The following is a 72,089-nucleotide window of genomic DNA, read 5'->3' on the forward strand; positions in this document are numbered from 1 at the left end:
CTTACACTTTACCTTACACTTAAATTCTTGTATTCCAGTAGAACACATCTAGAATTAATTATAAAAATATTTTTTTAACTTAGAAACATATTTTTTAATCTAGTTATGAGTTAAATTTACAATAGAAGCTTGACAGGAGCATGGTTTTAACTTTTAAAATAACTTTCAATTAATACCTTTTATTTGATTTGAATTCATAAAAAGAAGATAAAATATGATAACATAATTGATTCTATATGATGTTAAAGTTGATATCATTTTGAAAAGAGATATTTAAGTTGTCTATTTTTGAAATATATGTAGTTTAACATTATAAGTCTTTAAAACATATTTCTTTTTGTCTATAAGAACTAACTGATTTGATTTAAACTGATATTGGTCAGATTAGCTGACCCCAAGTTTAAAACCCAAGTTTATTTTCTCCCAACAACAAATATATATTATTAAAAATAATAGTAATCAAAATTCCTATTTTCGATTTATTTCTTTTGTTGGGTTGCATTGTAGCATGATCTACCCTAAAACCACAATCTTTGCAAAAAAGTTATAATGAACTAAATCCGTTTGGTCCTTTGATGCCTCGCACATTTTAATTTTTTGTACTTAGTAGCTGTAGTGTTTTCAGTAAATGGTTGAGTTGTTCGACTCCTGTAAATATTCTGCATAGTTCTCCAAACTTATATAGTGTCCAATGTCTCAACCATTTTTACAATCGTAAGTAGAATTGCAAACTCTTTTAATTCAAAAAATTGTCAAATAATTTATAATTAGTAGGCTGCATTCAACCTCCAATATTGCAATCCAGTATTTCACAACTTCATCTCTTAAATCCGCTGTGTCTTTAAAAACCTTTTTAATAAACTTCTCAAAGACTTTTAATATAAAAAGTTTTTTTTAAATCGTGAGAAAAATATATTTATATATATATATATATATATATATATATATATATATATATATATATATATATATATATATATATATATATATATATATACTTGCTGAATCATATATGTATATACACACACACGCACACACATACACTAACATCCATAATTATTTGAATGGTTGTATTTTTTGAAATAAGATATCAAAGCTTTACTTACTATTGGGAGAGAAAATTAAAGCAAAGTCTACCAGAATTATATGTTATCTTCCTATTCATTAGGTTTACAAAAAAATCAATATTAGGTCCCATTAGATTAGTTTATAATTTACTTGCTTTTTAGTCACCTTTAGCGACAATAACAACATACATATTCTTGAACAATAACAACTAATCCAATTTGTCAAAGTCAATTGTATGCCACTTAATAATAAGTTTTTTCCACATCTTATGCATCATTAGACATTATTTTTTGACATTACTTTTAATTCCTCCCATAAAAATCCAATTGGAGAGAGATTTTGTGATTAGGGAGGCTAAATCATTCTATTCAAAATTTGATTGTTTTCGAACTCAGTCAAATAACACATACAATTTTTTGAAAAATATGTTTTAGATTCAAGTCGTTTTCTTCGGAATAAATAAATAGCTTCCCATTAACCTATCTTTCTGAAGGTGAAGCATGATTTTTTAGGTGTACAAATAAACTATTGTCAGTACTTCCTCTATTTTTACAGTCACTAGTGGCATTCCAGCCAAAACAGCCTCACACATTAACATTAAATCCACCATGTTTTACAGTCAATAATTCACTCTATTTTATCATACATTAAACAATTTTTTTCTCCAGACAAACAATCTTATATTGAAACCAAAGATTTAAAACTTCGACACGTCGGTCCAATTTTACAATTATTAATGGTCCTTTTTTTTTTTGCAGTTTTGCACACTTTAGCATTTTTATTATTCTTATGATTTTTACAAAGCATTTTAATCAAAATACTTTTAAATTATCAAATACCAAGCAAATACTGGACGTACGTATAATGTATGTTCAGTTTATGTCCTGAACGTCCTAGACCTTCTTGAAACTAAAATTTTTTTTTTGATCAGCGTGGAACGTTCATAAGACATCTGAATTATATTGAGAAGTGTGCCTTATTGTAAAGAAACACAGATCAAACAAATATGTAAACTAAAATTAAAATCACGTTTTATTTGTGTTGAGTTTTTCATTTACTCTAACCCTGTTGAAGTTACGGTAAAAAATGTAAACGTTAACTTTGTGAACAAGAAAAATGTTAAGAAAAAATGCCAGAACTTTTGAAAATTCACATTTTGCAAATTAAAAATTTGAATGTGTTAGTACACTATACACAAACTAAACATCTTTACTTAAAACTTTAAATATTTCTGCACATAATTTTAACAACAAAAATTCAGTTTTAACAAAACTTTTTTTAAAACCCAAGCTGCATCCATTGTTTATTTACAACATGTTGTTGAAAAATTTCCTCTGATTGCAGATTTTTTTGCTCTCAAATCAATCGAAAATCTTTCTTAGTACTTTGAAAACCAAGGATAACTTCAGTTATGCTTATCATGTATTTTCTTTTTTCTTATGAATTTTTAACAAGTTTTTTTTTTATATAGATATGTATTTTTAAAACAAATTCTCTCCAAATAATTATATATATATATATATATATATATATATATATATATATATATATATATATATATATATATATATATATATATATATATATATATATATATATATATATATATATATATATATATATATGTATATATATATATATATATATATATATATATATATATATATATATATATAAATATTTTTTTTGTTTTACAACCCCTTCTCTTAAAACTATAGCTCTGAAACACAAACTCAAGAAACTCAAACAAGACCACTGCACAAATAAACATATTGAGCAAAGTATTACTAGTGATATGGTTGGGTCTTGGTCCAAATTTTTAATTTTAAAAAAAATCAAGGATAACTTCTGGTATTACAACACTGTAATACAATTTTTACTTACAACAAAAAACCACCAAAATAACTTAAATCAGTCACTTTTTTTTACCTTTTTACATTTTAAGCTTTAACTTTACTTTTAAAGCAAAAGAATATTAAAACCTTATGGCTACAAATCATACAAATTTTGGAATAAACTAAATGTAAAGTAATTGAAAGAAACATAAATACCTTTGTTGGCAGAAAATCTTGAAGTTATTTCAGGTGAATTTGGAGTTTCTAAATGATTTAATTTAAAAGTTTCAAAAAAAATAACCTTATGGCTATAAATCATACAAATAAAAACTTATGGCTACAAATCATACAAATCATACGAAAAAAACCTTATGGCTACAAATCATACAAATTTTGGAATAAACTAAATGTAAAGTAATTGAAAGAAACATAAATACCTTTGTTGGCAGAAAATCTTGAAGTTATTTCAGGTGAATTTGGAGTTTCTAAATGATTTAATTTAAAAGTTTCAAAAAAAATAACCTTATGGCTATAAATCATACAAATAAAAACTTATGGCTACAAATCATACAAATCATACGAAAAAAACCTTATGGCTACAAATCATACAAATTTTGGAATAAACTAAATGTAAAGTAATTGAAAGAAACATAAATACCTTTGTTGGCAGAAAATCTTGAAGTTATTTCAGGTGAATTTGGAGTTTCTAAATGATTTAATTTAAAAGTTTCAAAAAAAATAACCTTATGGCTATAAATCATACAAATAAAAACTTATGGCTACAAATCATACAAATCATACGAAAAAAACCTTATGGCTACAAATCATACAAATTTTGGAATAAACTAAATTTAAAGTAATTGAAAGAAACATAATTACCTTTGTTGGCAGAAAATCTTGAAGTTATTTCAGGTGAATTTGGAGTTTCTAAATGATTTAATTTAAAAGTTTCAAAAAAAATAACCTTATGGCTATAAATCATACAAATAAAAACTTATGGCTACAAATCATACAAATCATACGAAAAAAACCTTATGGCTACAAATCATACAAATTTTGGAATAAACTAAATTTAAAGTAATTGAAAGAAACATAATTACCTTTGTTGGCAGAAAATCTTGAAGTTATTTCAGGTGAACTTGGAGTTTCTAAATGATTTAATTTAAAAGTTTCAAAAAAAATAACCTTATGGCTATAAATCATACAAATAAAAACTTATGGCTACAAATCATACAAATCATACAAAAAAAACCTTATGGCTACAAATCATACAAATTTTGGAATAAACTAAATGTAAAGTAATTAAAAGTATTAAAACATAATTACCTTTGTTGGCAGAAAATCTTGAAGTTATTTCTGGTGAACCTGGAGTTTCTAAATGATTCAATTTAAAAGTTTCAAAAAAAATAATTTTTGTGAGCACGAAAGAACACAAAACTTACAAAAGAATAAAAGCAAAAAACAATGTTCTAAGCAATCTTCTATTACAAGCAATAACAATCTTCTATAACAAGCAATAACAATCTTCTATTATAAGCAATAACAATCTTCTATTACAAGCAATAACAATCTTCTATTACAAGTATATATTTACGTATTATAAGCAATAACAACTTTCATTAAAAGAAAATTAAAACTTTATTGCCAAACCCACTCCAAAAAAGCTACGCTATTTTTTTAACAATATTTTGTAGTACCGCTAATGGTGTAGTGAAACTTTTTCAACAAGTCAAAACTTTTTATTTATTCATTAGTAAATAATATTAATGTTAGTTTACTCCAAACTAACATTAATATTATTTACTTTATATTATTATTTATAACATTGATGTTTATAAGATTTGATCAGGTTTATTAAAGTTATACTAACTAATATTACATAAAAATTAACTTATTGCTTTGAACAAAATTGAAACCTACATAACCTAAATGCAAAGGAGGAAGCTAAATGTTCTTGATAAAGATAAAAATGATAAAACCTGATTTTATTAAATGCTTATTTTTCAAACGTAAGATACTGTCTCAAAGTAAACAACCTGATAAAAATCAAACTAATACCAACATTCAGCATCATGTCACAGGTAGTGACGCCAATCCTGATTTCAACCTTAAACTGAGAGTTGAATGTCATTGCCTACAATACAATATTTACAAAAATAGATATGACTGTAGCAGATCTAAATTTAGAAAAATGACAATTCAGAAACTTCCTTGCAATCATTTTTAACTTTTACCTAATACTACCAAGTAAAAGTAAAACTGATCTTCCATTAACAAATGAATATCAGGTATTCTTTTTTAAAACAATAATTTCAGAAAGAATTGGATACTATATTGTAAAGAATTGAAAACTCGGTTTTGCAAAAGAAACAGAAACAAATTTCTGAAAGCACAGGCATCAAAAAACAGAGTAACATTAATAGTATGTTTTTAAAAAAAAAAAACATTTATAGTATGTTGTTTTCTTGAGAAGGAAAATGACCTTGCAACTGTTGGCCTTGTTTTGGCCTTGGCTTTCAAAAAAAATACATAAAATTAAAGAATCTAAAGTTTTCATTCTTTATTTTTATGTATTTTTGTTTTCGGCTTCATACATATCTACAAGTATATTTTCTTGTTGACTTAGTAGAATTTTGAAGACAACCTTGGTTTATTTTTACAACATGTGATTTATTGTCACAGTAATTGTTACTTGCAGTTTTTCTAATAAGTGGCCTTAACGTTAGACAAAAACTTAAGTCTTTGGTCTTGAAAATGATTGAGTTGGCCTTGGCTTTGAAACTCCTAATCTTGGCCTTGACATTAAATCTCTTGGCTTTGGTCTTAGCCTTGCAACATGTGGCTTTGGTCGTGCTACTTTTGGCCTTGTTAATAACTCTGACTCAAGGATGCAAATCACCATTCGAGCAAAAAACAGTGTCACATTTCAAACCATAAATTCAAAGCATTGTTCTATGAAGGAACTAAAAAGAGAATTGCCAATAATGAATCTTTGTTCAATGCACTGGAGATTATCTCTCTAACAAGTATTGGGTCTGAGCAAAAACTTTCTGTTGCTGAATTATTCGTGGTGAAAATTCAATCCAGAATGAATGACAACTTTTTATCAATAAAACAATTTTCAATTATTATTATAGGAATAGTAAAAAATGAGACTAACATACAGATCATTTGAAGACCTGCTCCAGATATGGCAACAGTATTTAATACAAGGATGGATAGGAGATTTATAGAAATAAAGAATAGAATCCAGAGAAAGAAAGTGGTCATCATGATAAAGAGATACAACCTTAGCATATGGTTCATAAATATTCATCCATTTATAAATATTTATTCATTCATCCGTTCATAAATATAAGATGATCTAGATTGTTATGAAAAAGATAAGCCAAAAAAAATTTAGTTTAAACTTATCTGAATTAAAGTTCACCAGCCACTGAGACCCCTGTGCTATAGCAGAAGTGAGATCCTTTTCAAGCTCAAATGCTCCCTTAAAGCAATCAGAGAGTATTGGCTTCTTATCAAGACTAGAATAAATGGTAAAATCTTCAGCATAAAATACCACCTTAGATGTAAATTAAAAAAGTATAGGGCTAAGGATAGAACCTTGAGGATCCCCTTGAAGTTAAAGGAAATGAATAAGTGTGCTGTCTATTGAGAACAACTTTTATACTATAATTGGTACAAAAGGTTTCAATAACCTTAAAGTTACTTGATACACCATAAAAAGAGAGTTTATGGATAAAACCAGCATGCCAAACTTTATCGAAGACTTTGTAAATGTCGAGCATTTTTGTAAATATCTAATGCAGGATAAAACCTGTAAGTTATTAGTATTAACAAATCAGCAGAAGAACAAGAAGATCAAAATCCATATTGATGATATTATTTATTAAAATCAAGATGAGAGATTAAATGTTTGTTAATTAAAAACTTAAAAACAGTGCTAATGATAAGAAGAAGACTTATGGGAAGGTAGTTAGACGAGTTTGATCGCTCTCCAGAATTTTCAAAAATAAAGAAAACAGACGTCACTTTCCAACAGGCTCGAAAACATGACTCTGATAAGCACTTGTTAAATAGTTTTAAAAGTATAGATGACAGCTCTAAAGAACAATTCTGCAAGACTATAGCAAATACAATGTATTGACCACAGGCTGTAGAAGAGTCTTTAGATACAGAAGCTGGAGAGATACGAATGCCAAGCAATGGATCAACATGTTTGTTGGCTATATCAGTTAGGAAATGTGATTAGTAGAATCAAGAGATGAGATTGATGAAAACTTCTTAGCAAATAATTCAGCTTTGTCTTTAGGTATGATTACAAAATATGAACCATGCAAGAGAGGTGGAATAACAGATTTGCCTATATTAAAGACACTGTTAAAGATTCTCCAGAAGTCTCTGGAGCATAACATTTGAGATAAAATACAAGATTTTGTGACCTGAGAATAGCGGCCTTAGACAACTACCCTTAGACTTAAGGGTAGTTGTAAGAGGTATGATGATAGGGGAATTCTGCATAGTCACTGACACTAGAACAAAGCCATTCAGTGTGATTAGCATTAAAGTCACCAAAAACAATGATATTGGCTTAAGAATAAAGAGAAAGGACTTTATTAACTTGATCAGAAACAATACCAAAATAATAAGATGAAAGAGAGCGGTATAGAACAACAAGAAAGGTGGTAGAGTGAAGTAGTACTAAACGAAGGCACATAAAAGAATAGTCTGTAAATTCAAACCTAGTTTCCCAACAAATGGGTGAATTCTTGCAAATGTAAATGCCCAGACCAAGCATGTGACTATTAAAGTCTTTACAAATTAAAGGAAAATAACCATCAACAATAAGTTCACAAGATGAAACAGCTGATTAAAATTAGTCTGAACTTTGCAAGAGATATTGCAAAGAAAAGTTACTTCAAAGCTGAAACAGCTGATTAAAATTAGTCTGAACTTCGCAAGAGGTTTTGCAAAGAAAAGTTACTTCAAAGACCACAAATATTAGTGAATGATAGGTTTAGAGAACTTAGTGATGACAATGGTTTTTTGAGTTTTATAGTTTTTTATATTTTATTAAGTTTGAAACAGTTATCACTGTAAAACTATACTTCAGAGTATTTTAGAACACATCACATTTTAATAATTTACAAAACACTAGTATAACACTGTTGAGATATTAGAAAAGTTTTCAAGAAGTTTAGATAATGCTCTTAAGTCCATAATATTGTAACCAACTTAGTTTAGATTTATTGGAATACATTTTGCAATCCGACTGTCAAAGAACATAGCATGGAATTAAATAGTCTTCAACAGCATCCTTATCATTGAATAAGAGTTTTTACTGTAAAAAATGTAAAAATTTTGCACACACAAAACAAATATCAATTAGTTTATTATTATTTGTTGAAAAATAATTACTTGTAAATTTGTCAATTTTTCTTATTAAATCTATTCTCTTCATGTTTCTTAAAGCTGTCTTTAACTCCTCAAATGTTGGATTATCACTCATTTGCATCCACGTAGTTAACATTGAATACGCCTTTGCGCCAGTTTTAGGATTATCTTCATCAATCATACTTAAATAATGTTCTTCAATATTTAACATACGCCCAAGAGTTTTCCAACTTACTCCAACCCAATCACTAAAACTACACATGAACACTTGGCTATAAAGAATGTTTTCATATTTCTTAGCATATGCATTATTTTGTGCCATTTTGATGTTTCTAAAAAAAAGAAATACATGCTTATATGTATGTATGTATGTATGTATATATATATATATATATATATATATATATATATATATATATATATATATATATATATATATATATATATATATATATATATATATATATATTAATTAATTGCATTGCAGCAACATCTTAATTTCGAATTATAGCATTTATTTGCCATTTTATAAAGTCATTTGTTTATTAAATAGTGTTAAAACATTTATCGAACAATACACTATAGAGACTGAAGTGGTTAGCTCACAGCGTTCTGACGTGAAATGCTGTGGTTCAAATCCTATTCCTTCTAAAGTTTTTTTTTTTCTTATCTTTTTCAATTTTTTAAAAAACAAGATAAAATATTTTTGATTCCACAGATATTTTTATACAAATGTTTTTATATACATATTATAGATTTATTTTTATAAAGATTTACTTTAATTTAAAAATTGGATTGCAGCAATATCTCCTTAATATTGACTATAGCATTTATTTGCTGTTTTATAAAATTATTCAGTTGTTTGTTTATTTAATAGTTTTAAAAACTAGTGAGAAGCGCAGAAGATTAGTGTGCCTTAGTGGCCAAAGTCCACTAAGGTACACTAATCTGCTGCACTTGTCACTGCACTTCCGAAGTACAATGCAAGCGCTCAAGTGCAAACGCTTGCACATTTGTTTATTTTTAAATCTTTTACAATTTTCTAAAATAAAATAAAACATTTTTATAATATAATTAATAAACATTTATAAACAATAAACGTTTTTATAATACAAATAATAAGCATAATATAAAATAAAACATTTTTACAGTTCTATTGATGTTAAATACAAAACATTTATAAAAATATAATATACTATAACAAACAAACAGTAGAGAACCTTAAAATCTCTATAAACATCAAAGAGTAGTTATTGTTGTTAGGGTGCTTAATCAAGAAACTACTTTCAATTGGTTATTAATTTAAACAATCAAGATACTTCTGTAAAATATCTGGCTGCAAGATAAGCAGTTAGATTTTATAGGGAAAAGTCCAAAAATCTTAGTGCGGACTAAAAGCATTCTTTTAAAATTTATTTAAATTGTTATACGCCTATTGAGAATTTATGTTAAATAATATAATTCTTTATATTATTCAACATAAATAAAGGTCTTTTTTTTATATTCCCTAGAATAGTTCATTTATATCTGGTCTTCAAGTTGTGCTATTCATATCAATAAGTAAATCTCGAAACAACTTAATCATTCTGATATCCTAGTTTAAAATTCCCCTTTGCCACAATCGGATTATTAAAAAATTTGTGAGCAACATTTTCAGTATTGGTTGTGCCACTTTCTTTCCTGACAAAATAAACCCTTATTTGCAATAGTATTTTGAATAAATGCTAGAATTTTTTTTTTTGGATAAGTTCTTTACTCTTTCGTGAATATTTCTTCCTTGCTTTACTGCTAAGAGTTTACAAACAGTATTAAAAATCAACTCGGAATTTGCAGTCTTTATTATGGATGCAGCGCATCCATAAATAAAGACTGCAAATTCCGAGTTTCAAAACTTGCTTGCTTAAATTTTTGTTTGTTTTCCAAACAGTTTCAAATTAATCTCCTGAGAATTTGCAAGACAAACGTAGCAGGATTGAGATGAAATTCTTTTCTTAAGCATATTGGATACAACAGCGTTTAGTGTTTTGCCATTATTCATTGTGGTATAAATAGTTGACAAACTAGACTTTACTACTAAAGTACTTTCACCTAGATTAAATTCAATATTGTTCAACACAAAATTTAATAAAAATTGAATTTTAAATTTTAAATTCTGCATAAAAAAAAAAAAAAGCTTAAAAAAAAAAGCTTAAAAAAAAAGTTTAAAACAGTAAAAGAAGAAATTGTATTAAACAAAAATAAATTTTCATTAATTTCATTTCATTTAAAACCTAAGTTTCTCAAAGATAAGATTTTTATAGATGATTTCGATTGAAGTTTTATTAATTCGCTGTAACTATGTTGAGCAGTAGAAATTTTGTGTGCATATGTCACAATAGAGATGTTTATGTTATTAATGTGCTTAGGTAACTAAGTTTGCACGTTTAACACACATTAAAGAGAAAACTTTTTTTCTTATAGGTTAAGGTTTTTACATTCAAACTTTTTTTCTTCTAAAGTTAAATAATGGAGCGAAGGTCCTATTAAGCTCGGCATGGTCTGGAAAAAAATTTAATAAAAACTTAACAGAAACTTAATAAAGAAAAAAATTAAGTTCATACCCGCTTTTTATAGAGGTCTACAATTTTACAATAAGAAGTTATATAGTGTTGAACAAGAATTGTTTACTCAAAACAAAGATTTGACTGATTTTTATTTTCAACCACTTACTAAAAGTTATTGAAATAAAAAGGCTATATAAAAAGACTATATAAAGAATAAGTATAGATATGGTAGGTGTGAAAGGTCATGTCAAATTCATTATTTCACATATGTTCAAGTCTGATTTTAAAATTTTTAATACCAATTTTAATTAATCAAAACATATCAAGCAGGTATTTTAAATATTATTTAGAATAACTGCTTCGTATACTTATATCTGAACCACTAATAAATAGTGGTTTGTGAAACAACTACAGAAGAGTATAAAATATTTAAAATTTAACTATATTATAAATTATTTTTTTATTCATAACTTTAAAAGGTAGACAATACGCATAGTTTTTTTAATGCTTACTAAAAAATATTAAAGTAAGAAATAAGTATAGAAATGGTAGAATTGACTTATACAGACCTGTGTTATATGGGGCTAGACAGCTAAAATGTGTAGATTTCAATATACTTTACATTTTTCTGTATTTATATGTACATTTTCGATTAGGAAAAATAAAAAGAAATACAAACAAGAAAAGAATTCTCCTAGATGTAATCAAGTATCAATGATTATACCTTTCCAAGCTCCTTCATTTTAAGCTTTATATTTTTTTGTAAAGGTGAATGAAAATATATATACATTTATATACATATTTTGGCTTTTTGTTTTGCCATCTTAGATAAAAATTTTGCAAGAAAAATCACTACATTGTTTTTTCTCATGAAACCTTGCAGCCAACTTGATTTTTTCGGAGAAACAGATTTACTTCCTAATTATTCTCTAATTTTACATAATTACATTCTAAATATCACATTTGATAAAATTATTTCTGTTCGATTGTATAAAGCATTTGGTTATATTAGAAACTTTGTGACAAACTTTAGCATAACAAGTGAAATACATCAAAAATTTGTATAAGGCTTGCATGTGTTAATCATTTATATAAATGCTATCAGTGCTGTACTCAGCATTAGTTTAGGAAACACCATTTATGAAAAAGATTCTTCCCCTTTCCAACCATCTTTTTACAAAGAGTTTTACAATGATAATGCATTGTGTATTGAAAACTTTTAAATTTTGTACTTGCAGAGTGGCACAAACACTTTTTCTTAGCACTTTTTTCACAGAAAATACTAAACAAAAACATTTTGGTTCAAAATGAGTCAGCAAAAAGTAAGATTTCATTCAGAAAAGATTTCATTCAGAGTCAGATCTGTTTTGGTTATGTTAATTAAGGCAAAAAAATATCTATTTTTGAGGAAAATTAGTTTATTGATTTATCTGATCAAAGACTATGTGAACTCAGTTTGAACCTCAAGTCTAAAATTTTATCTGGCTGGAATTTGCTGAAGCTGCAAGACTAACTTATATTTTGAAACAGCAAGATAAAGCAGTCTGTAAAGATTTGGAGACTTTCTGAATAAATGACTGTCATCAGGTTAGAAACAATTAAAAAAGGTGACAGTTGCTATTGAGCTGTTTGAGCTAAGGTTAAAAAAGTACTAAAAGCAGTACTAAAACAACTAAAATCAGTTTTTCACTTAATCTTTCTAAATTTACCTATCTGATGATTATAGATGATAATCTGAGATAATTGCATTTAAAAAAAGAAATTCATCCTGCTTAGAATGCTGTCAAAATGTTGGCAACGGCATTTGTTAACCTTGCAACAAAAAAACAACTGCTGAAACTCCTATGTCTTATTTACATCATTAATTCAAAATACTTCTGACAGAGTTGTTTCTTGTAAGCTAAAAAAATATCTATTATTGGTGATAGTACAAGTATAAAACTTGCAACAGGAGGAAACATTCTTCCTGTTAAAGTATACAGAGACCTGTCACTTAGTATATAAGAAATAAAAGAATCATAAAGTTGACGATAATCTTCTAAATTGTACAGAATTAGGAAAAATACAGCAGATAAGTTAAAATGCTAAAAGAAGTACACCTATGCCAAACACCTATGCTGTTACAGGAGAACAGCTAAGTTAAAGTTACAAACAGAACGCATCAATTGAATAGGTTTTATGACGTGATAAAATATTGACTCAAGAACAGTAAAATTTTTTTTTGAAAAAGATATTGTTAATTGTACTGAACTATCTATGCTGGTAAAAGAAGATACCAGGTCTTTTTAATTCAGCTATATGCAGGGATACAAAGTGGGAGTCCAAAGTCCAGGAGTCCCTGTTTTTACCTGGAGTTTGAAGTTCTGCCTTTCCTAATAATTTTTGGGAGTCCGGGACTTTGGGAATTGAAAATTTTATATTAGAATATAAACCTTTACTAACGAACCGTTATTAGCTTCTACAAGTTTATTAGTTTAAAATTGTTTAGCCAACAGCTACGTAACTTTAAACCAGTGAAAGCTTGAATGTACTGAATTGCGCTGCATATGGCTAGCTCTGCGGCATATAAATTATTCCAAAATTTGCAGCGTGTTTATTACAAACACCGTCTATAGCATTCAGGTTAAGATTTACTAAAATTACATTTTCTCTATTCATTTTCCAAGACTTTTTGTTTTACTTTTTTTTTTTTTGTACTTTGCTATTTGGTTTAATTTTGTAAAACGTTTTTAAAATTTATTTGTCGCAATTAATCTTAAATAATAAAAAAAAAAAGTCTTATCAAAATTGTTTGTCAATTTATTCTGAAATGTTTTTTTCCAGGCATTTGATCGTGAATCCATACATAAATTTTGTGGAAAAGTGGTTTTACAGTTCGGATTTACACTTAACAGAGATAATATGAGAATTTAAATTTGCAACCTTGCCATAAAACATTGCAAAGAAAATAAAAATGTAATATCAAAACTATTGATCTATTTAAAGGTTAATTGGACAACAAGATATATACGTCAATACCTTGGTATTAATGCCCTATACTCTAAAGACAATCAAATTATTGTTGTCAATTGATACAAAAGGAAATTGATACAAAAGGATTATCATTGATACAAAAGGAAAACAAACTGCGGACCACACTAAATAGATTATTGAAAAATGTTTAGATAAGTTTGGAATTGATAAAGCTAACATTTTTTTATTTTTATTTATCATTTATTTATTTAAATTTGAAAATGATATGTTTATGTATTTCTTCTTTATCTGTTTAAGGTTACATAAAAAAACTATATTTTTGTTAATTTCAACATGATATATTTTGATCAAGTTACTAAGATAATAAAAACTATTTAAAAGTTTTTTATTATTCTGAAAGCCAAAATTTGAGAGATATCAGGTCGGATAAAGGTTATAAAAAAAAAAAAATTCTATTATAAATTTAAAGCTGTTTGAGACAAATGAAAATGTTAAATAATATTTTTATTTGAAAATTAATTAAAATATTATATTTAAGATATTATAAATATGCATGGCTAAACAATAATATGCATGGCTAAACATCATGCATGCAACATAAATATGCATGGCTAAACATCAATAACAATAAACTTACATTCGCATCATTCATATAACACTCATTCAACACCCCTTCTTTTTTTTATTTGCGTTAACAGAATGTTTATAACTTGTATTATACGTTCGAGGCAATGGTGCATTACTAACTTTTGGTTGCATTTCAAACATGTGGGTCATCCCAAAGAAACATTCGGGTGCGGCTTTTCCTGCTTCACGCAATATTTATACCAGTATAATAAATATTGCATACGCAATTGCGTATGAATTGCGTATACGTAAGTTTATAGCTAAACATGTCAAATCACGTTTTATATAGTGTTGTTATCAACATCGACTAAATCGTCTAAAGTGAAAATAGTGGTTTTGCCAAAATACATAATAATCGGCCAGACGCTCTGGTGAAGCTGCCGAATATTTGATGACACTTTCCTATGTTGAGGGTTCCAACCTGGTTAATTGAAGTGTGTATCGTGGGTATACTACAGGGCCGACGACACCGGAGGAGAGGGGGGCTCTGGGCCTTACCCAGCACACTTTTTTTCTAAAGGATTATTTTATTTTTTATCTTTTTTTTAAAAAAAATTTAGATATAAAAGACTTTTTTTAAGAATTGACGATTGTACCGCCCCCCCCCCTCTCCTTTTTCGTTGTCCTTTGTCGTTGGCCCAGTACTAACATAAAACATTAATGAATTATTATGATTCAGATTACTAGATGATTCAGCTCTACTTCGAAAGAAAAAGGAATGTAAATGAAAACGATCAAATTAATTTCTAGGAAAAAATGCGTACATATGAAGATATGAGAAAGATTAACTCTAATTGCAAATGATATTAGTTTTTAAATCAAATCGTTCGCTTAAATTGGACAGCAAACTCTTACAAGTGTTCCTCAACAAATGCGAAACAGTATCCTTACAGAACTTGCTTAGATAATTTTATTATTTGCCGGCGGCAGTGTACATAGCGAATGGCTATTTTAGGAAGTATAACATCTCTAATTATAACTATTACTTATTTTTTGTTTACTCTTATAAAGTTTTATCGAATTAATCGCATATTAGCAATGTTTTGGCTTTTTCCGGTGATCTGTAATAAGGCTGTACGGACTTATAAAAGCACCTTAATAACTACATAAAATAATAAGGGAAAACAATTATAAGTAGTTAAACGATCGGTTATGTACTTCATTAATTTTTTTGTTTACTCGATGCTTTTGATTTTCATACAGGGCCGCTTAAAGCTGGCTCGGAACCCTGGGGCAAAATTAAGTTGTGAAGCTCTAAAATCACGAAAAAGTTTTTTATACAATCATATTGTAAATATGATTGTATAAAAAAAATTACAAAAAATTAACATAAAAGAATAACCTTTTTTTTTCCTCCTTTAAATTTAAAAAAACCATTAGGTTCGAATCCGGACTGTTGGCAGGCCATTCTGACACAGGAATGAATCAAGGGAAATTTTTCTTTTCAACGGTTTTTGCATTTTTTTGGAGGCTAAATCCTGTTGGAAAGTAAATAAACGCCAAACATTCTAATCGTTAGAGGTTTTACTTTTGCCATAAAAATCTCCAAGTTAAATTTAACTTCTTTTTAATCTATTTATTCAACCAAATTTTAAAAAAATTCAAGGTTTTTATAATTTTACAAAACCAGGTAAGGTGTCACTCATATAGTTGAAAACTAGTTATTGGAGTGACACCTAAATAAATTAAACAAACAAACAAAAAACAAAAAAAAAAGCATTTGTAAATTAAATTGATTTAAAGATAATAATAATAACGATAAATCTATAATAAATTAAATAATAAGACAAAAAATATGAAAACACTCAGTTAATAACAAAAACAAAGAAAAATAAAAGCAATTAGCAAAACAGCACAAATAAAAACAAACTTTACGCATACGAAAAGGCAAAAACAAAAACTACAAAATGAAAATGCAAACACAAAAACTTCTACAAAATTAGATTAATAATAAAAACAATATTTTGTTACTTGTGCGAAAAAAAAAAGGTGTAGAAAAATTAGTAAAATTGAAAAACAGCGAAAAACAATAAAAATAATTAGTAACAACAGCACAAATAATATTAAATAAGGAAAAAGCAAAACACAAAAACTACAAAATGAAAGCAAAAACTACAAAACGAAAATGCAAACACAAAAACTTCTACATTTTTCTTTATTTCCCTTTTTTTTTTCAACGGTTTAAAAAACACGACCGCTATCTACGATGACCTTGCAAAGAATCAACTTCTTTATCAATAAATTATTATATAAATTAAAAAGTTTAGTGCGAGTTTTTTGTCCTTGGAAAATGCACCGAAAAACATAACCCCTTATGCATTTCGGAAAAGCTCTTACATAATGTGGGATCTCTTTCAAACTAACTCTAAAAACTCAATCAATTTGTCACTTAACAGGGCGCTTAAGCAGGAATAACTTTTCATTGGAAAAAGTTGTCGGTGGTGCCGTTTCTTTATCAATTTTCATCTCTTAAAACCCTTAAGCTTATTTCTGATTGTCAGACCAGCAGATAACAGAGCCGACGACACCGATCCATCCACCTCATTTTTTTTTTATAAAGAAAAAGACGATTGTGCCCCTCCGCTTCGAAACCCGTGTCGTCAGCCCAGAGATAACTATTTTGTTATTAGCTTTCATCATTAAGTTTGTTTTAATCAAATTTCTGATGGATTTTGAGTTGGTTTTAAATTATTTTGCAACTGATCTTCCTGATTTAGCTGGATTGCGTCTATCGCGAATAAGGTTTATGAACTTTTTGGAACAAACCTCTTTATTTCACTCTGCTTTTTTTCCGGAATTTCATCTCCATCGTTAAAACATTTTAAGTTTGCAATATACCATCTTGAGAAAAAAACTTTTGTGAAAACTTAAACTTTATATAAATAACTGTTAACATTATTTACATACATTTTTATTTTGCACTTTTGTCTTCTTATTTTTACTAATAATTTTAGGTTTAAATTTTTAACCTTTACAAGTTGCATATAGTCACATACTAACACTTCGTTGAATTGCGATTTAAATTACTCTTTGTGAGAGATTCTTCTTTTTAAAATAGACGATGACGTAGCTACAATAAAAAAAACAATGTCAAAATTTTATTTTTTATTATCTCATTTCTATTACTTTTTTAATAACAAAATTTTAACAAGTCATTAATAAATCCGACATAATATGTCGAATTTATGAAATAATAAATCCGACATAATATGTCGGGTTTATGAACTAATAGTAAATCCGACATAAAATATAATAACTAATAAGGATTTATTAACTAATAAAAAGTTAAGTTAAATGATTACAATTTCCAATTGAAACATAAGATTATCATTCTTTTACAAACTCGAGGTAAGATATGACGTAAGATATGAATAATTACCAGAAAATTTGTTCTTACAGTTATTTTTGATAAGAAATAAAAACAACTAAACAACGTATTTTCACCTTAGGGGTCTTCCATAGACTTCGTCATGCTTTAGGGGAGAGGGGAAGGGGGGGGGCGAGGTTGAAAGGGATTTTGGATTTTTGACGACTCGTACTTGTTACTAAAGAGTTAAGATGTTAACTCTTTAGTAACAACTACGAATTTAATCCAAGTTAAAAAAGTAGATCAAGAATTTTAACCGATAGATAAAAAATCTAAACCTGGTTAGAACTAGATAGAGAAATCAATAAAGTTAGCATTGCAATATATCATTTTTTATTAATACACGACGCATAACGAAATAGCAAGCATAACAACAACAATAACGAAAAAAATAACTTTCCCTATTTTAGAGGTAGAAAATTTAATGAAGAGTTGTAAAAAAAGTCGCCATTTTGAAAATTTTGCAATAATATGACAATGACTTGATTTGCAGATTTCAAAATTGAAAATCTGGGAATGAAGATATCAACAATTAACACCAAAATAATAATTGCAGACAGGGTTGGAGTCAAATACAAATACTTTAATTTCAGATTTCCAAATAATAATTCAATAATACAAATATATCTAATTGGCATTTTTAAATTAAAAAAAAAATACATAGATTTATTTTTAATACAATTTTGATGAAATGGTATGCTAAATAGAGGAATGAAAACAAGTCTTTATTAAATGTCCTTGAAAAACTAAATTTCAACTTATTTAACACCGGTCAATCTCGTTTACGGTGGTTTTCACCTCGTTTACGGTGGGTTTTTTATTTTTTTTGGGAAAAACACTGTAACAAATACATTGAAATCAAATGCAAATACAAATCTTTAAGAAATTTTAAAATCAATTACAATACAAAGTCTTATATGAGTATGTATAACAAATCCCAAAGTGAATAAATATCAAATACCAAAGCCAATACGATCTGAGAGAAAAAGTTAATTGCTGATTTTTTTAGGGGTTAAAATCCTTAAGCCACTGCAAGCCTCAAGCTGTTACAAAAGGAAGATCAGATTTAAGTCTGGTTGCCTGTTCTAACCAATCCAAAAAAGAAGAATTTTTTTCAAAATGCGAATTCTTTTCACAAATATCTTAAAAATATCACAAGTAGAATAAAATGAAGATTATTTTAAAAAGTTCCTAAACCATGACCAAATAAAATTCCGTGGTATATCCATGATTTCCATGACCAGTAGCAACCCTGATTGTATATATATATATATATATATATATATATATATATATATATATATATATATATTTTTTTTTTTTTTTTTTTTTTTTTTTTTTTTTTTTTTTTTTTTTAGTTTTTATTTATTATATTTCCATAATAAAGTTTACATTAGCTTACATTTTTATCTTTATAACTTGTTTGTGGTGAAAATGTTTACTTTCAGAACTTGTGTGTCTTTAGCTAGAAATTTGTTTTTCGAGTTTTTATATCCGATTATAATTTTGTACAAAGTCACAATTATTTTTAGTTGTTACACATCCATATCTTCAGTTTTTTAAGAAATTTATTAATCTTTTTTTCTTTCATCGTAATGTTCGTTTTTCATTTTTAATAAAATAGCACTTCATTTTTTTTTTTTCTTTCTTTTTTTCTTCTTCTTCTTCTTCTTCTTCTTCTTCTTCTTCTTCTTCTTCTTCTTCTTCTTCTTCTTCTTCTTCTTCTTCTTCTTCTTCTTCTTCTTCTTTTAAATCGTTTCAAGTTCTTGACAATCAATAAAGCGTAGATACTAAGAAATTGCTGTTTTGACCAATGTGTTCAGGTGTGATTAATTTTTTATTTTTTATTATTATTATTTTTTTTATTGTTTGTATGTAAACACATACATAAATACACACACTTACACACATACATTTATATACACACATACATACGTTTTACGTTTACAAATATTGGAATTTTTATACTTTTAATAAATTATAATAGAGAATATGAATATCAGTAACTATCAAATGAATATCAGTAACTATCGTCCTATTTCCGTCCTCTGCACATTTTCAAAAATACTAGAACGCATTATGTACAATAGACTATACAACTATTTTCTTTCTAATAATTTGTTATACGTCAACCAATTTGGTTTTAAAATAAACAATTCTACGGAACATGCAATTATCCAATTTGTACGTGAAATTTCAAATTCTTTTGAAAAATCTAAATATACTTTAGGTGTTTTCATCGATCTATCGAAAGCATTCGATACTGTCGATCATCAAATTTTGATACAAAAACTGAAATACTATGGAATAAATTACAAAGTCATAAAATGGTTCAGAAGTTATTTATCAAACCGTAAACAGTTTGTTTTTAGTAATAATAATTATTCTAATGAGTTTCTAAATATTTCATGTGGCGTTCCCCAAGGCTCTATTTTGGGACCGCTGTTGTTCTTGATTTATATAAACGACCTAAATAAAGCCTCAAATTTAGTGAGTATCATGTTTGCTGATGATACCAACTTATTTCTTTCCAATAATGATATTTACAAACTCTTCTCTAGCATGAACGAGCAACTTAAAAATATATCCAAGTGGTTCAAATGCAATAAACTAACTCTAAACAGTAACAAAACAAAATGGATTCTGTTCCATCCTGTCTCAAAAAAAGCCTACTTACCCCTAAATTTGCCCAAAATTATTATTGATGATACTGAGATAAAAAGACACTATGTCACAAAGTTTTTGGGTGTTTTTCTTGATGAAAACATCACATGGAAAGCACATATTGACTATATTAGCACAAAAATTTCCAAAAGCATTGGAATTTTATATAAATCCAGAACATATTTAAGTAAAAAAAGTTTAACCCAACTCTACTACTCATTTATACATAGTTATTTAAATTATGCAAATATTGTATGGGGAAGCACAGAAAAAAGTAAGTTACAATGTCTTTACCGCCGTCAGAAGCATGCGATCCGTTTAATTAATTTTGCGGATCGATACACTCATTCCAAACCTTTTTTTATTGAAATGAAAATTCTCAATATATATGAGCTTAATGTGTTTAATGTCTTATGCTTTATGTATTTGTGGAAAAATGACTTATCTTTATCTGTCTTTAAAGATCTCTTTTGTGAAAAACCAATAAATAAATATACACTTAGAAATAATTTTCTCCTATATGAACCTTTTTGTCGAACCAAGTTTAATAAGTTTTGTATTGCTTATCGCGCACCGTATCTTTGGAATAAGATTGTTTTGTCAAATTTTGATATATTTCACACTTATCCCACTTTCAAATATAAACTGAAAAATTTTATTTTATCTATTGATGACGTAGTCAAGTACTTCTAATTGATACTTTGTAATCTTTGTTTAGAACTTTTATTTTATTGTAAAATACGCTTTATGAAACGTTTTAATTTTTGTTTTTATCTCATATATAAATGATATAGATTCTATATATAGTAACGTCAGGTTTATTTACACGAAATTTTATTTTATTTATATAGCATCGTCAGATTTATTTACACTGTTTATTGAAATTTTTTTATTAATTTTTGTTATGCTGTAAAACTTCTAAAGCTGTAAAAGGTTCTGATGATAAGATCATTATGATCTTCTTTCAGATGCCTTGTTTGTTTGTTTGTAAAATACGACAAATGTAAACGAGCAAAAAAAAAAAAAAAAAAAAAAAAAAAAAAAAAAAAAAAAAAAAATATAATCACCACATCAATAAGATTAAAAAATAAAATAACAAAATAAAAAAGTTTAAATAAAAACTTGGTATCTGATAGAAGATCTAATGATCTTGTCGCCAGAACCATAAATCGTTATAATAAAATATAACTTAAACTATTAATAAATATAAACAAATAAAAATGACAAAATACAAAAACAAAGAGCGTATTTATATAAATTACTTATTTTTAAAAGTATTTCAAAATATTGTCATTAAAAAGAATGAATTCTTTTAATTTCTTTTTAAAGACTGGGAAGGTAATTGATAAATCAAAATTAGGTAAAATGATTTTGTTCCAGAGATTTGGTGCACGATAAGCTATACAGAACTGATTGAATTTTGTTCGACAAAAGGGTTCATAGAGTGAGTTATCATTTCGTAGTGTATACTTATTTTTTGTCTTCAAAGTAATAAAATCTTTAAAAATGTGTAATGACGGATTGATTTTACATTGAAACATAAAACATAATATTTTATATACATTCACTTCATAAATATTAAGTACTTTTATATTTTTAAATAAAAACCTTGAATGCGTAAGTCGATTTTCAAAACAAACTAAGCGTATTGCATGTTTCTGACGATGACAGAGAGTACGCAACTTACTTTTGCTTGTACTTCCCCAAGCAATATTTGCATAGTTAATATAACTATGTATAAATGAGTAATAGAGTTGAATTAAAATGGTTTTGTTTAAATAATTTCTTGACTTATAGAGGACTCCTATATTTTTAGAAACTTTAGTGCAAATGTAGTCAATATGCGGTTTCCATGTAACATTCTCATCAAGATAAATGCCAAGAAAACTAGTAAAAGTTTCCCTTTTTATTTCAAGTTCATCAATAAGAATTTTTGGCATGGTTGTTGGTAAAAAACGTTTTTTAGATATAGGGTGAAACAGAATGTATTTTGTTTTATCAAGGTTTAAGGTTAATTTGTTACATTTAAACCACTCAGATACACATTTAAGTTCTTTATTCATATCAGAAAACAGCTCATTAATATTACTATTTGATAAGAACAAATTCGTATCATCTGCAAACATAATACTTCGAAGATTAGCTGCTTTACTTAAATCATTGACATAAATTAAAAACATAAGAGGACCTAGAATAGAACCTTGTGGAACACCACAGGTTATTTTAATATATTCACTTTGAAGGCCATCATTATAGGTAACAAATTGCTTTCTATTTGATAAGTAACTATGAAACCATTTTAGCATATTGTTATTAATTCCATAATATTCGAGCTTTTTAAGCAATATTTTATGGTCAACGGTATCGAAAGCCTTCGAAAGATCAACAAAGACTCCTAGGGTATATTGTTTTTTTTCGAAAGATTCTGAGATTTCCCTAACAAATTGAATAATTGCGTGCTCTGTTGAAATATTTTTTTTAAAGCCAAACTGTTTGGTATATAGTATATTATTTTGGTCAAAATATTTAAATATTCTATTATATATTATTCTTTCTAATAATTTTGAAAAAGTTGATAGAACCGAAATTGGGCGATAGCTGTTAATATTTGTTTTGTCGCCTTGTTTGTAAATTGGTATAACTTTCGCAATTTTCAATTGGTCCGGGAAAACTCCTTGTTTTATAGATGCATTAAATACTTTATAAAGAATATCTTTCAGACTTTCATAACAATCTATGACTATGTTACCACTTACTTCATCAGCACCAATACTTTTATTTCTTTTTAGAGATTTAAAGGCTCTAGCAAGCTCGTCCTGGGATAATTCAGAAGTACACTCATTGTTATAATAAGATTTATTTATAGGACACAAGTAGTCTTCAAACGAACTCTCGGTCGTAGGAATTTTTTTAGAGAGATTGGTTCCAATTTCAGTAAAAAATTTGTTAAAAATGTATGCAATTTTGTTCGGTTCACTTATATTTATGTCTTCAAATTTTATAGTTTGTGGTAAAGAACTTAAGTGATTTTTTGATTTTCCTGTTATTTCTTTTATTATTTTCCAGGTGCGCGTTGAGTTATTTTTAAATTTATTGATCAGATTAGAATAATAATTTTTTTTTAGATTTTTACGAATTTTTTCAAATAAATTTTTATAATTTTTATATATTTTTTCATTTGCAGAAGATTTAGTCTTTAAATATTTTATATACAACTTTTGCTTTATTTTTGAAAATTTTTTTAAGCCTTTTGTAATCCAAGGACTGTTAAAGGTTTTATGACTTATTAATTTTTCACATACTGGAAAGTTTGCGTCATATACTAAGTAGAATGTTTCGAAGAATTTATTATAAATACTACTTGCATCTTCATTAAAGTTGATATGCCCCCAGTGAAGTAATGATAGTTGATGTTTAAAATCATTTATTTTTTTGTCGTTGTAAATACGTTTTTTTACAGTTCTATTTTGTTTAATTTTATTAGATAATGTTGTGTTAAAGGTTAGGAAAATAGGGAAGTGGTCCGATAAATCAGTTTTTATGATACCTTTTTGAATGGAGTTATTAAAGATGTCTGTAGTAAAAATATTGTCAATGAGGGTAGCAGAATTCTTAGTTACTCTAGTTGGATGATTGATTAGGGGAACTGCGCCTGCTAAAAAAATTTCATCATAGAAACTTCTCACTTTTTTGTCGTCGTTATAAATAAAACAGTCCATATTAAAATCCCCAATTATAAAGTTTTTTTTTCTTTCGTTGTTACCAGCGTGAACTATATTATGTTGCAAATAAGAGCTAAAATTTTCGCACGCGCCGTCAGGTGGCCTATAGCAGCTGCTTATAAGTATGTTTTTTCCTTTGTTAATAATTAATTCAATTGTTGCGATCTCTTTATCTTCGTCAGAAACGCTCAAATCGCTTCTAACTTTATACGCAAAGTTTTCTTTAACGTATATCAAAACTCCTCCACCGCGTTTATTTGTTTGTCTTTCTAATGAGACTAATTCAAAATTCTTAAGATGAAAACTAGAATTATTTTCAAGTTTGTAAGTAGAGCACCAAGTTTCCGTAACACATATAATATTAAAAATGTTTTCAGTTTCTTCTAGAAAATGCCGAAAGTTTTCATTATTTTTGCTTAAACTCCTTATATTAATGTGGAGGATTCTGATTTTTTCACTGTTTATATCATTTATATTTTTAAAAAGAAATTCTTTAATGGTGCTGGGGTAATGATATAAACTGTCAGTGTACATATCACTAAAAAAATTTACATCTGGGTCTGCGTTTTCATCTGATATAATGTATTTTTCGTAAAAATTATAGGTTAGCGATTGAAAGTCATTCATTTTTATAATTATTTTTTCATGTGCACAGGTTTAAAGAATTTCTTTTCGTTATTGATATCATTAATTGCGTGTTATCAGTTTGTTATAGACTACTTTTGCATACTTACCTGAGGATCTTAATTCTTTGGCTTTTGCAAAGAGTATTTTTCTTTTTTCAATCGTTCTTTCGCTGTAGTCGTCGTTGAGATATATTCGTTCATTCCAAAGCTTTAGTCGCTTGTAATGATCTAATATTTTTTCTTTATCTTTATAGTTAAGGAACTTTACAACTATTGTTCGTCGCTTTTTTTGTCCCGATTCTTTTTGTTTTCCAGTTCTGTGGGCTCTTTCTATTTGTATGTCATGTTTTATATTTAACTTTTCTTTAATAAAACATTTTACTTTCGACTCGCTTTCTTCCCATGATTCGTTGTCTTTTTCTTCAAAACCTTCGAACCTCAAGTTGTTTCTCCTGCTACGATCTTCTAATTCAGCAATTTTGTCGATAAAAAGTTCGCTTGAAATTTTTTTTTCATTTTCTTTGATATGATTTTTTAGTTTTTCATTAAGTTCGTTCGTTTCCTTTATGGTTTTTTCGTATAGTTCGTTTTGAAAATTCATCCCGTTGTTTATTAAAGCAATTTCATTTTTTAGTGATATATTTTCATTTTTTAATTGATCTATTTTTCCTTCCAGTTTGTCAATTTTCTCTCCAAAGATTTTTAATAAAGTATTTTCATAGGCTTCTAATAGCTCTTTCACTTGCGTGATTGTTAAACTTTTAGCCATTTTTTTTTAAAAGAAAAAGAGCGTCTTATCTTGACGAAAGCTTTACGCTTATATATATATATATATATATATATATATATATATATATATATATATATATATATATATATATATATTTATATATTTATATATTATATATATATTTATATATATATAGATATATATTATATATATATATATATTTTATATATATATATATATATATATATATATATATATATATATATATTTATATATATATAATATATATATATATATATTACAGTACGGTAAGATTTTTGTTACTTAGGTTATAATAAATAGTATATTGCGGTAAGTTTTATGTTACAATTACTGTAACGTAGTAAGTAAAAATTAATTCTCGAATTAGTAAATCGATTGTTTCGAATTATTTAATCGATTGTTTCGTATTTTTTCGTATTTTTCGTATATTTTTGCGAACTAATTTTAATTGCACAATCTTAACACCGCGTGCAATCCTCTCCGCTGTCTCTATGCTATCTTTCTAAATCGACTACTTCTATTTTTCACTCTAACATATCTTCGTTCTTCCTTAAATCACTTTACTCTTGGTCCGTAGAGCTGGTTATGACGCTCCTTTTGGAGCCGAACTCGTCTTTGCGGTCCTTAGTAATGTGGCCTCTATATGGCAATTAGCCGGAGGAGGATAAACCACAAAACCAGATTTTTGTTACTATCAAACATGATGAGGATATATTTAGTACTTAGGTTTTTTTTTTAAGTTTATATGTGATATACATTGTGTGACATGTAGCAGTCTACTCCTTACTCCCTGGACGATGGTGTACTCTTATTAGTCTATTTTATAATAGGCTTTAAGAGTAAATTGCAGCATTAATGTAGGCCAATAATTAGTTTTTTATTAGCATACTAGATAACAATTAAATATCGCCAATTTGAAAGCCGCCGCAGGTGATCATGATCACGTCTTATTAGGTCAAAATGTTACGTATTAATACGTTATACGTTACATCTCGGATACGTAAAAATTATATTTTTGCACGTAACGTTACGTTACAATGTTACGTATCATTACGTAAAATCTTACGTCTCAGTTACGTAAAAATAACGGACATTTTGCACGTATTGTTACGTTACAATTTTACGTATCGTTACGTTAAATCTTTCGTCTCGGTTACGTAAAAATAACGGACATTTTGCACGTAACGTAACGAATCTCGTTTACGTTACAATACGTAATGTAACCTGAAAATGTTATAGGGGATACATGCCTATAGGTTACAGGGAAAATCGTATATATATAAGGAATTAGATTGCTTGCGGGTTTGGTTTTTTAAAAATACTTTTTTATTACAGTGGTCTGGACAAATGTATGCAGTGCATTAACAATATTGTTAATTCAACAAATTTGCTAAATACTGTAATTCATTTATGAGTTATGGTATTCAACAATATATTTGTCAAGACATAAGTAACTAAAAAAAGTTTCAGAAAAATATTTTTTTGTTAAAAAATTCCAATCGCAAAGTTGCAATTAGTTAATTGCAACTACGCGAATCGAAACGCTGTTTTCGTGACAAATTTGTTATAAAAAAAAAATTAGAACTAATTTTTCGTATATTGTTAAAAGTTTAAAAAAATACCAGTATGGTTTTTTTTAACTTATAAATATAAGTTAAAAAAAAACCATGACTCTTATAATTATAACAGTGCACTTTTAATAAGTGTAAACTAAGACGCAACATAACGTCAAAAAAATCTATATATATTTTAATTGCGTCTCACATTTAGATTATATAAAGTTACATCACGTTTAATTTGATCAAAAGCTATTAAACTTATAAGTTTAGAAAATAATCTTTATCAAATAAAACCCACAAGCAATCCAATCTAATTATTTTATATATACCTAATTTTTTCATATAAAGAAAATCTCAAATAATTCTCGTTTTGTATAAAATAGCTAAATCAGATTGCTAGTGGGTTTGATTTAAAAGGAATCTTCTTTTAAGTCTTCGAAATCAAGGGTCAATTATAAAAGAAAGAAGACACTAAACTAAAAAAAAGGTAGGTACGTTAAAAGCGTAGGTTCTTTTATTGAGGTGGAGGGTACTAAAAAAAAGCGTATATCAAAATTATAAAAGAAGACACTAAACTAAAAAAAGGAAGGTACGTTAAAAGCGTAGGTTCTTATTTTGAGGTGGAGGGTACTAAAAAAAAGCGTATATCAAAATGCGGGACAGGGGAAGAAGGGTTGAAATAAAAGCGTACGTACTTAATGAACGACTCCTAATTAGAAATACATTTATACATATACAATTAGCAATGATAGTTAAAATTATGCTTGAATTTTTCGGCTTTTAAACCAGACAAGGGTGTTCAAAAAAAATTTTTTTATAAAACGAAAATACACAAGAAACCAAATATGGAGCAAATATAGGGTTGCGAATACCGGGATCCCGGGATTCCCCGGTTTTTAACAATCCCGGGATTAAGCATTTAATCTCGGGATAATTTTTGAAATCGTTTTCAATTGAAAATTTTTTAATTAAATTATTTTTTTTGTTCGATTGCATTAAAATTCGAACTTAACAATTTCGAAATTCTTGTAGTTATGTTTTTGAATAATTGGATTAAAGTTGTTATAACAATTGAAATTGGATTGCAATTACATTCTTAAAAATTTTTGGTGCTTAGTCGCATTTATTCAAGTTTCTGACAATTTTTATCTCGAATAGACGTTATCTGTTTGTGACTATTTTAAAGTACAAGTTTTAATAAAAAATAAAATTGCTGGTTTTTTGAACAGTAAATTTTCTAAAATTATAATGGCTTCGTACATGGAATATGACAAAAAAAGTAATTCTGCTGTTTGGAAACATTTTTTAAGAGAAGAAAAAGGGCAAACAGCAATGTGTAAGTCTACTGACTGCAAAAAAATTTTAAAAATTGGAGGTGGTTCAAAGAAAGGTCTCCATAAGCACTTACTTTCCGTCCATAAAATTAACCTCACACCAACTACTATTTCAGTAAACACACGAAATGAACCACCAATAAAAAAAAAAAAAACGTTAACCAATTATTTTCCGAGAAGGAAAATCACTTCCTGCTACACTTGCACGATTAACAGCCATTGATGGGATTTCGTTCAACGTGATATGCCGTTCTAGTGATATACGTGCAGGTCTTATAGCTACAGGATTCAAAAGTTTATCCACAACAGTCAACACTGTGCGTAAAATGGTTGTAGATTACAGCAAAAAATAAGGAGTTTTTTTATTACTGAAATAGCTAGCAAAAAAAAACCTGAATTCGGTGTAGGAGAAAGATTTTCTTTATCTTTTGATGAATGGACATCATGGCGTAACCGTTGCTACATGAATATTAATTTACATGCACGAAATTGTCAGTTCTGGAGCTTAGGCTTAATTCGTATAACGGGATCAATGTCTGCAGATAAGTGTATTGAGCTATTAGAACAAAAGCTTGCACAACAGGAACTTGATTTGAGAAAAGATATTGTTGGTATTATGACTGACGGAGCTAGTGTGATGAAAAAAGTTGGGAGAATATTACCTGTAAATCAACAGTTATGTTTTGCCCATGGTGTGCAACTGGCCGTTATTGAAGTACTATATCAAAAGCAGGATATAGAAAGAGAAATAGATCAGCAATTCGACGAAGACGAACAATCAGATATAGAAGACGATTTTTCAGAGAGTAACTCTTGCGAGGATGATGATTTTTCTGACAACGATAAACTTGTTGATCTTGATGCTAGTCATAATTGGCATCGAGGAAACGAATTTGATGTTACTGAGGTAAATTGTGGTCCAGTGATCAAAAAGATACGAAAAGTAATAGTAATGTTTAGACGATCACCAAAAAAAAACAATATCTTGCTGAAGTATGTTGCGGCTGAATTTGGGAAGCAAATAGCTCTAGTTAAAGACTGCAAGACAAGATGGAATAGTCTTTTGTCAATGCTTCAACGCGTCTATTTATTAAAAAATTGTATACAAAAGGCATTAATAGATATAAGTCTACCGGAAGGTGAATCTTTGGCTTTACCTAATATTAAGCTTAAAACTGTATCTGCTATCATTAATGCGCTACTTCCAGTAAAAACAACAGTTGAGGCCCTTTGCTGTCGGGATGCTAATTTGTTTACAGCCGATGTTGCCATAACTTTTATGTTAAAAAAACTTAAAGATGCTAACAACGTTATAAGTCAAAAGTTGCATTCATCTCTCGTTCTTCGAATGCAACAAAGGCGTACCGATGCAAGTGGGATCCTTCAGTATCTGCACAATGGTAGAACCAACATTCAGTCCGAATCTGAAATAGAGCTAGTAACAGTTCCGACTTTAATAAAATGTCGCAAATTAATAGTTGAGTTACTTGAAAGACTAGACGCTACAAATCCAGCTACATCATTAACAGCTAATAAGTCTGAATCAGAAGTTGAACTTTCTGTTTCAAATGAGGCACTACTCGAAATTGTTTCTGATTCCTCTGACTCTTCATCTGAATCTATTTCTTTTGCTCTTAAAAAAACCAAAAGAATCACAGACGAACTTAAGATAATAAAGATATAAAAATAAAGATATAAAAAAAGCACATTTGCCCAGCATACCAACTCGATGTGAGACGTTATCGATAAAAATTCAAAAGGAAATGGTGTTGTTTGAAAATGGAGGAACACGTGATGATTTTTTGCAAAGAGCGTATGATTTTTTAATGACTATTAAGCCTACCAGTGTGGAATCAGAACATGCTTTTTCTGCGGCCGGACATTTTGCAACAAAAATAAGAAGTCGTCTGGGGGATGAAACTTTGGATGTGCTCTGCTTCCTCAAAACGTATTTTAAGAATAATCAAAAATAATTGCATACGTATATTACATCTACAAAAACAACGTCTTTATAATTTAATAATTAACTATGTATAATATTAACAAACCTAAGAACTTCCTTGAAATTTGTAAGTTTTTTCTAAACATACTTTAAATGTCTTATTAATTTCCTTAAAATTTTTGTAAAATAATATGTTAAAATCTTTCAAAAACAGATATTTCAAAATCCCGGGACCCCGGGAATAGGTAAATGTAATCCCAAAATCCCGGGATTTTAAATATAGCACGGGATTACAAACCCTAAGCAAATATGAAAAAAATACGATTACAAAAAAAAAATTCTAAAAATATTGACATTTACCTTGTGCTCAAGCAGCAAAAAACCCCGGAAAATGCGCTAAATTGTTTCCAAATTACTCGGCTTTGAGCGCAAGGTAAATCTCAATATTTTCTGAAAACAAAATTTCTTATGTGATAATGACCCAAATTTTTTTTAGATTGTTATGTATTCCGGTTTTTTCATAAATGTTGTTTAAGTTAAAAAAAAAGATTTTGGAAAAAAATAACTATGGGCAAATACGCGATAAAGTTTTGTTTTTTTGACTAAATTTTGCGAAACTTTATTTTATTTTAAACAACAAATACGAAAAAAGCAGAATACACAATAATCTAAAAAAGAAATCGGACCATTATAATCAAATTAAAAATTTTTTTTTTTACAAAATATTGATATTTACGTTGCGCTCAAAGTCAAATAATTTGGGGACAATTCGGGGCATTTTTCGAGGTGTTTTGCCGCTAAATTTATTTATTTTGTCAAAAAAAGTTTTACTGTTGTGTTAATGTGATTTCAATAATTATATAATTGCATAAATGTTGTTTTTGTTTTTTTTTATCGATTCTATTCTTGTAAAGATGTAGATTTTAATTTTATATTTTAAAGATTCTCTGCAGCTAAGATCGCAAAAACGCATTAACGTCCGTAAGGTAGCAGAGGCGCTCGGGGATCAATTAAAACGAATGCCAATGCATGCAAAACGCGCAGTAATCAAGGCAGAAGTCAGACTAATAGGCATACTTAGTCGGGCACTAAAGAAGGTTAGTATTGCACCTGAATCTATTGGTAATGATAATTCTGACTAAAACGCCTTTGATGATATTTGCAACGATGATATTTCGTTTACCAAAGACAGTTATTAGAGGCAAAATGTACGCAGATTATATTATTACTAAGTTAATTATTTTTTTCGTTATAATAAACTTCTGAATTAAATGCTTTTTTCTGAACGTCATCAATAAATTTTATATGAAATTTGAAATATATATGAGGAGGAGGGAGGAGGGTAATCAGGTGCGATCGACCCCCCTTTATTTGCATATTCTCTTTATTTCAAACAACTTTTATATGTAAAATTAAGAAAAATTTATATTTACTATTATAATCTGCCTTTTTTATAAAAATGTTCTAAAAATAAATATTTATATATATATATATATATATATATATATATATATATATATATATATATATATATATATATATATATATATATATATATATATATATATATATATATACATACATAACTCATAAAAGACTTATTATTAATGTTAATTACAATATCGTAAATCTAAATACGTTTTAACGTTTTATATAAATAAAACCTTATTAATTTTTTTTTATTTAACTAGTGCAACATTTCTTTTGTTTTTATTACCCACAAACAAAAATGTGTTTATAATGTCAATTTTGACAATCTCTTGCATCCTGTATAAAAATTCTTTTTGTAAAAAAATTCTTTATGGCGAAATACATACATACATATCATTAATTGGATAAACTCTGTCAAGTAAAATACCAAAAACCCAAACCTCATTTTATGATTTTTTGATACCTATTGATAATGATACCTGCTCTGAAGAATTATCGGCCGAACTATCATTTGATGAGTTTAAGAAAGCTTTCAAATCTTTACAAAAAAAAAGCATCTGGTGCAGATGAAATAAACGGAAATGTTGTTATAGATTGATACGAACAATTAAAAAATATTCTTTTTAAAATTTTCAGAGCATCTATTCATCAAGGTATTTTTCCTGAGAGTTACAAACTCGCCAAGGTTACCCCTATCCATAAAGAAGGCCACAGATTAATTATCGTCTTATCTCTGTTCAATTTATATTTTCCAAAATTTTAAAAAGAATTATCTTCAACAGGGTATATAATTACATAATTACAATAATTTACTTCATAACAATCAGTGTGGTTTCAGAAAAGGGAGTTCAACTGAACAAGTCATTCTTCAATTTATACATAACATCTATGAATCTATTGAAAAATCTCACTGTACACACGGTGTTTTTATTATATATGATGATCGACCTATCAAAGCTTTTGATACGGTCGATCATCCCATCTTAATCCAAAAAAATTAGATATTATGGTTTAAACAATAGAATCTTAAAATAGTTTGAAAGCTATTTAACAAATCGAAAACAGCTTGTGTATAGTAACGATGGTTAGCAAAGTGAACCCCTGAGCATAACCTGTGGTTATCCACAAGGTTCTATTCTCGGACCACCACTGTTTTTAATCTATGTAAACGATTTAAACCAAGCTTCCAAATTGAAAAGTATAATGTTTGCTGATGATACTAATCTTTGCTTATCCCTTACTTACTGGTATTTATGAAGTCTTTTCAACTACAAACAAAGAACTCAGTCACATTTCTAATTGGTTTAAAGTTAATAAACTAACTTTAAATATTAACAAAACAAAATGGATTATTTTTCACTTTTCTGCAAAAAAAAGTTTTTTACCAAATGATATGCCTCAATTTTAAATTGATGAAACTATAATAAAAAGAGTTACTGTTATAAAATTTTTAGGTGTTTATCTTGATGAGAATATTACTTGGAGAAAATATATTAATCATGCAAGCGCCAAGAATTCCAAAAATATTGGCATTTCATACAAAGCCCGAAATTATCTAAACAAAAAAACTTAATCCAACTCTATTATTCATTTAAACACAATTATATAAATTATGCAATCATCGCCTGCTCAACGCGGTTCATGCATGTACTGGAAAATACACGAATTTTGCGTTTTAATAAAAAGGTTATGTTTCACTGCATTTTTTTAACCCGAATAATTTTTAGAAAAAATTTATTTTTTTTCTCCTAGCGCTTTAGTTTGTCTAAAATCAAATAAAGTTAAATTTTTTTTAAATTACTCAAGTTTAGATATAAAATTTTGCTTTATAGTTGATGGACCATATTTTGGTATAAAATAGTGCTGCTCTCAATGAAGATAAAACATTAAACCGAGAAAACAACTTTTTCAAACAAGTTTTAAGTTATATGTTTAATTTCTAACCAGTCATATGTCCGCAAACATATTAAAGGTTGAAAAAAATTAGTTATTTCAAGTTTAAAATCTGTTTTTTCCATTTTATATGAAAGTTTTTATTAATGTGAGTGTGAAGAACACACAAATTGACATACGACTAGTTAGACTTTTAAAGTTAAACCTCTTAAGGTTTATTTAAAAGTCTAAGCGCAAAATTCAAACATTACTGTGATGTGAGCCATCCCTATTTTATAATGCCATAAAACTATTTTACGAAAATTCCGGTCTTTAAATTATCATGGATTAATATATATATTTTATTTGAATATATATATTTTTTATTTTTTTGTAGAAAATATATATACATATTTTCATACTCCATCGCAAAAGATATGTTAAGTTTTAAACAGTATATATAGATATTGTTTAAACTTAACATATCTTTTAAAACTTAACATATCATATTGTTTATAAACAAATGTTGCAAACCGGAAAAAAAAATATTTGTTATCACCGAGAACAAGCAATGCAAAAAAGTTTGAGAACTTGCATTAACGGCGTTGAGTAGGGAAGTACGGAGAAAAGTAAATTACAACATCTTTATCACCGTCAGAAACATGCAATCAGCGTAGTTAATTATGCGGACCGCTTTTCACATTCAAAATATTTTTTTGATTATATGAAGGTACTATATGTTTATAAACAAAGTTTATAAACATATAGTACCTTCTTTTGTAGAACAAAGTTCAATCAATTTTGTACCCCACCTTTGGAACAAAATAGTATTACCAAATTTCGATCCTTCTATTACTCTTCCTGATTTTAAAACTAAATTTAAAAAAATTCATTTTCTCTAAGGACAAAATTCTAAAATACTCTCTCTCTCTCTCTCTCTCTCTCTCTCTCTCTCTCTCTCTCTCTCTCTCTCTCTCTCTCTCTCTCTCTCTCTCTCTCTATATATATATATATATATATATATATATATATATATATATATATATATATATATATATATATATATATATATATATATAACTATATATATATATATAGATATACATATAAAAATACATATTTATATATATATATATATATATTTATATATATACATATACATACATATATATATATATATATATATATATATATATATATATATATATATATATATATATATATATATATATATTTATGTTATAAATAAACAATTTTACTTATTAAGGTTTCGATGATAAGATCATTATGATCTACTTTCGGAAACCTAGTTTTATATTGTTTGTACGCTGAATTGTATTAACTACGTAAGTGTATTACGACTTATATTATTATGTATCACGACTAACATGGTAAACTGAAAAGTTAAACTGAAAAAAAAAACAGAAAGTCTTACTTAAGGCCAGCGGTAATATGTTCTGAAAGCTTCAGCAACGCTTTTTAAATAAACACTTAACCATTCAAAAGGCTGGTAAGCTGCTCACCCTCGAGACTAATGCTCTTCAAAAACCACTTGGCTTCAAGTTCATAAAGCTTCGGTAATCATTTGGTCATCTCTCTGCTCAAAGCTGACTGCGAGGCTAACAACTTCCCTTCCTTTTGCTCCAAGAGGAACCGTAAACGTAATAACTTGAGCTTTGTCAAGTAAATCATCCTGGTTTGCAACCAGATTACCATAAAGTTTTAAACAAGCTTTCAACAAAACTATTTGTCACAATGCAGCTTGCATCTGATTCAATAAAGATCTTTGAGCGTGAATACACTTTTTGGTGGCATGCCTGTGGGTTTGGGTAGGCGTTTCCGGCGGCCTGATAGTGATTCGGAAATATTATTTTCAACAGGAATGTCACCTTGTGCTTTACGGGCATCTTTAGAGACGATTTGGTCAAACTACTTAGTCTCACGGTCACAGAGCTACGCGTGCCTAATATGAACTAAAAGTCTCTAAAACAAATTTCCTGGAATTTTTTGAGAAAGACTCGGAGGGTCATACGCCCAGAACACCTCACCGCAAACATAAATAGCTGGTCCAGCATGACGCATAGTGCAAGCCATTTCTTGCATTCGCGTAAACAGCCTTCAGCAGCTTAACTTTTAACAAGTTCAAGGCTTGTTGCAATACGGTAAAGATTTGCCATAGTTAGATTTTTCCAATGTGTTTTTAATTGGTCATATTTTTTTGGTAAAATTCAGGTCGAGAGATTTCGATGGTTTGTTTTTTGGTAGAATTAGTTTTAACAAAAGCTCATATTTTGGTGGAAGCTTTGATTTTGAGGCGGACTGAGTTGATACTGGTAAACTAATCATCTAATTTTGTTTGCACCTGAAGAGGAGCTTTTAAAGATTTCTTTTGCACGAACGTCTGTGCTAATGGTGTTTTTAGTTTAAAGAAATCATCTAACTTTGTTTGCCTTTTTACAGGAAGAGCTAATTTAGATTTCTTTTTTGCTGGAGGCGCTGCGGCTGATTTAGCAGCAGTCAGGTTTTTTAAACCTTCGTAATATTGATCAAAGCCTATTAATTTTCACGGAATAATTCTTTAATATCTTTAAGAGCTTGTTCTGCCAAAAAGTTCATCATTAAAGGAATGAAGAAGATTGTGTTTTAGCGCTTAAAAATTCTCAAATCTTAAGAAATGAAAACATTTTCATACATCCTAAAAAAACTAAATTTAAACAAGTTCAATTTAATGCACTCTATAAAAAGATAAAAAAACTCTACGAACTTTTACTAAATAAAAATAATCTTGAGCAGTCCTATTGACTTGTAAAAGGCAACTGACTACTTAGCCTCGACTTCCCAAAATGCTTCGAAAAAAAACAACAAGCATATATGTCAAATGGAATGAAGCAATCGAAGCAACAAAAATTTAAAACACAAAACTTGAACTTGTCCCAATTTACCGAACTGAATGAAATTAGAAAACGCAATGCAACTACAATAATCATTGGAAACATCAACATCATTAGGAATTAGTTTGAACAACTATAGGAATTAGTTCGAGGCAAAGTTGATATTATATTAATAACAGAAACAAACAACTAGACTTTTTGCCACTCCACCACAATAGAAATAAGATTATCTGATTTCCATAACTTAATATTAACGGTAATGAAATGTAATTTTCCAAAACAACCCAGAAAGATCACTTACCGAAACTATAAATAGTTTGATGATAAAACATTTCGATGTCACCTAATTAAAGAAATAAAGGGAGAAAACCTCCTAAGCAATGATTTAAATACGTTTATAAGTTACCTATTAATGGTATTGAATGAACACGCGCCTCAAAAAAAAAAAAAAAGTATGAAAGAAAAAATCAAGCTCCTCTCCTTACCAAAGAATAAAATAAAGCCATTATGACCAGGTCATGACTTTTGAACCATTATAAAGTGGAGAAATTATATGCATCTAAAATTTCATATAATTGTCAAAGGTACTTTTGCGTTTAGCCTATTAAGAAAAGCCAAAAATTTATTTTAAGAAAATCTTTCAACAAAAAGTTGAAATCACTGATAATAGATTATTTTGGAAAACAGTAAAACCCTGTCTTAAGGAAGTTTTTTCATCAAATGAAAAAATTATATTAGTTGAAAGTGACACTATCAAATCGAATTAAACGACCGTGGCACATATATATTTAATAGCCGCTTCAACGGCTCTGTATTAAATTTGTGTAAAAAGCATATTCCTGAGGTTGCTATTTTAAGCACACCTGGTGGAGGACTTCACTCACTCTAATTTGATACTCAACACACCCAAGTATGCTTGAGATACAGAAATTATATAAAAATTCACCATCTTTTACATTTAAATCAAAAAAAAATCGACGAAATAATAAAATACATATGCGAAATAAAATCTTTAAAGTCAAAGCAAAAATCTGACATATCAACTCCGAATATTGATTGGTGAAGCTCATAAACAATACTATAAATGCCGAGTATCAAGTAAGGCAGTTTAGCTAATTTTATTTAAAAGAGGCCTCCACGAGCTCGGCTGTGGTAGCGAAAGCAAGGTGTCCAAAATAGTAAATGGGAAAAAAAAGCCTTTTGCTATTCATTAGAAAGCAGTTTTCAAAAACAAAATCGCTGAAAACACAGCTGATGAAATTAACTAAAAAATTCTATTAATATCTGTTGAGGAGCGAGCCCGAATTAGTAAAGCTATCTTTAAATTTGAATAACTCGCAATGCAAAATCATTTTTATTGTTAATGATATAATCCTCAACATCTGTTTACTCTGACGCATTTAAACGCATTGATGCGTCCATGCGTAGTAAGCTATACCAAAGATTCCTTTTTTTCCATTTTTTTAAGAGCTGTTATATTTTTTGCCTTTTACAGCCTGGTAAACCTTATTAATTTTCATCTTTTATTTATCATGTATCACGACTAACATTGTAAACTGAAAAATTAAACTGAAAAAAAAACTGAAAATCTTACTTAAGGCCCGCGGCATCCAAACAGGTATTTGAGTCTAATTAACTAGTCAGCGAGTGCGAATTTGCTTTCATCGATTAACTCCGATATGCATTGGTATTTATAAGTTATGCCTGCTAATTCAAGCCGTTTTGAATTATCACTATGTACACTATCATTAACTGCTACTCGCATATGTCTGTCCCACCGGTAACCCATAGATTGAAGAAAGCGAACCATTTATTTCTGGTTCTTTCTCACTGCGAGTAAGATAGCTGTTTTATCCCAAGTGCAGCCCTCGTAAGTTAAAAAGAAAATAATTTCATCGTTTTTGTAGTAGACCGCTCTTGCAAAAGCTTGAATTTGCCAAATAGAACTTTTTTGCTGGCCCTCTGTTAGGGGCTCTTCTGTAAAAATACTCAATATATATATATATATATATATATATATATATATATATATATATATATATATATATATATATATATATATATATATATATATATATATATATATGCTTTTGTGTTCCAATAAAAGTTACACAAGTACTTGTAAGCAAGACCAGGAAAACTTTCCGCGAAAAAAATAAATAATGGCAGTGATAAACTTACAAAGCAGATTTTTAAATTTAGTAGAAAGTAAATTTGGTCAAAAAGATTTGCTTCAACAGCAATTTAACACAGCTCATCAAGCATGGCTAGCTTCAGTAAATACTCGCTTAGGTTTGCTAAACGCAGGTCTTGTAGCTCAGGGGCAATCTGGCAATCATTTAGAATTAAATACCGCTATTAATGCTTATCAACCTGCTTTAGAAGTAAACGCTGATTTTGTTTTGGTATCACCTCTCCCTGAACCAATGTTGTCCCTGAAAACATTGCTCTTTGTTGTGATTACGCCCTTGTAGCATCATCTTTAGTGATTTGCGGACTAGACGCATCTATGCTTTATTAAAAGTAAAAAAAACTTTATCAAAAAAATAGCCTCACAATTTATACGGGCTAACATTTTTTGTTTCTTTACTATAATTTTTTATTTTAAAAGAAAAATAATTAACACTGATGAGCCAACTAAAGCTCCTCCAACAACAAACAAACATTCTTTAGTTTGTTATATATATATATATATATATATATATATATATATATATATATATATATATATATATATATATATATATATATATATATATATATATATATGTATATATATATATATGTATATATATATATATATATATATATATATATACGCAGTATTGGACAAAACATTTGCAACCAACATCGAACAATGCTAAAGAGTGTTCCTGATTTTACATGTCTTAAAAACGAAACGAACTATACTACCACAGCAAACAGTTCAGGAGTCTGGAGTCATAGCATGCCATGACATGAGCAATCAGCTGACAGGTGACAGCACACAGGCAGAATTTCGTTGACAGGTGCCATTTTGCAGCGGACAAAACAAGTGCAACTGTTTTGGTTTGTTTTATTTCCTTAAGTCTGGTCCGTGTCAACGTCACGGAAGTTTTTTAACAATTAAAGGAAGTATCCAGAAGTTTCCAGAAGCATGCAGAAGCTTCCAGAAGTTTCCAGAAGAAGCATCTGGAAGCATCCAGTAGCATCCAGAAATATCCAGAAACATTCAGAAGCATCCAGACGCATCCAGAAGCATCGAAATGAAGCATCTAGAATCTTCCAGAACAGGTTCACACAGGTTCATTTTACTATATAAGAGACATGTAAATTGACATGTAATTCAGTCAGTATGTGGAAGTCAATCAGTCAGTACTATCAAGACAGATTATTGAATTGAGTTTTATCAAAGTGTTTTATCGAAGAACATCAATACAAGAAGTGAAATACAACAAGTGTTTCATTACATCAATACAGTCCACATCCAACCAAGACGTTGTGTTCCACAGATCATTATTGTATCATCACAAGGTTAATGTAACACGGTAAGCCTTGAGAAGCGTGATTATTTATTTTTATTATTTTTATGACTTCAAGTGCTAAGAAAGAACTTTATTAACTAACTAATAAAGAAAATTATTGGCGATTACGTAAGTGGAATGTCACAAAAAAGTATTTGTGATAAATATCTCGTGAAAAAATGGACCGTATCAAGACTATGTTCCAAATATCGTTCTGCGGGAAAGTTGGCAGCAGATAACAAAGGTGGAAGACCGAGTTCCACCACTTCTAGAGAGGATTCTATGATCGTCAGATCCGTCAAGAAGGATCCCTGGATATCATCAGTCGAGATACAAAAGCAATTAGAGCTGTCTGTATTGGACCGAACAATCAGACGACGTGCTGTTGAAGCCGGATTGTTTTCTCGACGCCCAGATAAGAAACCGCTGATTTCACTAAAAAACCAGAAGAAAAGACTCCTGTTTGCTACATCTCATATTGACTGGAATGTGCAGAAATGGCGAACTGTCCTGTTCAGTGATGAATCGAAGTTCAACATCATTGGGAGCGATGGCATTTGCCGTGTACGTTGACCGGCCGGAAAACGCCTCGATTTACGTTACTGCCATAAGACCGTGAAGCATGGTGGAGGCAATGAAATGGTCTGTGGGTGTTTTTCTGCTAACGGTTTAGGTCCAATCGAAATACATCGAAACGATGGAATAATGGACTGTTTCATGTATAAAAATATCCTAAAAGATGTTATGTTACCTCATGCTGAATGGAATATGCCAATAAAATGGGTTTTTCAGCAAGACAACGATCCGAAACACACTGCAAAAGTAGTCAAGCAGTGGTTTCAAGACAACCACCTATCGGTGATGGATTGGCCGCCTCAATCTCCGGATCTCAACCCTATCGAGAACCTGTGGGAGATTGTCAATCAGCAGAAAAAATCGTGAAGGTGTTCGTAATTAGGATCAACTGTTTGAACAAATCAAAAAGGCCCGGGCAGCGATTCCACAAAGTTTCATTGATCACCTGATCGAATCTATGTCTCGAAGATGCAAGGCTGTGATTGACAACAAAGGATTCGCCACGAAATATTGATAGCGAAATACAGCTTGGTCAACATTTTGTCGAGTTGCACTTGTTTTGTCCAGATGGAAATCAACTTTTATTAATACTTTTGATTAATTTATTAATTTTCGTGTACAAATAATGAACTTTGTGATGAATAAAACTTGAAGAACTTTGTTTCTAAACTGTTACATAGTTATTTCTCTAAATTGAAAAAATGCAGCACTTTTATATAAAGAAACTAAATTAGCATTATTTGGTTGCACTCGTTTTGTCCGATACTATATATATATATATATATATATATATATATATATATATATATATATATATATATATATATATATATATATATATATATATATATATATATATATATATATATATATATATATATATATATATATATATATATATATATATATATATATATATATATATATATATATATACACACGGTAAGCCTTGAGAAGCGTGATTATTTATTTTTATTATTTTTATGACTTCAAGTGCTAAGAAAGAACTTTATTAACTAACTAATAAAGAAAATTATTGGCGATTACGTAAGTGGAATGTCACAAAAAAGTATTTGTGATAAATATCTCGTGAAAAAATGGACCGTATCAAGACTATGTTCCAAATATCGTTCTGCGGGAAAGTTGGCAGCAGATAACAAAGGTGGAAGACCGAGTTCCACCACTTCTAGAGAGGATTCTATGATCGTCAGATCCGTCAAGAAGGATCCCTGGATATCATCAGTCGAGATACAAAAGCAATTAGAGCTGTCTGTATTGGACCGAACAATCAGACGACGTGCTGTTGAAGCCGGATTGTTTTCTCGACGCCCAGATAAGAAACCGCTGATTTCACTAAAAAACCAGAAGAAAAGACTCCTGTTTGCTACATCTCATATTGACTGGAATGTGCAGAAATGGCGAACTGTCCTGTTCAGTGATGAATCGAAGTTCAACATCATTGGGAGCGATGGCATTTGCCGTGTACGTTGACCGGCCGGAAAACGCCTCGATTTACGTTACTGCCATAAGACCGTGAAGCATGGTGGAGGCAATGAAATGGTCTGTGGGTGTTTTTCTGCTAACGGTTTAGGTCCAATCGAAATACATCGAAACGATGGAATAATGGACTGTTTCATGTATAAAAATATCCTAAAAGATGTTATGTTACCTCATGCTGAATGGAATATGCCAATAAAATGGGTTTTTCAGCAAGACAACGATCCGAAACACACTGCAAAAGTAGTCAAGCAGTGGTTTCAAGACAACCACCTATCGGTGATGGATTGGCCGCCTCAATCTCCGGATCTCAACCCTATCGAGAACCTGTGGGAGATTGTCAATCAGCAGAAAAAATCGTGAAGGTGTTCGTAATTAGGATCAACTGTTTGAACAAATCAAAAAGGCCCGGGCAGCGATTCCACAAAGTTTCATTGATCACCTGATCGAATCTATGTCTCGAAGATGCAAGGCTGTGATTGACAACAAAGGATTCGCCACGAAATATTGATAGCGAAATACAGCTTGGTCAACATTTTGTCGAGTTGCACTTGTTTTGTCCAGATGGAAATCAACTTTTATTAATACTTTTGATTAATTTATTAATTTTCGTGTACAAATAATGAACTTTGTGATGAATAAAACTTGAAGAACTTTGTTTCTAAACTGTTACATAGTTATTTCTCTAAATTGAAAAAATGCAGCACTTTTATATAAAGAAACTAAATTAGCATTATTTGGTTGCACTCGTTTTGTCCGATACTATATATATATATATATATATATATATATATATATATATATATATATATATATATATATATATATATATATATATATATATATATATATATATATATATATATATATATATATATATATATATATTTATTGATATATATATATATTTATTGATATATGTTGGATATTGCTGGAAATACAACTCTTGTCTGTTTAAGAGTGATTAATATTTTTTTGAAAAAAATAGATCAAATAATATTATTATTAAAATATTTTAAATGAGAAAATACAACTTTATAATGGAACTTGAAGTTTCATGCCATTCGGCAATCATCAGCCATATATATATATATACATATATATATATATATATATATATATATATATATATATATATATATATATATATATATGTATATATATATACATATATATATATATATATATATATATATATATATATATATATATATATATATATATATATATATATATATATATATATATATATATATATATATATATTTATATATATATACATATATTGATATTATATATCAACCTTTGTGAACATGGTTTTATGTTTGCCAATTGTAATCTGATGTCGACCTGCAACAGTTTAAGGTCGGCAATTTATTGCCCAATTTAGTCTTCTTAATTCTGAAAATTTCTTAACTTCTTAATTAACCAACTTGAGTATTCCAGAATGTAAATGTGTGTCAATTTCTTCAGTCAAGCTTACTCTCACTGAGTCAACTGTGACAGAAGACTTTAATACACAAGCTATCTCGCCAGCAATCTGAATTAAACAATAATAAAAAAAAAAGCATACAAACAATTTTAAAAAGGAGAGGATAATTATAGAATAACCCATTAGGATATTGCAGTTTTGAAAAAATAACTACTCACTTTAAAAAGGATTTGTGACTTTGAAACAATATTAGATTTTTTCCAATAAAAATATAAAATCAACACTGGAAAAAAAAAAATCTTACCACTGAACAGTGAGACAGAGTGTGCCAAAATACTAAAAAATCAATATCATCATTGCATGGTGAAAATTTGTCATAATGGTGAAGACATGTTCATTAGAGGAAATATCTAGTTAAAAAAACATTAAATATTAATTAAAGCGTAATTTTATGCGGTTATTTACACGTTAATTTGACTTGTGTTCCAAAACGCTATTTTGCATTTTTTATTTATCAACTTTCTTACGCTACTATTGTTTTAAATTAACTTTATTGACTTTCATTTTAAACTATATTTTAATTAAGAATGTTTTTTTCGCTCAGGCTTTTAAAAACAATTTAACATAAATGTAATCATTACTTTTTATGCATTGAAAACAGACAGTTTTCAATATTTTTTTTGCTACTAACCTTTACTATTAGGTATCAGATAAACTATTCTCCAATATCCTCCAAACATTTGACAATGTAAATCTCATGCTAAATGTATGTAAATAGCCATTCATCATAAATATTTTGCAACTTTTTGCAATAAAAAAAGTTATAACAAAAGATTGGTCTTTGGTTAATGGTCAGTTGATGAGAAATACTGAACATGTAAAAAAGATGTTTTGTACACAAAGAATACCTACAATATCTTTCATTACTGTTATAATTTATAAGTTTTGTAAATATAAATCTAAAAAAGTTTTTTTAATGACAAATACATGCATTGAAAAGTAATATTTTTAATGTTTACACTGATAAAGTTGTCTTTTAATGTTTACACTGATAAAGTTTGTCCATTAAAAATATTTCGTATTTTTCACCAAAATAATTAATTTTTTAATATTTTTTTAAAATTATATAATACATGTTTTTTACTTTATTTATGCATTTTATATATAAATATAACTATTCTAATAAAAAAATTCTAACAAAAAACTCGATTTTTTCCCACTGTGCACTGTCACACTAGAGAAACATGGGTATTTTTCTAAAATTGTTGAAATTCTATCAACTCTGTCAACTGAACATTTATTTACTCAGGTCCTTTTTTAAGTAAATTTAGCATCTAATTTCTAATAACTTTGTTCTGGAGCATTTAATTAGATCAAGTTATAAAAATAAAGGTAAAAGAATGTAAAAAACAAACAAAACTAATTATTAATATTAGATTTACTAATTGAAAACATCTTGTATGATACAAGATGTTTTACATAAGCATGTTACATGCTTATGTAAAAACACGCTTATGTATAACATGCATGTTATTAAATTAAAAAAAAACATATGCACAGTTCACATTTTGGATTGTTCTTTCTCTTATAGCCTCAATTTTATTTGTTTACTAATAAAAAAAGACATTTATTTATTGAGTCCGATCAATAATATGGTTGCCAATTTTTACAAAAGTAACTAAAAAAACAGTTGCCATATAAAAAAGATTATGTAGCTAAGAACTGCAGCCATTTGAAAATCTTTCAAATTTCTAAAAACTTCTGGCATATGCGCACCATAACGCTCGTAATCAACAGTGCCTAATTAAAGGTTTTTGAGGTTTTTGGGCCCTATTAGGTTGGGGGGGCAGACTTTTTAGCTATGCGCTGGCCTACAAAAATTCCTTGATACGTCGCTAGGCAGTATATTCATTTTTGCTTTATTCATTTATTATAAAGTTCACAGCTTTGGAGCTCTTCAAACCGAATGGCACTTATGCTTGTTTCACTTATGCTTGCACTTAACACTTATATTATTTTGCAACTACTTCGCCCTTACAAAAGCTTCACATTTATACTAGATTAGTTTTAAGCAGATTCACAGATATAAAAATCGCACTTATTAAATGCAAATTCTATAGAATTCTTGTATTATATGACTCCTTCTGGTTGGTATTTTAGTCTTAATGGCGATCAAGTGGATTAGACTGTTTGATTACATAAAATCATGAACCCAGGGTCTATCAGATAGTGGAGGAGGGGGAACAGGAGGGGAAATTTAGTGGCTTTAATTATACTGAATTTATGGGTCCCATTCAAAATTTAATAATTATTTTAGGTACACCTGTGAAAAGGAAGGGCCTTTGATATATATATATATATATATATATCTATATATATATATATATATATATATATATATATATATATATATATACAGGGGCGGATTAGGCTTTTGAAAAGGCCCGGGAAATGCTATTATGAAAAAGGCCCACCAAGTGACCTTTTTTTTAAATCGTATTCGTTTGTAACCCCTCACTTTTAAATACTTTTGTAACACTATTGAACAATAAGGACTTGTCAGGAGATGTCATTTAAGTACATGTGTTATATTTGTATTATAAATTCATATTTAAATCACAAAAACTAAAAATCATAAAAACAGTAACTTTTTTAATTCACCACTCGATTTAGCAAGTTCATCAATAATTTCATCGTTGGTTATGCTACTCAATATGTCCTTTTCAATGCACATCATCAACAGTGAGTCCAAGTGATCTTCTGTCAACTGACTTCGCAATCTTGTTTTGACACATTTCAACTTGCTGAAACTCCTCTCACAAACCACTTGGGTAATTGAAATTGTGAGCATGAATTTGTAAGCCCTGTGCAGCATGCAGTAGCTCTTGCCGTAAAGATTATATTTTCGAAGCACATGGTAGCAACAGTAAATGCACGAGCGACACTTCTTTAGATGGCCGCATTTATGGTTGGTGGCGTCATCTTCATTTTCAACCTCATCCTCATCAATCGTGATTTGATCAGAACAATCGTAACTCTCTTCCAATGTTTTTTTTAAAACTGGCCACTTTTTTGCAAAGTCCAACAGCTCAAGCAACAGCTGCGCTTCTTCGCCTAAAATATAAAAAGATAAAGATAATCTTATAAATATTCAAAATAAAGAACAAAAGAGATCTTATCTAATGCTAATTAAAAATTTAATGAAGTTTATTAATTTGGAAAACAAAAATACTTAAGCAATTACTAATAAAATTTAACAAGAAACCAATCAATTATATTTATAAGTAAATTTACACACCTGTTGCCGAAATATGACATGAGATTTTCTGAAGGGCTTTTTTTGGAATATTACATTCCAATAACTCAGAAAATCCGTTGGGGTCAAAACAACTCATATCAGAGTACAGTTCACCGTGTGATGCAAACCGAGTTGACAGACTTCTTAACACTGTGTCTAGAAAACCATTGTGGACCTTTACTTCAAACTTTTTTAAAGGATCTGTAAGTGGATCATCATTTGCTAATTCTCCTGCCATTACTTTTCTTATTCTTTTGCGTACCATTGGCAAATCTGTCTGTATAACACAATCACATTCTTTCTCGTCAAGAATGGTTGCGGACACATTAATGAAATGGTCTGCAGCCACCTTAACTTGATCAAAATTGCGTGATTGAGTCTGAATTTCTGAAATAGTTACTTTAACCATCTCAAACGCCTTTATGAAATTCAATCCAGACGTCTGTAGGTATTTGGACAGTGGTGTGGTTGACTCCATTATTCTTAGATATACAAATCCCGTCAGTACAGTCTTATACTTCAATAAGGACGTTAATAGACACTGCGCATCATAGCGTGCTTCAACACTTAATTTAGTGGAAGAGACTGCTATTTCCAGTACTTGAACGACGTCTGTGTATAATGCTCCTTCACCGTCGCGAAACGTACCAAAAAACTTTTGAAGGGCATCGTGTTTGGACCCCCATGTAGTAGCACCAATAACACTTAGTCGTTTGTGAATGTTTTGGCCATTTTTTTCTTTCATGTGATCAGTCCAAAGGTCCATTCTCAAGTAGGACTCACAAAAAAACATAGCAGCCTTTTGAAGTATACCAAAAAGTGTCATTGAAGCTTCATTACTGCTGGTGGCGTCACATACGACCAGATTTAAAACATGCGCATAACACCATGTGTGAATGTGTCCAGGAGACGCTTTTTCTAAGAATGTAGTAAATCCATTGTATGCCCCGGCCATATTAGACGCGCCATCAGTACTATCTGACACACATTTAGTAATATCAATGCCATTTTGTTCCAAAACATTTGACATCAATTTGCACAGATCACTGCCTTTTCCAGAATGTGAATTGACAACACCAATAAGTCGCTCCTCAACTTTGTCGGTAACGTATCGCAGGACTATCGCACATTTATCCGCTTGTGTTACATCTTGAGTTGTGTCAAGTTGCACTGAGAATCTTCCCGCTTGCTGTACTTCTTCAGCAATGGCACTTTTCATTAATTTAGCGATTCCTAATATAATTTGGTTTACAGTGGATTTGGAAATGAAAGTATTTCTGTTAGCTCTATTTCTCTTATCCTGTTTATCATTCAGCATGCCTTTGTCGATAATTTCCTTCAAATGCGCTTTTAGAATTTCATCGTACTTCGCAACAAGAATCACGATTTCAAGAAATGTTCCATGATCCACTCTGTCGTTAGCCAAAACATTGACGGCTTCGCAACCAGCCTTACCTCGATATGGCATACCACGTTTACCAATCACTTTAACAATTGACACTACTCTGCCCACTATCAATCTACGATGTAAAACTTGCTGTTTTCGTAGACTATATTGCTGACCTTGTACCATATCTAGAATGGTTCGATTAGCAGAGAAATGTAGATAAGCCTCGACACATTCTTAGTGTCTCTTTGACGATTCGTGTTCCACAATACGTTGATGAATATGAGTCCAACTGTTAAAACCTGTTACAAACGAACTTGGTTTCTGCTTCTCATTTCCATGTGCCAAACAAACACTGCAAAACAGGCACTCTCCTTCTTCTGAAAATGAAAGAAGCATACGCTGCATACCATCTTCAGGACGATAATATACCATTTTTGAATTAAAGTGACGTGTTTCAGGCTGATGTGGGTGATATTTATAGAAAGTTGTCAGTTCATTCAGGTGAGGCTTATTAAACCAATCATTCACTCGGGTAGTAGTTTTTTCGTTATCACAAGTAGGTTCAACCATGCTTGAAGAAGCTGTGATGTTTAGAATGAGGATTGGTTGGGTCATTTCATTAGTGTCAGTATGAACGCCATCTTCATCATCAAGGTTTGTTTGGGTCTCTTTAGCAACGTGAGATTGAACCTCATCAACAGGCTCAGCATCAGCATGGTGTTGCAGGGTATTTGAATTCAGTTTAGAAAACATGGATAGTAGATTTTTAGTTGTTTTAGCATCTTCTCGCAGAAGCTTTATGTTTTTCTCACGTAACTTCTCATGTCCACTTTTTCGCTTAGACATCACACCTGTAAAAAAATAAAAAAATAAACATTTGTATTAGCCTTTTAACTGTTACGATTGATTATTTTTAAATAAGTGTTATGAATGGAAGACCTGCAACTGTATTGTTATTTGTGTGAAGTTTGTTAATCTGATTATTTTTAAAGAATATAACTTAAAATTTTAGAATATACTAATTTTAATATTTTTTAAAATAAACCTACATTTTTTTAAACCTACATTATTATTACCTACATTATTATTAAACCTACATATTTATTAAAATAAACCTACATCTTCATTAATAATAAATCATTCATATTTATTTTTATAAACTGTAGGGGTTTCTTGTTAGTATTATATATACTATATAAAATATAAATAGATTACTTTTAATTTTTAAATAGTAAAATACCGTATCAATAAAAAACCAATGTTTATATAAATACCTAATTACTTTTTTTGTTAGATATTTTATATTATATTTATAATATGGTTTTGATTTAGAAAATGTTTATTGAAATAATAAATTATAAAAGAAGCGTTACATTAAATTAAAAATTCTATATAAGATATGTTTATTGAAATAATAAATTATTTAACGCGTTTTTATTTAACTCGTTTTATTTAAACAATAATCTATAGTGAAAACAAAGTTGAATAAAGCAAAATCTGAAGTAAATTTCAAATCCCAATTTTTTATTACTATTCTAGAAATTTATTAAAAAAATTAAAGAAAATACGTTTTTAGATATTTTAAAATTTTAAAATGTTGCATTGCTGACGGCCCACCGGGAAATGTCCCGGTGTCCCGGTGGCCTAATCCGCCCCTGTATATATATATATATATATATATATATATATATATATATATATATATATATATATATATATATATATATATATATATATATATATATATATATATATATATATATATATATATATATATATATATATATATATATATATATATATGGGCCGGCGCAAGTAGGTGTCACATGGCGGGGAGGAGGGGGTCCTTTACAGCTGACTTGTCAAAAATGGTCAAATTTGCCGACTAAATGAACAAATAAATCATTGATGGAGGGGTGTCACACCCCTCTCCCCCTTCCCACCTTTCCCCCTCCCTCCCTCCATCGCGCTGGACTTATTATTATTCCTATTTTTATAATATTATTATGAAATTACAAAATTAGGAATAATGTTTTTTATTGAAATATCCTTAAATAAGAAGTTCTTAAAACAAGATGGAAGTTCTTAAAATAAGAACAAAAATTCTTGACCTAGAATCTTGGATTTTGCTGTGTACTTAGGAGGGGCGATTGATTCAGAAAGCCATTTTTTATCCATAAGCATTTGACGCGTTGCTTTATCTGCAAGTAGGAGTAAAAACACTTTTTCAATATCTTTTATGTCAAAATTTAAGAAAAGTTTGACTAGAAACTTTAAATTTCTCAGCGAGAGACTAAAGTATATTGCTAGTCCTCCACTTATAAAGCTATAATATGCAATATCGAGAGCAGGGCGCATATAGTCGCCTCCAGTTGATCCACCTGATGACATTTTTAATTTTAACATTGATGATTTAATATTAAACATTGGTAACGGCGAGTCGTAGCTAATTGTTAATAATTAAAATAATAACTCCTTACATGCATTACAATTACATTCATTACATTACATGCATTACATTACAAAAAAATAAATTAAAAAAAAGTTATTGAAACTTCACTGATATAAACTACATCAAAGAGTATTTATCGAGTTAAAAGCAAATCATATATACATACACCTTAAAATTGCTTCCACTGGTAATTGCTAAAAATGGTGACACAAAAACAGCTTAAAGACGCTCTGGAAAACGCTAATAAAATTGCCAAAGAAGAGCTTAAACAAGCTCTTCATGTCATTAAATCACTTACTGCCAGAATTGATGAACTTACTAATAGAATTGATTTGCAGGATATTGAAATAAAGTCCCTGAAAGATAGCAAAAGTAGTGAAAAACCTTTGTTATCTAAATTAGTTGAACAAGTCAGCGAACCCGGTACATTAGCAAACGTAACTAGTGAGCGCGCTCATAAAGCATAATAAGGACGTGACTAATAGAGAGAAGAGAATTGTTGTGTTTGGTATATCTGAATCTGTAAAAACTCAACCAAGCGATATAACTTAAGATGAGTAACACCGCGGAATTCAAAAAGGTTATGGCAACCCTAAATAAATCAGTCAATATAGTTAGAGTTGAACGTTTCAAAAAAATAAGAACTTTAATTCTGGTAAACCTACTCCTCTTATAATTGAAGTTGATTCGGTATCTATCAGAAGCGACATTATAGCATCGGCAAAACAATCAGCATCGGGCAATTTTTAAGATATATTTATACGCCCTGACCGCACAGCAGCAGAACAAAGTGAGTTTAATAAATTAAACTCAGAAAGAAAAGCAGCTAATTCTGACCTTGACAAGCTTGGAAAACTTGGCAAGCCCTTTAGATTTGTCATCCGCAGCGATAAATTGCGATGCATTGATGTCTCACAGGAACTTGAAATCAATTGACGTAAAAAGCATCCTTTCATCAAATGGAGAGATGCACAAGTAGCCAGAATTGCAAAAACACAATGTATCAAAATTTTTGCCTGCGAATATTTATTTAAATGCATTAAATACAAAAATAAAATCTGCTAAATCTAACCCTAAAAATACATTTTTAAAATGTTTTTATACTAACGCAACTTCCCTTAATCCGGATAAAATAAACGAATTATCTGCACTTTGTGACATAAACATGTATGATTTAGTCTTTATTTCTGAGACATGGTTTACTGAAATATCTGCTTCTCAATTGAACAACTACTCACTAGTAAAGAAAAATCGAATTAGTCACGGTGGAGGTGTTGTTATCTACATCAAGCGTGATCTAATTGTGAATGAGGTATCTGATCGTTATCTAAGAGAGAGATCTTAAACAACAGCAACTCCGAGCAAATATGGTGTGAAATTAGAATCGGTAACAAAATTGTTCTTATTGGTTGTGTCTATAGACCACCTTTATCGCAAGTAAATGATATAAATTAAACAATTATATTGGCTAAGCAAGCTGTTGATAGAAAAGCGTATAGTTGTATGTTACTAGCAGGTGATTTCAACTTTCCGGATATCAAATGGAACTATGATGACAGGATCGAATTACTAAGTGGTCAAAATAGTGCGGCAAGTGTTTTTCTTGATACTTTGGCTAATCATAACCTTGAACAATTAATTGATTTCTGAACATTCGAAGCATCTAATGGTAAAGCAAAAAACATTTTAGATTAAATTATTACAGACTTATCAACAAGAGTAATCAACTTATCTAGCTCTCTGCCGTTAGGTAATTCGTCGGTATTTGAAAATAAAAACACTAATGAGTGCTATGAACTTTTATGCAATAAATATAATAAACTCAGCAAGCAATTTATTCCGTTAAAAAAGTCCATACCACTCGTAATGCACCGTGGATGAATAAGGAGGTACTGGCTATGATAAAGCAAAAAAAACAACTGGGCAATTACTTATCTGTGACTAACTGGCGATCAGCGACACTGATTCGTGAATATAGGAAACTAAGAAGTCAAGTGCAGAAAGCATGTAAACGTCGTGTTCGAGTATTTGAAGCACAACTAGCATCAGATAAAAATAATCCTAAAAGGTTGTACGCTTATGCTAAGGCGCAACAGAATGTTCATGTATCTATTAGTGCTATATCTAATGCAAAAGGTGAAACGTTAACAGAGGGAATACATATCGCTAACAGACTTAACGAACACTTCAAATCAGTTTTTGTTGATGATAGTAAAAGTAGTCAGTTACCTATTTTTGAGAGAAGGCATTATCAAGAAGACTTAGTCGATATAATTACTAATTTTGAAGCGACGCTAGCTTATTTAAAAGGTTTAACCCAAATAAATCTATTGGTGCAGATAACATTAGTCCAAAAGTACTTAAAGAATGCGCAGCTCAAATGACTTACCCTCTTACTTTACTTTACAATAAAGCACTGTCCGAAGGCTCAACACCTACAGCTTGGAAAAAGTCACACGTCACACCGTTGTTATAAAAAGGAAGTCTTCTTGATGCCGTTAATTACAGACCAGTGTTTCTCACATCAGCTCCATGTAAAGTAATGTAAAAGATTATCAGGAAACAGATAACTAAATATCTCGAAAAAACGAGCTGCATCTCACATAATCAACATGGATTTATGTCTAAAAAAGATGCGCGTCTAACTTATTGGAGAGTGTCGACTACATTACGAAAGCGTTAAGTAAAAGAAATTTTGTCGATATTGCATTTTTGGACTTCGCGAAAGCATTTGATAAAGTTTCTCACCGTAGACTACTTCATAAATTGAAAGCATATGGGATTAATGGCAATGTTCTAAAATGGATTGAGTCATTTTTGATTAGTAGAAAACAGCGAACTGTTTTAGGTGAACACTCTAGCTACTGGACCGATGTTCTAAACTGTTACTAGAAATAAGACCTGAGTTTCACGATGCTGATTGCCTGATCGTCCAAAATGATTTAAACATTGTCACAGAATGGTCAAAGGAATGGCTAATGGAGTTAAATGTTCCAAAATGTAAAGTTATGCACCTTGGTTATGGAAATAGTAATCATGAATATGTAATGAATGATAGAAATGCATCACTTACGTATGTAAGGCCGCACCTGGAATTCTCTATTCCGGTATGGTGTCCTTACTTAAAAGGTGACATCAAAGAAATCAAAAAAATTCAGCACAAAGTACCTCATGATTTAATAGGATTACCTTACGCTGAAAGGTGTTGGCGGCTCAATTTTATTACTTTGGAAACTCGCAGGAGACGTGGCGATTTAATCCAACAGTTTATGCTAGAAAACGGTTTTGAGAGTATCAATTGGCATAATCCATCAATTCGCAGATCATCTTCCAACGTTCTAATGCGTGAATTCAAAAGGTTCCGTCAGTTAACGCATTTAAGAATAGAATTGACAAGTATTTTTTTTCTACAGCTGCAAACAGTACATCTTTTACTGAAGATGAGCTGCACGTTTATTAATTAATTCGTGCTTTAGCAGCTACAAATATTGGCTTTTTAGATACTATTTGTCATGGATGTGAACTTTAATTAAATGAAAGCAATCTTTTTTCCCTTTTTCCCAATTTTGATATCAACTTCCTTGCTATGAAATAACAATTGCTTTTTTTTACTTAAAGTTTATATTTCACAAACCATAAATTTTTGTATAATTTGTAGGTTTTGTTAGTTTGTTTTTTAATTATTTGTCATTCTATCTACGAGGACTTATTTAAATATATTACTATTACTATGCGTTGAATTTTGAACGGAAGGCATGCATTTTGGTCATAAAATTGAAATTTAATTAATGGGACCGATGTATCATGCCAAAATTTTTAATGTACATCAGAAATTTTTATTTGAAGCATTCGTTTAAAATACATAACCTTGCGAATGTACACGTTTATTTTGTTAAAATATTTTGGATTTGCTGCTTCAGAAAAAGCAAGGATTTAAGACCTATAAATAACGACGAGAAAGCATATATAAATCTAAATAAAAAGAAAAATGACTATTCAAACCTTATCAAAACAACAACCTGTAAAGACTATTCAGCTAATAACTTAGATCTTTCTACCATGCTTCTCTCAAAATGTAGAAAAAAGCTTGCTTGGACTGACCTTTACTTCACTATACCGTATTATATAGATAAAATATACATATTTATATATAATGTACTTTAGGTAAAATTTAGTTACATTATTATGGGAACAATAGTTACTAGACATACGCTATGAAAGTTAGACCTGAATACCAGAGTTAGCAGAGGCAGAAAATGTGAATGTTTTATATGTAAAAATGGGTGCAAATTATGTAAAAATGGTAAAAATATTTGCCCCTATGAATGAATATGTTTCGGGAAAACTGTTTATAAAGGTGCCAAAGACGTTTCAAACAAATCTGCAAAAAGAATTATTTGTCCAGATTGCTATGTTTAAGTGTCCCAAGGAATTCCACATCCCTGTTAGAAAGACAAAAGATTTTGACGGCCATTGTGAGATCAGCATCTGCTACAACGCAAGGAACAGTTCTGCCCAGTTCCATTAAAGGCTTGACAAAAAATGAATCAGGGAACACTTTAGCTTTAAAAACTTTTGGTTCAAAGCAACTTGTTGTCTCTGTCAAAAAGAGGTTAAAAAACCTTTCTTTCCTTTGGATAAATTGAGCAAACTTCAACTAAAACTACATACCAGGTAAGGTTTTGATGCTTAAAAACTTTTTTTTTTTAATTTACTTATGAATTTAAAGCCAATTTTTTTAAACAACTTTGTAATAACTTCTAAGTAATTGCAATATGATTGAAGTTGCACATTTTCTGAGAAGTCATAGAGAACGGAAAAGTGTGGAATCTAGTGTCCATATTAAACTGACTGAGAGCAACCAGCTGACTGGAAAATTATTTGATGTTCCCATTAATATTAGGAGTAAATGAAAATAAAGAGGTAAGTAATCTAATATCTACATATTTTTAAAATAACTAGTACGCAATCTGTATCATTCATTTTGAATTTTTATTCATAAATAGTAGGTGGAAAAAGATACTCCTATAGTGTATTGCAATTACGTTGAAGAACTTGTGCTCTTCAACACAGACATCAAGAAACAAATGATGATATAAGAAAAGAGTTGATATCAAATTAGATGCAGATGGAGGGCAAGAATTCCTTAAAGTTACTTTATCAATTACCCTAAAACCAGAGCTAGAAAATAATAAAATCCCAATTAAATTGAGAAAGTGTGACGGTTATGCGTTCAAAGATTTCAAAGAAACAAGTGTACATAAAACAATTATACTAGCCATTTTGCCTTTATTGAACAAAAAATAACAAAACCATAACCTGTTGATAATTTTGGATAAATTGAACATTTTTTCCTTAGATTACACAGTATCTGAAGATCTAAAGGTTTTGCTTCAAATGGTTGGAAAATAAACGGCAACACTAAAGCCCCTTTGTCCGTCTTGCGCGACCTCATCTCCTAACTTTCAAAAAACTGATCATTATTCTTTAGAATCTTTGTGCAAATTATACAACCAATATATATCTGATTGTGCAAAATTAAAAATTCGAAAACTTTCACAAATGTTATTAAACCCCCTTTATTAATGGGACAAAAATAAACAAATAATAGAACTTGTAAATATTCCCAGGACGGAATTGGGTTAGCTCCAATTACCTAAACTTTTTGAAAGTCATCCTCATTTGATACCAGTATTAAAATACTAAAAATTTGGGTATGCCACATAGCTTTAAGTTACCTATCTTGAACAATAAAATTACGAGGCACTCGCCTAAAATAAGTAATTTCTCCCTCGGTGAAAAAAAGTTGTTTTTTACATTTTTGAAATAAGGAAGATTCTTCTGATAATAAACAAATATGAAATTTCTGGAGATGTGTTGCAAGGTCTCAGAGCATTTTTCCATGCACCTTGAGATCTTTATCAACAGTATACAGAGCAACAGTATGCAAAAAATATTAAAAATCTAACTAATTAAACTAAATCCTACTGATCAAATAATTTGTGAACAATTAGAAAATAGTAACAATCAACAATCAAGTGCCGTATAGAAGACATTTTATTTACTTGTCTGATAAGGGGCAATCAAGCGTAAAGTATACTTTGAACAACTTAAAAGTGTAACTTTTCTTTCACAAGATTTTACAACATTTAATATTTGGTAAATGTATATTGGTAATTAAAACACAAACTAAAAATTTTTAGCAATTCTAAACAACTAATGAGAAATTCTAAGTAATTGCTAAGCAATTTGCAAATTGGTAACAAGCAATAGCTAAGCAATTAACTAAAATATCATAAACATTATTAAATAACGTAATAACTAACAATTTTCATAACAACCGTTAAACGGGTATAATTAGGACTAACTCATCAAACTTAACTCATCATATTACTTATTACTGATAGTGATTACTAATAATACTATCCTTGAATCAACAGTATTCACAAGAAAAATCAATGAAAGCTCCATAAGCGATTTAAAAAAAGTATAAAATGATTCCGTCGATTGGAATCTTATTTTACAACCTTATGATGTAATTAATGCTTATGATTTATTTTTGAACCATTTTGTAAAATGTATGATGAGGCTTTTTTTTTAAAAGTAAAAGTTCTTTAAATATTATAAAAGTACCTTTTTACAATAAGAGTACGTGCCCTGACGTAAAAATAAAACATAAGAACATTAAATCGTACTTAGATAAGTGAAAATAAATTGTAAACAAGTATAAAACAAAAATTGAAGATAGATGACATTAAATTTATTTTTTTCACAAGATAAATTAAAAATATTCTAAGATACTTTCAATAGAGAGAATGAGATCTTTTAATTTATTTTTAAAAACAGGATAAGTTAGGGGTAAGCCGAAGTTAGGCAAATTAGTTTTGTTCCAGAGATGAGCTGCACGATAAGTGATACAGAATTGATTTAATTATGTTCAACAGAATGGTTCATTTAAATAATTATTACTCCTCATGTTTAACTTGTTTAATGGTTTCAAAATAAAAAGGTCTTCAAAAATTAAAGGAGATAAATCATACTTCCACATATAAACAAAAGATAAATTTGTATATACGTTTAGTTTATATATATCAAGGATTTTCATTTGATTAAAAAATATTAACAAATGGATTAACCGATCTGTAGAATTAATTAAACGGATTGCATGCTTCTGTTGGCGATAGAGAAATTGTAACTTGCTTTGCTCAGTGCTACCCCAGGCAATAACTCCATAACTTAAATAACTATGAATAAAAGACTAATAAAGTTTAGTTGAATTATTTTTATCTAAATTAGTACGCGCCTTATACAAAATTTCGATACTTTTTGAAACTTTCGAATAGGCATAGTTAATATGATGTTTCCATGTGATGTTCTCGTTATCTGGTGATGAGACTAATATTTCAAAGTACAGACCTATTTCAGTCTTGCCCTGCTTTTCTAAACTAATTGAACGCATTATGTATAAAAGATTTTATATACATCTAACCTAAAACAAAATTTTATACTGCAATCAAAATGGTTTTAAAAAACCATTCTACTAACAGTGCAATAATTTAATTGGTTAAACATATATCAAATGGGTTTAATAGTGATTGCTATGCAATTGGGGTTTATATTTGTTTATCCAAAGCTTTCGACACAGTAAATCATGAGACTTTTAAAAAAACTATAAAACTATGGTGTTAAAAACAAAAGTTTACTTTTGTTTAATTCATATTTAACTAACAGAAAACAATTTATACTTAGAAAAGATTAAAAAAAAAAAACATAACTTGTGGGTTCTATTTTAGAACCATTATTATTTTTACTTTATATAAATGACTTATATTTAGCATCAAAAATAATAAACACCAAGTTATTTGCAGATGACACAAACTTACTTAATTCTCACAACATATTATTGTTCTTTTTAAAACTTTTAACGAGGAATTAGATAAGATCAATGAGTGGTTTAAAAGTAACCGACTTTCATTAAACGTAGATAAAACAAAGTTTTTCCTATTCCATAAACCTAGTAAAGCCAATAGTATTCCTTTTAAACTGCTCGATCTTTTAATCAATAACTTAATTATTAAAAAGGAATTGACTATAAAATTTCTAGGAGTGCTTTAGATAAAAAAATTTTCATGAAAATACCGCATTAAATAATAGAAAGTGAAATCTCAAAAAGTATTTCCATGTGACATCGAACAAAACGGTTTCTAAAACATTCAATCTTTAAAAAATATTTTTTTTGTTTACACGCAGCTATCTTTCTTATGGTAACGTTACCTGGGGTAGCAATAATCACACTAAACTCAATAAAATTTATAGCAAACAAAACCATGCTTGCAGGATAATATTTGGGGTAAACAGGAATGCACATTGCGAAACTCTCTTACGTCAGCTTGGAGCTTTAAACATTTATAAAATTAATATTCATCAAGTAATGTTATTTATGTTTAAAGCAAAACGTGGGTTATCTCCAGTAACATTTCAATCTTACTTTAACGAAATCTCTCATAAATATTCTACCAAACTTTCTGTGAACAGCTTTGTCATTCCCATAAACCATCTTAAATTAGGCTCGTATAAATTCAATATCGGGTACCTTTTGTTTGGAAAACTTTTCTTTACATTTTTAATGAAAAACAAGACTTTGTTTTAAACTGAACTTTGGAAAGTTTTAATGCTGATTCGAAACAGCATTTACTAAACATGGACTTCTATATACCAGATTTCAAATATCTTTTTCTAAAACAATTAAAAAATTTTGAATTATTGAATCATCCAGTTTAGATTTTTTTACTAATTGCTTTCCTTTTTTGTTTAATGTTTTTGCTGATATTTCTTAATTAGCCCTAAATACTTGTTTTTAATAGTTTTTATTATTATTATTTTTATTATTATTATTTAGCATTATTTTTAATAAAACTTAATAAACTTATAACGTGGAAGTTATTAATAACAAAAAACGCAATATTTTGTGATTCATAACTTCCACGATTTGTATTATTTTATTTTTTTATTATTCCGCTGGAGGATTGTTAACAAAAATTTATTTTATTGCTGAAGTTTCGTAGGTACTTATACTGTTTTATTTATCACTTATTAGTTAATGTAAATTTTTAAAAGCGTTTAATAACGACAATGTAACGGGACTCGGTGAAAAGAAAAAGTTTTCTTCTTGCTACGGCCAGGATTTTCTGAAGTAGGAGCAACTGTTGTCATATTATTTTTAATGCAATAAAATAATGACAAGCCATTGAGCAAGCCAGATGAGCAATCTAAGAATCTTTAAGGAAGGATATGATACAGATGGGAAGGCCTTGTGCTATGGCATTTCACCACTACATGCTTGAATTAGGTTTTTGAATTTATTTTGTGTATTTCAAATAGAATTGAAAGAAAAACTTGGAAAGTAAAAAAGTTTTTAAAAGATAAATAATTATTGAGAAAAAAAATTATTCATGATAGGATGTTTGAAGAATTTGGTTTGAGAGTTAATGAACCAAGAACTGGTGGATCAGGAACTAGTAATACCGGAAATTTATACCGACGAGCTTTTTCTGGCCCTCTGAATGTTATATAAACTGATAATTTCTTTAATTGTTGAAGAAATTATTATCTGATTACATATCATTTTAATTGCAAACAATCAATCTGAAAAAAAATAATAAATACTGCTATGATAGATATAATACAACAAATACTGCTATGATAGATATAAAAAGTTGTTAGAGACATATGATTTGTTCTAGGTCCCAGCTTCCATTCACAAAGTATTAGCACATGCTGGGGCAATTATTATTAGTTCATTAGTTCCATTTGGTTTAATGGGAGAGAAAACGGTGGAATCTTGACACATAATTTATAAATTTCGTTGTGAACATCATGCAAGGAAAAATAGTAGAAAAACAAATTTATTTGACATTTTCATTCGAGGTATACATACTTCTGATATCCTAGTTAGTTCAATCTCATTAACTAAAAGATTGAAAATTGAATTAAAAGTAAGAAAATATTGTGCCTACTGAAAAAATTTAAAAGTTTGTTAGCAGTTTATAGCGGTGATAGAGAAATCAATCAGATGAAATAGAATTAGATGAAATTAATGACTAGATGAATTATATTTAAACGTTGACAACGTTGATGAAAATCTATAATTAGATATAGATGTAGAAGAATGAAGTTCGAAATTGTATAATCTGTATAATATAACTTTATATTTTTTTGTCTACTTTATAAATTTATCAAATATATAAATAATATTAAATAAAATATTAAAACTTTTTTTTTCTTCTTAATATTTTGTCGTTTAAAAATATTACAGTAACTACATATATTTCACAATTTTTACATAATTGATGACAGGACCTTAAGAAAGATTCAGGATGATCTTGTCATGAAGCCCTTTACAACATATGGTTAACTTTTAATTAAATTACAATGTCTGTTGTGAAATAATAATAAACCTTTTTGCAAAAATATTTAAAAACCAAGATAAAATCTTAAAAAACCTAGATAAAATGTTAAACGAAATAATATACAAAATAAAACAACAACAACAAAAAAAATCAATTAAAAATAAATCAAGATATTTTCAATTAAAAATATATTTTTTTTAAGTTTTTGTTTGAATGAAGCAAAAATCAGTTGGGAAGAAAAATTAAATTTTCGGTAAGACTATTACTTTCCAAAGATAAGAACCTCGGTAAGAAACAAAAAACTGGTCTTTGCTTTTACGGCAAGAAGGGCCAATAAGATTGTTATTAATTCGAAAATTATATTTATTTAAGGTCTCAAATAAAGTTTTCCCCCACCCCAGAATGAGGGTGTTGAAAGGTCTTTATGATCATAACTTTCAGAAAAAAAAAGATTATTCAATGAAAGTTAAAATTTGTCAATGAATTTAAATTTGTAAAAATTAAATTCATTGACAAAAAAGTTAAAATTTGTCAATGAATTTAAATTTTTCGTATGTTACAGTCCGACTGCACAGTCGGACTGTAACATACGAAAGGATGGCCAAAAATATTTTTCTAATTTTTTTAAAACTTTAATAAAATGTATGTAGCTAAGTATGAATATTCAAAATTTCACTTAACTTTAATCTATAGTTTCCAAGAAACTTAACTTTGTAGCATTAGCGCAAATAAGATTTTTCCCGGGGATGGGTTTTGAGATCAAACACCAAATCGCTGTCATCATCTGATGTGTCATCATTATTTTTGCCATTGCTTGTATTAACGTCTACTTTTTTTTTTTTTTTTTATTATTCTTTTTATTACATTTTAAATAAGCAATTCGTTACAATATTTAAAATACAAATATAAATATATATATGTATATATATATGTATATATATATATATATATATATATATATATATATATATATATATATATATATATATATATATATATATATATATATATATATATATATATATATATATATATATATATATATATATATATATATATATATATATATATATATATATATATATATATATATATATATATATATATATATATATATATACAGCGGTGGCCAAAAATTAAAAACCACTCATTTTTCAGTTGGTTTCTTCATCTTTAAATTAAAATTAAGTAGATTCTAAATGACATATTAATTTTTTTTTTTTTAATATCTTGTTAATTAAAACATACGGATTAAAGTGGTATAATTTTTTTAATCTAATTCTAATTAAATAGTGTTTAACTTATTAAAAAACTGATGAGTACTTATAAATCTTCTTTAAATAAATTGGACAAAATTTAACGACCACTTTCAAATCTTTAATTTGCACTTATTAAAAATAATAATCCATTATTTTTTTTAACTGTCCTTATTGTTTATTACGTTGGCTATATAATAAAATGTCGAAGCCTGAGTTTCGATATCAAATAAACATTTATTTTTTGAATTGCAATAAGGATATAAAAGTATTGCAAAAATGCGTGCAAAGATCGAAGAAAAAGACAGATACGCGGCTCTTGTATTAAAAGAAGAAGGCTATAGCATCAGACAAATAGCAGAAAAGCTCGGAAGGTCTCACTCTTGCATTATTAACATAATTCAACGATACAAAGAGACCCGGTCAATTAATGATCGTCAAAGGACTGGACCCAATAAAATTTCAAATGACCGTGATGTTCGCACGTTAGTGAGATTAATGAAAGAAAACAGACAAGCATCATTTACAGACTTGTCTACGAAATGGTGCAAACTACATAAAAATTGGTCAACAGATCAGTGGAGCGGTGTGGTCTTTAGTGATGAAATGAACGTTGAGGTAGACAACAGAAAAAGTCGCATAATGTTGCGTAGACTTCCAAGCGAACGGTTCGATGAATCATGCATTTTGAAACGAACAAAACAAGGCAGTGGTTCAATAGGCATTTGGGCCTGTATGAGTGCCTGTGGAGTTGGCGTTTTTCATTTATTCGATGGTAGACTCAACAAAAAAAGGTACATCGAAATTTTGGAAAACTCGCTTATTCCTAGAATTGATTTATGGCAGTTGCAAGATGGATTTATTTTCCAGCAAGATAATGCGCCGTGCATAAAGCGCATGTTGTTAGCGATTGGTTCAATTCTAATAAAATTCAAGTGCTCTCCATGGCCTGCCAATAGTCCAGACTTGAATCCAATAGAGAATTTATGGTCGTGGCTTGATAACAAGCTTAGTAAAGAACAACTTTACAATTTGGAAGATTTGAAATCTTCTATCTCTCATCATTTGAAAAATGTGCCTGATGAAGTAATCAAAACTTTAATGAATTCAATGCCAGAACGCGTACAAGAGTGTTTGAAAACAAATGGAGGAACAACAGGTTTCTAATTTATTTTTTTATTGCTTTTTGAAATATTTATGAAACTGGTCTTAAAATTTTGTCCAATTTTTTTTCCCATTTATATAATTTTTACTAGTCAGTTTTTTAATTTGTTAACATTATTTTTAAAAAAAAATTATAAATTCTTTTTTAATAAATATAAAATATAATAAAAATTCTTTCTAAAAATGTTTTTCTTTTTTTGATACCTTTTTCCAAAATAAAATTATACTAAGGTTAAAAATAAATTTTGAAAAAAAATGAGTGGTCTTTTGGCCACCGCTGTATATATATATATATATATATATATATATATATATATATATATATATATATATATATATATATATATATATATATATATTTAAACAACTTTAAAAAGTATTCTACACAATAGAGTGCTCAATGTTCTTAAAAGAACAGAGCAATTATATATTAAAATACAATTTATAAGATATTTACAAGATAAAAGATAAGTTAACAAAGTAAGAAATTTAAAATATTCCGTTATAAATGCAAGATACATTAATAAATATTACAGTTAATAATGATACATATATAATTTTTATCAATTAAGGGTTAAATAGAGGGTAAAATGGATCACTAAAAAAATATCAAAAGTATATTGTTAAATCTTCGATTGTAAATATGAGTTCTTTTAGCTTTCGTTTATAAGAAAAGTAGTTACTTTGATGAATAATATCCTCTGTAATATTTTTTAAAACTATTTTATTCCACAAGAATGGTCCGCGATAATCAATACAAAATTTAAAAAGATTTGTTTTAAAAATGGGCTGCTTAATAAAATTATCATTGCGTAAAATATATTTATTTTTATTTTTGATGAATACAAATTATGTATTATAGTTATTTTATTTTTGATGAATACAAATTATGTAAAGAAATAGAGAATGAATTGGTTTTACATTTAAACATAAAACAAATAATATTAAAAGTGTTAAGCTCATATATATTAAAAACTTTCCTTTCAAATAATAGAGGCTTGGCATGAGTATAACGGTCTTTAAAATATAAAAGACGTGCTATATGCTTCTGTTGACAATAAAAAGGTTTAAGTTTATTTTTTCTTTGTACTACCTAAAGCAATGTTTGCAAAGCTTATGTGACAATGAATAAATGAGTCATATAATTGTACTAAAGTATGTTTATTTAAATCATTTCTTGCTTTGTACAATATTTCTATACTTTTTGAAATTTAACTTGATAAGTTTTTAATGTGATATTTCCATGAAAGATTTTCATGTATACAAGCACCTAGAAAGTTGGTTACTGTTACTTGTTTAGTTTGGATATTGTCAATAACAAGATGATGATGGTCTACTTCTTCTAGTACTAAAAGTTGTGTATCTTCTTTTGGAAGAATATAAGTTTTATTTTTTAGATCTCGCACATAAAGATTATTTACTTATAATTGGATCTGATGAGTTTATTGCACGTGTAAATACATCAAATAAGTTTTCTTCTCTTGAGCACTTGTTAGTTACGTAATTATGTTAGTTCCTGGATTTTTTTAGGATCCTTCTGCTCTTGGCTTGTCGATTCTCAATTCCAAATTTCTTAACATTAAAAAGTGCATGAGTTTTTTTGATTCAGCGTACATTTGTTTATATCCCTTAATTACGCGCCATATCTTTAATTCAATACGATAGGAACCCAACGGTGTAATGGTAACAGGCCATGTATAAGAGCATCTTTTTTTGCATTGAATTTTTTTCGGTTTTTTATATCACTCATCTCATTAGGTGTTGCTTCACAAAAAGGACAGCATTGCATAGATGACTTGTCTGTGATGAACGCCATAACTTTGCCTTCTATCATACTCAAGATAAATATAAAATCTACAAAACAAAATTGCCATTTCGCAAATTAACTTTAATAGGGTTCAAAAGTGATATTTCTTTTTCTATATCTTATTGATTTTAAGGTCTCATTTTTTTCTTTTGTAAGCTCCATGTAGATAGGTTGACAGAATCTTATAATTTGAGTGTAAGATTGAGCCACATTAAGTTTTTTGTGTTATTGAATAATGTTAGTTGTAATGGCGTTGTCGCTACTGTTATTAAATCTGAATCACTGTCATCGACGCAATCCATGCTTTGATGATATTTAGCGTTTCCAGAAATTTTATCTAGTCCCCAAGGAACTCAATAATATTGCAACCTTTATTGTTCTCTTTCAAATGCTTCAAAATTGTTGCTTGATTCAAATCAACTAATCTTTTGGCTGTGTTCTTCATGAGAGCCTTTAGTTCTACTTTGATAAACTTTTTTGTTGTAGTTAATAAATTTTTTGGTGGACCTTTTTTTTTTAATAGTCCTATAGCTTGGAAATCTAGCAGATGTTGTCATTTGTGTATCGTGATATGAACTTTTTGTGTGATTACAGTCGATGAAATAAACTTTATCATCTGACAACACGTCATTGTTATTTAACCTGTGTAATATTTGAATTGCTTTAGTTTGATGTTCTATAACATTTTTTAGAAGCTTAACCATAATATAGTTTTGATTATTGTATGCTGTAACTTTGCTGCAAGTAAAACTCGTTCAAATGAATCTGTTTTAATAACTTTTTTGATGAATGATTTTCTTATTTGATAAATTAGTATAATTAATAAGTATAGTATATTTAGTATAAATTAGTATAATGTTAGTTGTAATGGCGTTGTCGCTACTGTTATTAAACCTGAATCACTATCATCGACGCAATCCATGCTTTGATGATATTTAGCGTTTCCAGAAATTTTATCTAGTCCCCAAGGAACTAAATAATATTACAACCTTTATTGTTCTCTTTCAAATGCTTCAAAATTATTGCTTGATTCAAATCAACTAATCTTTTGGCTGTGTTCTTCATGAGAGCCTTTAATTCTACTTTGATAAACCTTTTTGTTGTAGTTATTAAATCTTTTGGTGGACCTTTTTTTTTAATAGTCCTATAGCTTGGAAATCTATCAGGTGCTGTCATTTGTGTATCGTGATATGAACTTTTTGTGTGATTACAGTCGATGAAATAAACTTTATCATCTGACAACACGTCATTGTTATTTAATCTGTGTAATATTTGAATTGCTTCAGTTTGATGTTCTATAACATTTTTTAGAAGCTTAACCATGATATAGTTTTGATTATTGAATGCTGTACTTGTATGCTATAACTTGCTGCAAATAAAACTCGTTCAATTGAATCTTTTTTAATAACTTTTTTGATGAACGTTCCGCTTTTTTATTATTTGATAAATTAGTAAATTTTTCGATTGGAAAAGTTGGACTACCTATTCATTTTTATGGTTTTCAAATCTAGCATTAAGTTTATTTGCTTTTTCCCACTTTTCTATATATCTGATATACAAAACTTTCAATAAATTTAAAAGTTTTAGGTAGGACCACCATATGAAATTTTGGAAAAATCAGGACATCATGTCTTTTTTAACCTGTCAAATCAGGACAAATATAAATAAGCAGAAAGTCTAAATCAGGACAAAAGCTCGTCACACTAAAAGTGAAAATGACAAAAAATACAACATTAAAAACCAGCATTATTTTACATTTTTGTAATGACTGCAAGAATTATTTTTTTTCTTTGCTTTTAAACCAGTCATATTTTTCACTAGAGTGTACTTTTTTCAGGAACAACTGGTCATTTTTTATCTTTTCATAGAACTGTGAGCAATTGAAATCAATATTTTACTTACAAAAAATGATATTTTTTTCTTTTTTGTTATGGTTTTTTAAAATCAGGATATTTTGGCACCTGATCAGGACAGTCAGGACAGGCCCTTCAAATCATGATAGTCCTTATGAAAATCAGGACTATGGTAGCCCTTCAAATCAGGATAGTCCTTATGAAAATCAGGACTATGGTAGCCCTAGTTTTATGGTATTACATTCACGATTACTTACTACTGAAGAAATATACTCAAAAGCCTTTTAAGAATTTTTTATGACGGTATTAGAGCGACTAAAATGCTTGATAATTTCCCTCCCGGATAAAATTGAGCATATTTCATCGCATCTAGTAGTATTTGTTTTGGATTCCATTTTTTAAAGTATTTTTTTACGACAGGAATGGGTGGTTTTTCATTTTGGTTTTTTTTCAGTAACAACAACAAAAAATTAAGCTGTTTTTATCTTTAATAAATCAAAGTCTTATTTTTACAAAAGGTTACTTTAATTGATATTGGATAACGACCAACAAATTACCCTCAAAAATTGCAGTTTAAAAACCGCTTAATTACAATAAATTAAGAGTTATTATAATCACAAACCACATAGTCGTAATCAAACCTTCTATAGCATTCCGCAATAAAATTACAGAATAGTATTTAGTTATAATGCTACATTCCGTAATAAATGAATGTATTAAACAAGAACGCATTGCAAAAAATCGCAATAATCGGAGCATGGGAACAAAATACTCTTAAAAGATTTACCCCTAGCCCAAATGCGAGGGCAATGAGTTAATAAAATATTTTAATTTATTATCTTATACTAAATTCAAATTATTCGATTTCAAATTTCTTAAAACTATCTATATATTATATTGTTCATATTTTATGACAATTCTGGATCCATCACTTATTAAAGATGCAGAAAAGAAATATTGTAAAAAGACCTTGCGTCACTAAAAAACAATTATTTCAAAAAAGGGCAAGAAGGTGCGGCATTACATTTTTCATTAAATTTTTCTTGAGCAAATTTGGCATCAACAAATGCTGAGACCACCTCATAAAGAATTGTAAATCAGTTTTCCTGCTCTACTAAAATTAAAGTACCCTATTATTTTGCAATATTTTTTCATATTTTGGACAAACTTTCACGACTGAATTCGTAATACTTTTTTTAAGAGCCGTTTTTTCTAAGAATCAGGCAAATTCCTGAAACTGTGGAAGTGACCTCCTCCAAATTGCTTGAATTTTTTATATATTGATCAGAATATAGAGAAAACCTGTTGGGGAAAAAAAAAATTTTCAAAAATGTTTCGTTCACTCGGAATCTGGGCTTAAATTTTTGAGATTTTTTTAAAAATTTTTAGAAATTTAGTTTTTGCCACCTTTGAACCCATTTTTTTGGCAAGGCAAAAAGTTGCACATAGCTTTTGTAGTTAATATCAGACGTAACCCAAAAGCTCTCTCCAAAAAATATAAAAAAGTTGCGTGACACTGTGCGGTTGGCTAATTATCATAGTTCAAAAGTACAAAATCAATCACTTTTGTCAATTTTTAATCGGAGTTAATTCTAGCGGCGAAGTGTTGCACACAATTTTTCTTTTAGGATTTGAAATTATCAAAGGTATTGAGTCTAAAAATGCAAAGAAAGTTATGTGATACCTAAGGCCTATTAATATATTAAGGCTTGAAATTGGAAAAAAATGTTTTAGTATACTTACAAAATGAACCATTACGGCAGAGGCGCTTAGTTTTGTAAAAATGTAAACATACCCAACTGTCAATACAAAAAAGTCCTAACATAATAATAAAAAAAATTCGTGTGATTTTGTCACACGCATGATATAACATGAATTAAAAACTGAACAAAAATCTAACATCAAGATAACTATATTGCTAATTAAATAAAACATAAATCAAACATTTAAATGTTTTTCCATTTAAAAATTAGTTTTTCATTTATTAATAGAGTCATTTACACACATTATCCACCACATCACACATAATTTCTACTCTGCTGCAGTAAGTTTCTCTAAGAATAATGATATGACTGTATTATAGTCTTCTTCGGATAATGAATAATCGCCACAACCACTGATTAGAAAAGGAGCATTTACTAAACAGATAATTTTATCAGTTTGGTTATTTATCTCCTCGGTAGTAACTGGCCAGCGAAAAGTATTCTTCTCTTGCCCGTTAATCATACAATTAACTCTGATCCCAGTTATAGATACCTAAAAGTATTAGCGCAACATTTAAAATAATATAATAAAGAGTTTATGATTTGTTTAATTTTGCTTACATTCAATAAAACTTGTAAAGTCTTATATAATGTCATTCTGAAATTATTTTTACATTTTATTTATATTCCTTTTATTTTAGAGCACTGTTTTGTAAAACAAAATAAAAACTTAAAACTAATATATACTTTGAAAAATATTACCTCCACAATATATCCAATATTCCATTGTTTTTCATATGCAACAGCAACCCAATCATTCACTTTCCATACAAGAGAAATTTCTTTTGCAAGATTGGCGATGTCTTCCTCATATTTATTATCATCTTCATTGTCTCCTGCCAGATTAAAGTCATCATTTTCGCCATAAACTTCTTTGTTATTGTTAACCTGACTATTTTCATTATTTTCTGTTGTCGGTTCTACCAGCTTACCTTTTCTTTTCAGGTTACTAAATCTATAACAATATCAATTGTACATATTTTTAAACATATGTAAACAAACACACAAAATTATAACTTTCACCTAAATTTTAATTTCATATTTGTAAAAGAACTATTTAACAGTCAGAAACATAATCTAATTTGCAAAAGTTTTGATAGCAACAATGCTTACCTTGAAAATAAAGATCTTATCTGTTGGCTAGTTACATATTGATCAGGCGGAAGTTCTCTCCTCAGCTGCATGTGAACCTGCTCAGGGCTCATTTTATTACCTGATTCTTCTCCACGAATAAAGTATTTATACAAAAGTTCTTTCTGCTGATTTGAAAATCTAAAAGAACTTCGAACTGGTAATGCCCAACCTTGCAATAGAAAAATGTTCATGCAATGTGGTTTGTCTTTTACGGAAGCACTGTTAGAGGATGAAGAAATTGGCATATTTAGTTGTGAAGTAATTTTCATCTTATGAACAAACGAGTTGCGAACTTTATCCAATGATGTTAATGATTTCGGAACTGTATGAAGACCGGATAGCATGTGTTCTTCTAACTCAGCATCGCTTTCAAATGATAAAGTACAACTCATTTCAGTGCAAAATCTTAATGAATATAATTGCCTGTCACTTCTTTTCTGTTTTTCCTTAAGTGACTTGTTACGCTTAATTGAATTATCTGTTTTGCTATATGGCAACAACAACTTAATCGAGGGTTGAATTTTAAGATTTCCATACTCTTGTTCAATTCCCTCACCGATATTGAAATAACGCCACATCTTCATACTTTTTTCACCAAACTCAAATGAGTGATAGTTGCTAATATTCTTAATCTTTGGTCCAGTAACTACAGTTTTATCATTGCTAATTTGAGCAACTGCTACTTTTGCATCTTTAGCGCCAAAACTATAATGCATAGCCTTGTGTATATCTTCAGCAGTCAAAAGATTATTACCAGAGTCAACGTAACTCCTTAAAATTGTCTTTACAACTGCACTCTCCCTGTCACATTGATCTTTTCCACAACAGGGTTCATTATAATCATATCTCAGCAACTTTATATCTCTCTCTTTGCATACATTGTAGATTGCTTCAGCTGAAAGATTTCCCTGATAGCAGCCGGCATTATCAGATTTGGTAAACATTTTCTTGATATGCGGTTGATCAATTCTGAATTGGTCTAAAACTGCAGTGGCTAACGAAACAACATCACCTATTCCCTGATCACACCTATACGTTGAAGTAAAGTAAACACGTTTGAATAACTTTCCTGCTATTTTTATGAAGAATATATCCACATGTAAACTCATTCCTTTCTTGCCAAAATACTCTCTTTGGCCCTCTCTGTATCGAACCGGAAGAATTTTTTGACAAAAATCTTTAAGCCAGAAAGCAGTTTCATCGTTTAATTGCTTAAAAGCTTCGATTTTTGCCTTTTTCTGTTGAGAATCTCTCATCAGGTGTTTTATGTAGTTGAATACATCCTTTACAGCAATTTCCAAATCATAAATAGAATCAACATCGTCAGAATTTTGAATTGTTAGTTCTTTGATCATCTCGATAGCTTTGCACAAATCATAGCAATCGGCACATACCACTTCTGATATCTCTGTGTTGGATTGAAGATTTTTTTCAGATGGATCTGATAAGGCATGTTTTGAGCTATGAGAAGAAATGTTTGAGTCATTGACACTACAATTGGTTTGATAACTTGTTTTCAAATACCTTTTTCCTTTTTCAAGGGCAGCTTCGAGAGATTTAGAACTAAATCTTTGTGCCAATTTTTGTAATGTTTGAAAACCATTCATGCCTGAAGCAGTAACATCATCTAATCCAGCTAAGCTTTTTCGACTTGAAGGTTTTATTGCATGCAATACTTTCCACAAACTTGAATCAGATAATGGTATATAATTGTTTTCGCTACAACTTTTTCGATAGAACATGATAGCGTGGCTATATTTTGTCGTCAGTATTGCATACACTATCTTTTGTTCTTCACCGCTGTCGTATTTTAATTTGGTTATTCCATAAGCAACATCATGCAAAATACCGCTTGTAAATATAAAGTCTAAGAAATGTTCACACTTTGTTTGATCAAGACTAGATCGGACGAATACTTTCTTCTCTGGAAAT

General features: G+C 28.9%; 2 protein-coding genes across 2 annotated transcripts; both read right to left on the reverse strand.

The window, feature by feature from the left end:
* Nucleotides 1–3,941: 3,941 nt before the first annotated feature.
* On the reverse strand, nt 3,942–14,727 carry LOC136075810 (uncharacterized). The gene is made up of 4 exons (XM_065789248.1): nt 14,454–14,727; nt 8,325–8,632; nt 4,230–4,277; nt 3,942–4,051 (listed from the first exon to the last, which is right to left on the reverse strand). The coding sequence occupies exons 1-4, from the start codon at nt 14,462–14,464 to the stop codon at nt 3,942–3,944; spliced, it is 477 nt and encodes a 158-aa protein (XP_065645320.1). The 5' UTR covers nt 14,465–14,727.
* Nucleotides 14,728–46,205: 31,478 nt separating this feature from the next.
* LOC136076713 (uncharacterized) lies at nt 46,206–48,502 on the reverse strand. Its single transcript, XM_065790083.1, has 2 exons — nt 46,930–48,502; nt 46,206–46,745 (listed from the first exon to the last, which is right to left on the reverse strand). Exons 1-2 carry the CDS (start codon nt 48,500–48,502, stop codon nt 46,264–46,266), a joined length of 2,055 nt encoding a protein of 684 aa, XP_065646155.1. The 3' UTR covers nt 46,206–46,263.
* Between the last annotated feature and the right edge of the window lie 23,587 nt (nt 48,503–72,089).

This window comes from Hydra vulgaris, chromosome 02 (genome assembly GCF_038396675.1).
Source record: "Hydra vulgaris chromosome 02, alternate assembly HydraT2T_AEP".
NCBI lineage: Eukaryota > Metazoa > Cnidaria > Hydrozoa > Anthoathecata > Hydridae > Hydra > Hydra vulgaris.

Excerpts from the sequence above, each read along its gene's own strand:
- LOC136076713 (XM_065790083.1), bottom strand. The coding sequence starts at position 48,502 with ATGGTACAAGGTCAGCAATATAGTCTACGAAAACAGCAAGTTTTACAT. Across the intron at positions 46,746-46,929 it reads ATGTCATATTTCGGCAACAG|GCGAAGAAGCGCAGCTGTTG; the intron begins GTGTGTAAATTT and ends TTTATATTTTAG.
- LOC136075810 (XM_065789248.1), bottom strand. Across the intron at positions 4,278-8,324 it reads AAAAATTGACAAATTTACAA|AAACTCCAGGTTCACCAGAA; the intron begins GTAATTATTTTT and ends TGAATCATTTAG. Across the intron at positions 4,052-4,229 it reads AAGATTTTCTGCCAACAAAG|AAACTCCAAGTTCACCTGAA; the intron begins GTAATTATGTTT and ends TAAATCATTTAG.